Source organism: Miscanthus floridulus, chromosome 19 (genome assembly GCF_019320115.1).
Source record: "Miscanthus floridulus cultivar M001 chromosome 19, ASM1932011v1, whole genome shotgun sequence".
In the NCBI taxonomy this organism is placed as follows: Eukaryota; Viridiplantae; Streptophyta; class Magnoliopsida; order Poales; family Poaceae; genus Miscanthus; species Miscanthus floridulus.
Window position 1 is genome coordinate 71947662 of NC_089598.1, and position 72089 is coordinate 72019750.

The 72089-nt window shown below is 48.4% G+C and overlaps 2 protein-coding genes across 2 annotated transcripts; both read right to left on the reverse strand.

The window, feature by feature from the left end:
* Nucleotides 1-14659: 14659 nt before the first annotated feature.
* LOC136529294 (uncharacterized) lies at nucleotides 14660-40160 on the reverse strand. Its single transcript, XM_066522371.1, has 3 exons — nucleotides 39913-40160; nucleotides 15256-15458; nucleotides 14660-15147 (listed from the first exon to the last, which is right to left on the reverse strand). Exons 1-3 carry the CDS (start codon nucleotides 40015-40017, stop codon nucleotides 14883-14885), a joined length of 573 nt encoding a protein of 190 aa, XP_066378468.1. The 5' UTR covers nucleotides 40018-40160; the 3' UTR covers nucleotides 14660-14882.
* Nucleotides 40161-55724: 15564 nt separating this feature from the next.
* On the reverse strand, nucleotides 55725-59340 carry LOC136526961 (alpha-1,3-arabinosyltransferase XAT3-like). The gene is made up of 6 exons (XM_066519536.1): nucleotides 58819-59340; nucleotides 58578-58682; nucleotides 58448-58498; nucleotides 58199-58318; nucleotides 57847-57981; nucleotides 55725-57156 (listed from the first exon to the last, which is right to left on the reverse strand). Exons 1-6 carry the CDS (start codon nucleotides 58961-58963, stop codon nucleotides 55991-55993), a joined length of 1722 nt encoding a protein of 573 aa, XP_066375633.1. The 5' UTR covers nucleotides 58964-59340; the 3' UTR covers nucleotides 55725-55990.
* Nucleotides 59341-72089: the final 12749 nt, after the last annotated feature.

A 72089-nucleotide genomic window follows, 5' to 3' on the forward strand; every position in this document is an offset into this window, starting at 1 on the left:
AAAACCTCCCTGATGAATCCGGCTGCCAGGAGCTTGGTGATCTCTTCGCCTATGGCCATGTGCCTCTCGTTGTCGAAATGATGCAGGCGTTTGCTTGGTGGGCTTTGAGCCTGGGATAAGGTGTAGTGCATGCTCGGCGACCTCCCATGGTATCCCCGGTATGTCAGAAGGCTGCCATGCGAAGACATCATGATTGTTGCGTAGGAAGTCGATGAGCTCGCATTCCTATTTGGCTAGGAGCTAGGTCCTGATTTGCACCATTTTGGCTAGGTCGATGGGGTCGACACCCACCGCCTTGGTTTCCTTGAGCGGGTAGAAGGCCATCAAGGAGGTTAGTTTTTTGCAGTCTAGGACTCCTGGGGTTGACAACTCCTCGAGCTATAGGAGCTCAGATGAGTTGACGACCGTGGTGGCAAGCTTATAGTGCTCGCAGACGCACACAAAGGTGTGCGAGAAGGCGCTACTCACAGTGATGACATCATTTGGTCTCGGCATCTTCAGCTTGAGGTAGGTGTAGTTGGGGATTGCCATGAATCTTGCGTAGCATGGTTGCCCCAAGATGGCGTGGTAGGACCCTAGAAAGTCCACCACTTCAAAGGTGAGGACCTCCGAGCGGAAGTTGGCCCGACTGCCGAACATGACGGGTAGATCGATCTGTCTGAGCGGGTATGTCTGTGCTCCTAGGATTACCCCATGGAAGGGGGAGCCCACCAGGCGGAGCTCCGATCGGGGGATGCGCATGGCATTGAGGGTGTCGATGTATAGGATGTTGAGGCCGCTATCCCCGTCCATCAGCACCTTGGTGAGGCACTTCTTGCGGACGATGGGGTCGACAACGAGCGGGTAGCGTCCCGGTCTTGCGATGCAGGAGGGATGGTCCCTCTGATCAAAGGTGATTGGGGATTCCAACTAGCTGAGGAATGAGGGGACGGCCATCTCAGTGGTGCATGCCTCCCTATAGTGTATCTTATGCTAGCGTTTAGTCCAAATGGCGTCGGACCTATCGAAGATCATGATGCACTCCTCAGGTTCAGGGAAACCGTCTCCGTCCTCGCCTATCGCACCTCCCTTCTTGGCTGCCGGTTCCTTGCTGTCTCCCTCCTTTGACCCACTGGCCTATCAGAGGAAACGTTTGAGGAGCTCTCACTACTTGTAGAGGTGTTTGATGGGGTAAGCGTGGTTGGGGCATGGACCATCCATGAGTTTGTTGAAGTGGTCAGGTAGTCCCTGTTGGGGCTGCTTGGGCGTGCGATCAGCCGTGGTGACCAATGCAGTGTTGTCCAACCGGCACCGATTCTTCTTGTTCTTCTTGCCCCTCTAAGTGGAGGGGCCTTTGTGTGGATCCACATGCTTGGGCTTGCCTTTGTCCCGGCCTCCGCTGAAGATCGCTCCGACCGCCTCCTCGCCAAAGGCGTGGTTGGTGGCAACGTCGAGCAGATCACGGGTGGTACGGGGTTTTAGGTAGCCAAGCTTGTGGATCAGAGACTCATAGTTTGTCCCGGAGAGGAATGCGCTAATGACGTCTGCGTCGACGACATCAGGGAGTGAGTTGCATCGTTGAGAAAACCTACGGATGTAATCCCGTAGGGACTCATTGGGCTCCTACTGATAGCTCTTGAGGTCCCAGGAGTTTCCTGGGTAGACGTACATCCCCTAGAAATTCTCGATGAAGACCCTCTTGAGGTCCGCCTAGTCGTGGATGCTATCGTGTGGAAGGAATTCAAGCCATGTACGAACATGTTCCCCCATGCAAATGGGAAGATATTGGATGATGAAATAGTCATCATCCACTCCTCCGGCTCGACAGGCGAGCCAGAAGTCTTCGAGCCAAATGCCTGGGTTTGTCTCCCCAGTGTATTTGGTGATGTTGGAGGGAGGCCGGAAACACTGTGGGAATGGTGCTCTCTGGATACACCGGCTGAAGGCCCGTGGCCCCGAGCCCTCAAGGCTGGGGCTCCGGTCGTCCAACCAGCGACCGCACCTAGGGCGCGTTTCACCGCTTCCCTCGATGGATTGGCCGGGATCCATGTCGCCTGCTGCCGTACGGCGGACATCGTTATCGTGTCGAGCCCGATGCTGATCGCTGATGATGCTACAAGCATCCTAGTGTGGATCAGGCCACTCGCGTATCGGTAGTCGGTGTCGAGTAGGTGCCCAGTCAGACCATGGCACGGCTGCCACACCCCGAGCCGAGCCTGTCAGCTGCAGCGATGAGCGAACAGAGCGATCTGGCTGGCGCGTCCCTGTCCCCTCGGTGGGGAGAGAGGGCGCAGGTCAGAGTCGTGACGCGGAGCTTTCCGCCTGGTGGACGGTGGCGGCCTCTACTAGAACCTAGAGGTTTCGGTAGACTACCCGCTCCTGGGGTCGACAGGCTCGGGAACACCGCGCAGAAGCATTACTGCAGCAGCGATATTCTAGCCGGCCTGGGCGAATTGTGGGACATCGTTCCCCTCATTCATGATGTCGTGCTAGACCTGACGAGTGTGACCCTGAGCGCCACCCACCGGGCCATGCGCATGGGGTGCAACGTGTCGCACCGACCGTGTCGGTGCAGGCGGCGGCTAGTTCTGCCGCCGTTGTCATAATTCCTCGGTGTGCGCTTGCACAAACGCGAGGGCCTCTGCACATGGGTCCAGAGGAGTGTGAGTTTGCATAGACTCCACAACCACCGATGGCTATCCTGGACCATCCACCATAGCACTCCTAGGACGGACGGTGGCAGGGCACCACATCGCCGATGCTGGAACCGTCGCTCTCGCCCTCGTTATCCAGGAGTTTGTGGGAAACGACAGGAGCGAAGCCTGCCATTCCTACAAATTCAGACGTGAGTGGGGATGGTGCTAGTGCCCTTTGGAGCCCCTGAGTGTAAGCATCCATGGAGGACGTGAGGCCATAGGGGAACCGTCCATACGGTGTTTATGGGGTATGCGGTGCAGTCCCTCCGGGTGATCGGTGGGAGATAGTAAATAATGGGCGAATAAAAGTACGCGTATTACTTACAGTGGGGTTTGAGCAGAGAGTTTGCTTGGAATGAAGTGCAGATGCCGTGTCGTCGAAGTCACGTGTCCCGGAGTCGATGGAGGACATCTCTCCGATGGGTGCCGAGTCACGAGTCTCCTCACAGAGGTGGAGTACACCGAGCCGGTTGGCGATGAAGTCCAGGCTTCCGAAGAGGAAGGCCTGGGATGGCTCAAAAATGGGTGGAACCCGCATCGCGATGGGCGAGAGTGCGGGAAACTCCAACGAGCCAAAGCGAATTGTATCGCCCGAGCCCACCACGGTGGGGTGGCGAAAGAATGGGCCATCTGATGACCAAAAAAGTATTGAACGTGCAGCGTCTTCCCCACGGACGGCGCCAACTGTCAGTACAGACAGTGACCAACTAGTGAATATTTGTAGTTTTGCTGTACGTTGTGATCGGAGGTAGCCTAGCACTCAATGACACAGGATTTATACTGGTTCAAGCAACGTGCCCTATGTCCAGTTTGGGTCGGTCGATGACTTTATTCCTGAGCCCAGGTGCTCGAAGTTTGTTGTGGGGTTACAAACGAGAAGGAGAAAGATGGGGTGTACAAGAGGTCCGGTCGGCTCCGGTCGGAAGGGCCGAGAACGACGGGAACTCCGCTATGAGCTAAGTGTTCAAGCATGTGCTTGAGGTCTGAACCTGGCGGTTCTATGGTTGTGAGCTATTGGACTAATGAATCTAAAGGAACTGAGCTTGGATGAATCCCTCCTCCTATTGGAGGGAGTGCACCCCCTTTTATAGATGAAGGGGATGGCTTTTAAGCCTTGTTGCCCACGCCGATGAGGATTGGATAAAGGTAGGTGCCCACAACACTGTTGATGTCACTGTAGAATGTTAGGTGCACATGGGCGGTTGCATTGTCATCTTTAGGAAGGGATGACGTCAGTACCTACGAAATACTGCTGGATGCCTAGAGGCATATGAGGAGTCTCACCACGTTTACCGGGTATGGTGAATCTCGGCGCCTACAACACTATTGATGCCCAGAGGCATGTGAGGGGCTTTTTGCCGTACGGGAGTCCAACAGCGCCTACAATACTATAGGGATAAATATCATCGCCTACAATACTGTTTATGTCAGGGTGGTTGTGGAACACTGTTCCCATAGGTGTACAGGGTATGGTCCCTGTACCGTGGTTTGACTCGCATGTTGCTTTCTCCATTCGTCCCTGGTCCCTTTCGAGCAGGCGTCCCTGGTCGGATGGCCCTAGTCGGCTTTGGTTGCGCCGGTCAGAGAAGAACGGCGATCCTTACGTACCCTGGTCGGAGAGACATGGGGTCGGAGTCGAAAGTAGGGCTTGGGGTAGGCCTTCTGATCGGAGAGGCCGTTCGAAGGCGGCTGGAGCCCGAATCGAGCGCTCCGGTCGGATAGGTGGGTCGAAGTAGCTGACGAGCGGCGTTGCTTTTCTTGGGTCAGTCCTTCCGGCCGGTTGTTTTTAGACTCTTGGGCCGAGCCTTGGCGTAGAAGCCGGTCCCCAAGGGACCCCGGGTTTATGAACCCGACAGATAGACATCTAATTTTTTATGCGTGTTGACGGGACTGCTCGGCGCGGTGCGAAATCAATTTTTTGGGCGATCAGACCGCCCCGTCTGCTCAGCAGAGACCGGAATTTTGGGGGGCCTTAGTTGTTGCCTTTTTGTTTTTTTTCATAATATAAATAAACGTAAAACTAAAAGAGGATGATAATAAACAACTAAAAGATCCAGGAATTTGACACCTAAAATTAACCAAAAAAGAATAAAAGGGAGTGAACACCAAAAATATGTTCGATAGGTTATCCATCAAATAAATGTTCCAACTTCTTGTTGCTATCTCTCAAAAGTTTTGTTGCAGAGAAGAGACACGGGCTATGCAAAAGTTATTCATAAAAAAGAGAGAAAAGAAAAAAAGAAAAAGTTGAGAAAAAATGGACAAGTGTCCGAGATATCTAAAACAATAGATACTCAGATGCCCGTCTAAAAAAAAGAGAAGAGATGAATAAGATAGCCCATGTTCTCTTGCAAAGTATTTCTAAGTTTCAAAAGAGAGGTATATTTTCAAGGAGTATAGTAGAATTAGGTTAGTCACCATAAATATCCACCATCCATATATCCACACACATGCACATCTTGATTTGATTGTATGACTCAACTCTCTTTGGATCCGAGGTTTGACTTTATAATATATGTATTGCAAGTATACTCTTTCATGCTATTTCCACTCCTATGAGCTCCACATAAGCCTTAGTGTAGGAAGAGAAAGGCACAACATCATTATTGCCTTGGTGAGGATCCAAAAATACCACATATATTGAGAGACTTGAGAGTGTCATACAATGGAAGCTCTGAGTTTTATTTTGAAAACCTAAAAAAACTCCAGAATAATGGTTGAGCAAAGAACTTGAGACAGTGCTTGACTTGATCGTTCTATCTTTCAATTGCTCAAGACCCAAGTGAAGGCTAAGAAGCCCCAGGGTTGAAGGTAATATGGGTAAGTTTAAAAGTCAGAATAGTTTATTCTAATCCGGTGGAGAATTCTTGTTTGAACGCATGTGTACTTTTGAAGAGTGAAAACATCAAAGAAACTACTAATCCATCGTTGAGTTTAGCATTGCTTAGGGACGAGTGAAGGTTAAGCTTGGGAGGCGTTTGTTGATGGTAGTTAACAACTATTATAAACCATCAATATAACTTGAATAAGGGCATGAATATAATCACCAACATAGATTTAGGGGTTTAAACTAATAAATTCCACAAGTTTTGGTGAATCTATGTTTTCAGCAGGGTTTATTTAGAAAACCATCAAGGTGGACCCAATCGCGCTTATCCGCGACAAGAACAACTTCAGAATGTTCTAGAGGACACCAGAGGGTGAACCACCAAAGCAGAGAGGAGGTGACCACCAGGTGGAGACGGTTGGCCCCACCTACAAGCCAGTCGACCATGTGGGGTCCCCTATCAGCCTCTCGTTGCAACATTGGTTTTCCACTGCCTTAGGGTTTGCATCTATGCCATTCTTTCAAGTCAGTTTGATTCGAGGGCTCAAGATTGATGCTCTCCCCTATATATACCAGCCCCTATCACCCCCTAGGGCATCATTGATCATAATCCTCCATCATTCAAGAAGTCCAAAACCCTGATCATCCTCAGAGCTCCACAATATTCTAGGGCATAGCTAGCTAGGTTAGATCTAGAGGGAGGCAAGCTTCACTTGGATTCCTGATCTTGTCAAGAGCGTGGCTTGGTATAGCCCCTGTATCCTCTCTTGTATGTTTCATATTTCATGTGTTTGCTACAATTGATATGACATTATTCTTAATATTGTTCATCTTCCTAGTTATCATGTTCATCGTCTACTTTGATTATATGCTTAGTATAGCTAGATTATCATTATATTTAAGCATAAGTTTGTATAGTGCTCGCTCTAATATACACAGGGTGAGTGGTCGATATTGTGTAAGCGTGGTGCTTATACGTTGTTTACCTGCGGATGCACCCTATATTCCAGGCAATGTGGTAGATCACGGGTGTGACACTCATGTTGAGTCCTTTGTAGTCCACTCCCCGAATATAGGTCAAGTAGAATCTAGTTACGAAGGAAATCATGCTCTGTTCATGATCTTCCTTAGTAATATCCCTTATGTGTAGATATGGAGTTGATCTTAGCCATGATTATTAAGTGTAATTGCACTAATCATAGTATGCTTTGACTTGTAATTAAGAATGACTTAGGAATTATTTCTCTAATATCTACTTAGCCATGCTAATGCCATAGAAAGGAGTATTCTGAGTGATCAATGTTCAGTTATCATTTACCATTCATATGTATTTATCTCTTGACTGATGTGAGTAGAATATTGTTATGGTTTATCTCTCCATCATATGTATAAGTTATCAATATATTCCATCCACCAGTTCTTCCCTGTGGTAAAAATATAAATAATGATACCTAGAATACTCCCGGGTGAAATGCTACAATGGTAAATTATCTATGCGCTTGCAAATCCCTTCATATACATATTTGCATTCTTTCTAGTCACAATAAAATACTCAAGTACTTCTTAGTGTCATTCTAGAAGTGATGCTAGAAAGTACCAACAAGCATTTCTGGCATCATAGCTAGGGATGACAACTTAGCAAAAGTGATGTTAAGAAATGTCAACAAACATTAGGTGGTTATGCAAACAAGTGACATGTTAATAAATACCATCAACCACCGGTTATCGCTCCTATGAGTGGGGGTCAATGGCGGATGATGAGTCCGCTCCCCCCTCTGGGGCAACAGTCACACCAACTTCACCCACATTCGGGGCCTCCCTCTTGACCATGCCTGCTGTCGCTCTAGCATCGGAGCAGTCCTCAGCAGCGGCAGGCAAACACAAGGTCATGAGAGGAAGGCGCCGGGCTACGATCACCGTAGCCCTACTATAGCTTGATGAAAGACCCAGCCATATGGGTGGGTTCACGAAGCCTAATGGCTTCGCAATCGCAAACCCAGGAAGAGGCTCCCTACAACAAGAATCCCCAAAGATGAAGAAACCAAACAACCTGGGCATCACAGCTAAAGAAAGAGTTGGGGGCAATGTACCTGTTGGAGCGGCTTATAGAGGGAGGGATGATGAGTCTCATCACGCCTCTCCCTAGAAGCAGGACCACAATTGGGGTCGCCATGGCCGACATCGCTGGGCCAAAAACCAACAAGGCATTCTAGGCCGCCACGATGGCGTCAGCCTCCGCCACGCAGCGACCATCAACAGTGCCTAATCCCTTAGCCCCCGCTGGCTTCAAGCTAGGCCCATTGCCTACAAAGGACTCCTCATCTGCACCTTCCTCACAACCAAACACCACCGATCTGATCAAGGACTGGCCGGTTGAGATCGAGGATGAAAGGCCTTGACCACTGTCACTGGTGGCACAAGAACGCTTCAAACTCGGCCCCCACAATAGCAATGAAGCCGAACGCTTCCACACGGCCCCGTCCTCATCCGTGGCGTGTGGCACACAACCACCACTATTTGACTCCGCCCCGTCACTGGACCTCCAGGATTAATCAAGGGCACGTTTGAGGACCTCCAAGTCCTTGTCGTCATCCTTAGAGTCCCTGCTTTCATCAACATTGTCATCATCCAATGGCGAGGCTCGCCTTTGGCGCTCTGCCTTTTCAAGAGACCTCCTTAGCCGAAGGTGCTTTTGTTCATCGGCGGCCACCTTCTCCTGGGCGGTGCGCTCAACGCCCCCGGGATTAGGAATGTGGAAGCAAGAGCTAAACAATAGAACAGGCTGCCAGAACAAGCCATGTCAACACTCACATGACTGATGCCAACGTTGGATAGGAGGAAAGACACGGGAAGGGGCGACTCACTAGGTTGGGACGACAGCTCGCTGAGAACGCCACGACAGCATTCTCGGTCGCAACAATGATCCCTGCACCAACCAACCCATCCACCTGCTCTATGACCGCATCAGACTCGAGGTCCTCCTCAACCTTGTGGATTGGATCCTCAACTCTGGCATAATCACACAGCAGGAGAGCCCGCCGCTTTAGCGGTTGGACTCTTCGCTCAATCATGGTCCTAAGGACCATGACCCTATTCAGGCCGGCCGACACCCAGCCCTCGAGAACCTCCAAGATCTAAGCCACCCTTGCCGATCACTTTTTGTCGCATCCCCCACCCCAGGAAGATGACCTCACCAGGGGGGTAGAAAAAGGTAGGAAGGTGGCAGACGCGTCGTCGAGGATGTAAAACCAATTTCTGCACTAGCCGGAGTTTGAACTCCTCAATAACAGACATAGATAGAGGAGGGACACCCTAGGACGCATCGAGATGTTCATCCCACCCACGGGGGCAAGCACTCCGATGTTGGAACCCTACACCTGCCATCTCTTGATCTTAAAGAGCCGCCTGAAGAGGTCCTTATTGGGTTCGATCCTGAGGAAGGCCTCATAGACGACCACAAAGGCTGCCAGCTATAGTAGGCCATTAGGAGGGTTATGTTGTAGTTGGATGCCATGGTCCCGATCAAATCCCTGGAGAAAATCCGACGCTAGGACCCCAAACCCGCCCTCGTCGAAATCAGTGAAGGACACCGATTCCTCGGGTCATGGGTTGGGGAGCACCTCGCTGGCGGTGGCCCTCCTTCCGGCGACCCCCTTTGGCAGGAGAAGACCCTCATCGACGAGCTACAGCAACCTCACTTTCATCACCATCGAAGGTACCCTATTCACTCATCTTATGACACACGCGAGGCGCAAGCAAGGACGAGGGTAGAAGGAATGGCAGATGGCGGTGGCGCTGAACAACCACAAACAACAACACACCTCCCAGGTAAATCTCTCGAGTTTGATTCCCTTTCCTCCCTCTCTCAATTGCAGCATATAGCAATGAAAGGCGAGAACAAGGTAAGGGAACTTGAGATAAGAGGGTTGCTTATGTGGCAACATCTAGGGAAGCGAACCACGCCCATGTAGAGTCTGCTCTAAAATGGGCCCCATGTACCCTCAGCAGATGAGCCGTCGCACCGCAGCAACCACGCGGCGCGGCGCGTTACACATTCACATGTGGGCAGGCGCCATTAAGTCATGCCATGACCAACGAGGCAGCTAGCCCCTAAGTCCACGCGCAGAGCAGCCTGCCGTGTCAATGACCCCACGTCATACCTAGGAAACCTTCTCTTGTGCTGGCCCTTAGATGGGCTCGAGGCCACAAAGAGGTAGGGGTAGGATGAGATGGGCCCCAGCGGCTCTTATCGATGGTGCGGAGCCTCACGACCATCTCTTGCGATGTTCTAGTCATTCGCTTCGAAGTTGCCCCCCGGGTTGATGCCCACTCGGGGGTGGCATCTTGCCCTCTGGTCGCTATAGGAGGCAGTTGGGGACCAACAAGCATGATGGCCAATGATTTATGGGACGTCTCTCGACGAGGCATAGTCGAACTCCATGTCGATTGGAGAGGATATCGAGTCCCACTCGAATTACCCATTGACCTCGACGAGGTGCACCACTCCGACCATGTGGTTATGGTGGATGAGCCTCTCCCCGCGTGGGGCAAAACCAAATGTGCCAACAACTAGGCACCATGACCACTCGGGGTCAAAAAGGGCGTCAGGAAAGAAAGGAGTCGGGTCCATGCAACCCCGCCAAGGGTCAAGGCCAAGCCACGACCTGATCCTCCCCGTATCCTAGGTCACCGACCCATAGCCATCCCAGAATCTTGCGGACAAGTGGAGGCCAGCAACTCCGCTATGGGAGATTAGCTGGGCCAATGGCTAAAAAGCATGCAAAGACGCCCCTGCAAGGAAGGTGCTAAAACTCACGCGGATCACCCCCTGGTCATGCATGGCAAGGGATGCTTCAAGCCTAAGCGGCAATTCTCGGCTGACAAGGGCATCCCAGACCATGCTGCCACTAGGGAAAGCAGATGCGACCTAGCCACTATTGAGAAACCTCAAAACAAGCTAGAGGAATGGTCACAGGAAAGATGCTCAAGCAAGGGTTGACTTGCCCACAACGTGTAGAGAAGAGTTGGCAACTCGCTCTAGATTATAGCCCAGACCAGTGAGCCCAACCCTGACCGTAGAGCTCAGGGGCTCGTAACAACCTCAAAACAAATGGCATGGAAAAGAGGCTCCTCTTTTTCAATCTTAGAAACAAGTGCGGCCTAGCCGCATACAAAGAGTCAAATCTAGAACCACCACACCGGTGGCATCTCCAGTGAGCTCCGGGAGCCCATGCTGCTGGCGCGTAAGGACAAGGTGGAAAAGAACACCACACTAGCCTTCCCGTAGCAACGTGACTTCCAGGGCATAAGAGCACAGGGAGAGACATGGAGGTCGCACCAGCTAAAGGACGCCTCAACGGGCACCCGAGGGCTTTCACAAGCACCATCGGGGCATGGGTAGAGAGCTAAGGAGACAGGTGAAAATCATCTCGCCCAAGATGGGGTTACCTGATCTCCATAGTGCATGCGCACCACGAGCATGTCCTCCCCTACTCGCAAGTGTTCTTCTAGCACCAGCCATTGAAAGGAGCAACACCGGCCATCGGCCAACACGATCGACCCCAGCGGGCCGCATGCTTGAAGCTATCCATGGGAGAAACCTCTCTCATTTTTCCTCACTCTCTTAGAATTTGGCCTTTTAGGAAGGCTAAAGACAATTCGTAGCATGGTTGGAGGTGGTTCAAATGGTAGGAAGGCCCTTATTTATAGGCCCAAGGGCAGACTGAGCAGCTTGAGACCCCCGCGCCACGTGGCGAACCATGGGAGGTAATAGCTGAGGTCAGATGCCCACGTGAGGTCGGGAAAATCAAGATCTTCCCAAAGGCGGAGCCGATACAGCGTTGACAAGACCACTCAGCCCCGCCTGGATTACGTGCCCTGATACGCAGCAGACTGACATGGCTAGGCTCAGTAGTAGCGTACCGCAACATCAGGGCATCCTAGCAGGATGGGACGTAACAGCCACCTACCGCATTGAATGCACTAGCCCGCAAGGGGTCAGCACCGAAGCTTGGGACAGCCACGACTATGAACCCACACTCACGCAAATATTAGTGCTATCACGGTCACTTTGTGATCGCAAAAACGCTCAGGGGCTACTATCGGGATTATGATACCCCGGATATCTGAAGACACCAATTTGTTAGCCACTCGAGCGGGCCACAGTACACCAGCTAGTATAAGCCCAAACGATCGAGGCCCAGCTAAGCTTTGTGGACTTGGGCCAAGCACAAAGCCAGGGGGTGCCCATGACTCTTCCCTCTGCCTTCACCGCGTGCCGCGCAACTCCTCACGACCTCTCCTCTATCTTGACCTCTAGGAGGAACAGGGAGAGATCGAGCCCCACCGAGCACACCTGCTCTGACAAGAGCAGGCACGTTGCATTGACCCAGCAAAGACCGAGGGGACAACAGTCCCCTCAGCTTGGTCAGATGCCATCTCTGCGCCACGCAGCGTAGACAAGACAACACCGCCAAGCGGTGACGGGCAGTGTGGTGACCCACCGTCCAAATACGGCTCGACGAGACAAACGTACGACTCCACCCACTGCCACCAGCTCCACAAGCAGCAAGACGACCAATGACCTAGGGGCGGCTACCAACTCCTGTACGACGCCCCCGGGAGATCAAGAGGCGATGATGAAGGCCACGATGAGACCACATCACACAGGACGGCTGACGAACCACCACCATGCCCATAGTGCTACCACAACTGGCACAGTAGCACCATGCCACACCATGCCATGACGTGGGCACAAGACCATGACGACAACCACGCTCGGACGTGCACTACACCAAGACAAGATGGTGTTACTTGCAAGCCAAGTCAGGTAGGTTTCCTCCCTTAGGCTCACAACCCCTCAGTCGGGAGAACCTCCTTCTTTGTATGTGACCTAGCCCCAAACTCTATATAAGGGCAGCCAGGGCACCCTTCCATGGACATTGGACTCTCGAAGCTCTCATTCGGGCAGTCAGTCCTCTAGCTCTAGCTCCACTCTCCTACCTCTTCCACCAATCTTGCACCCCCCCCCCCATTGTAAGAACTTCAGAGCATTCAAGCGAGGAACACACACTCGATCATCTTTGAGACTGGACATAGGGCTCGGGCCTGAACCAGTATATATCCTCGTGTCTTTTGGATGCTACCATTGTCTTTCTTGAGCAGCGTGACATTCGTATAAATTCACTAGTTGGTCTACCAAACACCAACATTCCTCCTTATATAGTCAGCAGATCTGATCGCCTAACATATGTGTTTCCTAGTGTCAGAGATATATACCCAGGGTGTTATAAATAGACCTTGGTTGGCTTGAGGTCTGCTGTCTTGGCACTCCAACACATTATACACCCTTGTGAGATTGTGCAAACACCTCCCCACTCATCTCTTTGCCTATTGCTTGGTCTAAATTGAGATTTGGAGTGATTCTAGTGCATTTTCATTGAGTTATTGCATTTAGTGGCACTAGAGATTGAGTTGTGCTACGGGATTCTTGTTACTCTTGGTGGTTGCCGCCACCTAGATGGCTCAGAGGTAGTAGAGGATCGTTGAGCGGCTTTGGTGATTGTCTTTTTACGCTGATCTAAGATCATCCTTGAATCTAGCAGATTGAAGCAAAACATTGGTTTTTGAAGTTAGCTAGCCAAATTACAGGGGTAGGGTCTCTCCTCTAGAAAATCTTGTCGTTGCGAAGCTCCCAAGCTGCAATGAGAGCTGCTTCTATGAAGAATTCCATATTATGTACAGTGCTTGCCATGGCCAACCGCTCTGTCAATGGCAAACTGGTGTCCCAGGTGAAGTTAATGGAGCTCCAGCATTGCCCAGCAAACGGGCATTCAAAAAAATAGATGGTCAATGTCCTCTTCCAAGCCAGTGTTACAAAGAACACAAAGTGCATCATCCTCAACATTTAGAGCATGGTCTTAGTGTTTAATCGATCTACAAGTACCAGCCACGCGAAGAACTTGATCCTGGGTGTGACTCTGATCAAGTTTGTAAGGGGATCTTTTGCACATCCCATCGGGAGATCATGAAGAGCAACTCTAGTGAAATCATGGCTAGTTGGATTGTACCATTTGAGTGGTTCTTGTGACACCCTTGGTGGGTCTAGCTTGTCACGCCATTTAGCTCGTGAACCATCAAGTGGGGACTCGCCACAATGAGGACGTAGGTTGCCTGCAAGCAACCAAATCTCGAGGATCTATCTTGTGTCATCTCTTCGCCCATTGTGGTTTCCTCTCTATCACACTCTTGTTCTTACATTCTTACACTTGTTTGTGTGGTAGTTGATTGCCTAGCCTAGAGTAGAAGTAGTTGTAGTTGTAACTAGTTGTAGTTGCTTTCTTAGTAGCTCTAGCTATTTGTGGCACCCTTGTTTAGTTGGTAGCTTGTTTTTTTATGTGACTAGATCAAGCTACTAGTTTTGATTTGGAGGGGTTGCCTTGGTTGAATTAGAGCTAGTGCAAAGTAGAAGGACCTCATAGTGTACTAATCGCTTTGCTCTAGTGTTTGTGGCATTATAGAGAATTTTTTTTAGGCTATTCACCCCGTCTAGCCTGTAGATCTATCACTTGGCAATAAAAACAGGATATTTAACTTATTGCCATCCTTACGAATAGCACATCTCCATTTGACAGCTTTACACAGGCACCTACAAAATTGTCATTCAGAATAGTGAACCATCTATGTTTTTGCCACTTTTGCTGATGTGGCACGCTACATGGGCATTGCCAGCATGGCAGCTTCCCTGAGAGCCCTAACTTGGCACAAGAAAAGACCTTGCCCTCGCCCTCTTCTTCTGGCCCTAGCCGGTCCCTCCTGGTTAAACCCACTCCCGCACCTGTGCTCCTGGCTAGGCCAAAAGAAGGGTGCGAGGGCAAGGACTTTTCCCATGCCAAGTTAGGGCTCACAGAGGCACTGGCATATCCATGATGTGCCACATCAGCAAAAGTGGTAAAAACTTAAGTGAATCACTGTCCCGAATTGCCATTCTGTATGTGCCTGTATAGAACTAGCAAATGGAGAGGTATCATCAATAAGGATGACAGTAAGTTCAAAAAATAGAGAGGCTGACGCTGCTTGGGCATTTGTATATGATTCAACGGGCAGCGAACCATCTATACATTTATAGTTTATAACCAAGTGGATTTTTATTCGTTCTCTTCAAACATATAAGGACGCATTATAGAGGAGTAATTTGGTTTTGCAAGGAAAAAAGCAGTGAGCATATTACATATATAGTAAAAAAAACATTTGACTGAAACTAAGTCATGTCCCAAAATCACTCATTGCAGCGTTACAAAAAATGGCACAAAAATAGAAATAGTTGCAGAAAACGACACAAATAAGTTATTTTAAATTAGAAGGGAGTTCTATGAGGTTGCTCACGCATAGTCAGTCATGCCAACGCTGGGAGTTGTCTTACTGATCCTTTTGGCAGCTTGGCTAGTGGCCTTAGAATAGTACATGTAGAAGTAGACGTTCAAAATCATGGTGAACACCACGAAGACTGCTCCGGCAATAAACACTCCTTTGCGCAGAGATTGGCAAGTCCAGTTACCAGCATATACCATATCCCTATACTTGGTGTGGTATGCGTTCTTAGTTGCTCCAGCAATTAGGCAGGCCTCTGCAATTGCAAATGTGATCCTGCAAACATATGCCATGAATATATAAATAGTGGGGCTACAAAACGTCGAAAGTACTGAAGTTTTTTTTTTCTTGTCATGTGTGATAGAGCATAGAAATAGAAATAACCATGAAGATGCGAAGTATATGATGGACCAGGCTCTGCTTCCACCTGGTGCAAGTGGTGCACCGAAGCACATGCATCTCGTAACACCCATAAGAAGTGAATGGCCCGAGAGAAGAAACAGGAAAGCACCAACACCATATCCAGTAGCAATATCGGAGTCATAGACACAAAATGTGGTATTGGAGCTGTCTGTGACTATTGAACCCTGTTATAAAAATGTAAAAGGTAACAAAAATTCATTATCAGGAGAACATGCAGCTCTTATAAATATGTTCTAGCAAACTAATTTTCTTCTGTTTGAGAAAAAAAAAAACTGATTTACTTTTTTTTATTTGTCAAAACCAACAGCACATGCTGAATGGTTTCTGACACATGAACCTAATGATTATATTGTTTTATGTACTACATACATCAGTCATACTTGACATTCCAAAAAGAGCTCATAATCTTTGGTTTGTTGCTAACTAAAACTGTCAAAAGTAGCCTAACTAACTGTAATATAGCAACGATAAACTTAGACCAAGATGGGAGCTCATAAGTTGGTTTTTAGCTCATTAAAACTGTCAACAGTGAAACTAATTAACTGTAACATAGCAATGGTAAACTTAGACCAAGATGTGGGCCAAAACCTTGTTTGTGACCCTGTGCAACGATGATTGCTGAAACATGAAATCATGTGATGGAAATGAAATTTACTCCAAAAAACTAGTCGCAATTATTTGGGAATGAGATAGTCAATTCAATTTCATCAAAAATCAACATTGCAGGTGCATATTTAGAATATTGGAAGACAAACAATTAGATCATATTTATCAATGAGTTAATATACAATTATACATATATTAAACCATACTTATTTGACAATTTCACAATTAACCTGAATGTTAGGTGATCTGAATTGCTGTATGTAGCCTCTAGGTTCAATTCTACTAGTAACTAAGACCACAAAAGCTCGATCCTAAAATCATACAGCTCAATAGAAGAAATTAAATTGGATCCTGGTTGCTTCTGGTAGTCTGTAAGCTGAGGACGTGATCAAAAAATGATAACTGGAATGGTATTGAGGGGGCACAAATGTTCTAATTGTTTGAAAGCTAAAATACCAATAGCCAATTACAAATCTGTGTTTCCCAATTCAAGCCTAAATTCAATCTTTTACAACATCAACCTGCGAATTGGCCCCCATTTGGAGTCAGTTGTGGCAGCTGTAGCGTGAGCTAGATGGGTATGACGAACATTAGGCCAAGGAAGGCATTAGCTGAGATTATTAATTCGTTGCCAGTATGATATATATGTTATTGGGAAAATAATCCACATAACCCCTAACATATCGAGGGTTGACTACATAACCCCCTTAAATACAAAAACCCGTGTTGTAGGCCTGGGATGGTTTTGTAGGGCTATTTTGCCACCATACCCACCACACTAGCATGTTTCGTCACCCATGCTTATACGATGACCCATCTGTAGGTGGGTACATTCTTGTTTTCTTTTTATTTTACCCCTCATCCTCACAGCTCCCTTTGCCTCCTCTCCCATCTCTTTTCTGGAATGCTCGACACCTCCACCTACCGACGCTCATTGACAACATAGAGGTCATGTCTTGCTCCTGCACCCACGCCATCCCCTCCAACATCCTCCCTTCAACAAAACCATCCAGTGGTGATTTGAACATTATTAGATGCTTTAAGGGCTACAATACTAGGTTTATAGTTGAGGGGTTATGTACTCAACCCTTAATACGTTAGGGGGCTATCTATACTTTTCCTATTGCTTGCTGAGTCATAGCCATGTAAACATCTACATAATATGCCACATTAGCAAAACTACCACAAGGGGTTATTTGTACAGGGTATAATATCTAGTTTTCTAGGTGCGGGGGTGATTTAGATGAACATCAATTGTTAGTGGGGTTAAGTAGACTTTTCCTTTGTTATTGTAAGATTTAACATTTTGTTCTTCAACAATGTCGATAAGTGAGCATATATTACTTCATTAGTAACACTAAAAATAGGCCTTCACCATGTGATTAGCTTACTCCACTCTGTTTAAACATAGGAAAACTTTATGTACAAAATCTAATTTCTCAACATAGCACGAGCACAAGGTTTCAAAAAATCATTTTGACAAAGGATTCCAAACAATAATTCCAGTAAGACATGTCAATACACACAATAATAACCCAAGAATGATAGCACTATGGAGTACGAAAGAATCGCACATGCCACTTTTGTGTAAAAGTTACAGATAAATGAAAAATAATATTTTAGACACACTATAACATTAGGCATGCCACAGTTTACATTCTACCTAAATCATGAACAAAAACAAAGAAGTGATGGATACAAGACCCACTGACTTTAGACTTAGCAATTGTATTTGAGTGATTAGTCCAACTATTGCACTTGGATTTGCTGGGAATGTGCAGACTGCTCTTTTCACGTGATTATTCCATTATGTCATTATCATTCGTATTTCATAACCCAAAAATCATCATATGTGGCCTCTACTTTTATTCCAGTAAGTAAACCATAAGTACTCTGTCTGAAAATCATATAGCTCAACAAAAAAAGAAAATAAGAAATAATTTGGATCTTGGTGGGTTAGTTTGTAAGCTGCGAAGATTGTGTTTGATCAAAAAGATGCTAACTACTCCATCTGTTCCAAATTGTAAGTCGTTTTGGCTTTTCTAGATGCATAGCTTTTGTTATGCATCTAGATATACACTATGTCTATTTGTGAAGCTCACAAGGGCAGAGCTCGTCCTCTCCACCTCCGATGAGTTCTCTCCGCTGTTCCAGATCTGCTGGAGCGCCAGCAAGGCGGCCTCTCCATCCCTCTGGAGTCTGGAGCAGCAATGCTGCAGCCTCCTGGCCTCTACGGCAGAGAAGGAGAAGGGAGAATGCTGCCATACGGTTGCTGAGGCATCAGCTCCTCACTAGGCGCTGCCTCCGCTTCTCCGCCTCCTCTGCCGCGCCACCCATTCCCGCAGCAGGGTTTGCCTGGGCTGATGCCCACTGCGTCGCTGGAGACAGTGGGCGCGGCGACGAGTCCGACCTCACCGGTACTTCCGGAAGGTCAGGGCAGATCCGCCTGTTGCCTGCCCTGTGCCCCTTCCAGCCAGCCACAGAAGCCACAGGGCGCCAGCCCAGCATCACAGGAGAACGCCTGCGCCGCCGCCGCCGCGTACATCTCGTGCATCCAGCTCCAGCTGCCACCAGCCACGATGTGAGCTCCTAGGTTGGACGCTGCTCGCGGGCGCCGCTCGCCGGCCAGCCACGGGGAGGCTCCACACGTGGGGAAGCTCGCCGCCACAGGGTAAGTGGACCACAGGCGAGGAGCTCCTTCAAGAAGTCGTCCGCCTGCCTCGCCGCCGACAAGGCCCAAGCCTGGCAAGGCCACTGCTAAGCCGATGGCAGCCAAGGCCACCAAGCTCGTCGGCAAGCCCAAGAACGAAGGTGAAGATCTCGTTGCTCAAGCCTCCATCCCCGTCATGCCCGACCCACCGCCACTCCGGCCTCAAGCGTCATCACCGCCACCGGAAGCCTCCGCCTCCACATTCCGCTACAGATCAATGCCCCCTGTTGTGGATCCACCTTCACCCAACAACATGCACCACTTGGAGCTCGGTCCCGACCACCATTTAGTGCTCGATTCCGACGATGAGGATGTGCATGAGATCCTATTGGTGGACTCTCCACCACTGCTTCCACGTCCTGGTGGATCCCGGGCGCATCCATTGTCACCGCCTTTCTACGTGCCACTGCTGGAGCAGTTACCTCCCAGCTGCTACAACTCTGACCACCGGACCATGAGCAGAGTACACCCACGTGGAGAGAGGTGAATAAATAGAGCAGGATCATCAGCACTAGGTGAAAAACCAGCAGCTCGTATCACAGAAACAAATCTCTCAAACCAAGCACGAGGAGCCTGTTTGAGACCATATAAGGCACGACGAAGACGACAAACATATCCTGAGGGAACAGCAACACCTGGAGGTGGCTGCATGTAAACTTCTTCATTCAAGTCACCATGAAGAAAAGCATTCTTAACATCCAACTGAGAGATAGCCCAATTTGAAGTGGCAGCCACTACAATCAGAGTACGAACGATACTCATATGAGCAACAGGTGCAAATGTCTCATCATAACCACGTCCTTGAGCCTACTGAAAACCTCTAGCAACAAGTCTACTTAACAATTCACACTTGGGACCTAGGCCCAAGTCGGAGCACACCCCAAGGAGATGGAGAACACACCAAGAAAGCTCTTCGACATCCTCCTCCTTGGCCACCACCTTAGGAGGCCAGCAAGGGCATCCAAGCCAAGCCGGAGGCCCAGTCCAACTTGAGTTCGAGTCTGCCTCAGCCTTCAGGACCAGTCTGCAATAAAACGAACACCCAGGACGCATCCGGACTCTGTTTTCTATGACCCACGTATGGATGGAAAGCTAATTTCATAAGCTAACCAAAGGCTTTGGTTTTAGGTCCAAATTCCACCAGAGTCAACGGAAATCGTCGAAACAATTCAGCGTCCAGAATCTGCCAAGGTGTTACGTCACCATCTTTGGTCGGTTGGGCCGTGTATCGTCTTTGAGCCCGTTAGGGGGGGCGCGTCCAGGGGGTGTGACGACCCTAACACCTTATAATCAGTAGCCGCCCTCGTCAAGGTTTGGGTTTTGCTTTAGATCAATCTGTCTTTGAACAGTCGCCGTTATCGGTTTGTGAAACCCCAGATTCGAGAGCTTAAATCATACATCCGCAATTGTCACTTCACTTGAGTTGCATTCTATCTTGTTTTTGCTTGTGTTCTTCGATTCGCAGCAGGGATTAGCCTTCTCGGCGAGGTCAACTGGATTGTGACACGGTTGATAACCAGAGGAGACGTGGTGCTAAGGTTGCAGGGTTCGGGTCTTTGTGATCTGAAGCCGGATCGGTGTGTTGCTCTCCGACCAGATCGATAGTTTTCATGAACCTGACGGAAGATCGTGAACCCCGTCCCCATCAATTGGTATTCAGAGCTTCAGGTATACCTTAAGATTCGCATCTTACCCTTAGTTCGAGTGTTTTCGGCTTCGTCCCATAGCCTACCGCCATATTTCTTATATGTCTAGAACCATCCGTGCCATAGCCTTTGCATATTTCAGTTTCAGAGCCCGCGTGTTGAGTTTGTGTCCTAGGTCAAGGTCTTATTGCTGGTTTAGATCATGTTTGAGTCTAGTTTGTGTGATCCCCTGCTGTTTTCCATAAACCTAGCCACCACCATCCAAAAATCCACATCTTTTGTCCACAAAACCCTAATTCGAGCAGCTTCCTTAAAATAGTCATAACTTTTGCATCCGAACTCGAAACGGAGCAAATTTTATATCTACGGAGAATGCCAGAAAATTTTAGATCCCTTTCATCCCAGCTATGCTGGGTTCGCAAAATATTAGATTTGCGAAATTCGACCAGGAAAATCGAGTTTCCATGCCCATAAGTTTTGTTATGCTTTTTGGAGCACAGTCCTAATTTTTTATAGGCCACATCTTTTATCCAATTGAGCTTAAATTTTTTGTGATTTGTTCTTGTGTGCTCCTTGCGGAGAAAAAATTTCAAAAGACCAAAAGCAAAAAAAAGTTTGGACAAAAAAAGAAAATAAAAAAATAATAGTAAAAGAAAAGAGAATAGAATAGAAAAAGAGCACATAAGGAACACCCAAAAGCTCTATTGTTTGTGTTGCCTTTTTCCTTGTCCTTATTTCCATTGCTACCTTTCGAACTTGTTTCACCCCTTTGTTTGTCACAACTAATGCTAGCAACACGTATTGTCGGGGATCAATACTAGGGTACCCGAAAAGAAGGAGCTAATGGTCAACAACATTGATTTATCCGAGCAGTCAAGAGCGCGACTACAGCTCCAACCGACCCCCAGGTGCGTGGGCTCCGCCTCGCCCGACCTCTGGGGAGCGGGCTACGCCTCACCCGACCTCTGGGGAGCGGGCCCCGCCTCGTCCGACCCCTCAAGCGCGGCTCCTGACGGAAGCTCATACCGCCGCCAACCACTACGGACCAGAAAGTACAACCCAAGGTTAAAGTTCTAGCATCGTGCAGGGAGCTGGCACATCACAACATGGCCCGTGCCCGCGACATGTCACTCCAAGGAACTCACATCACCAACAGTGACGGACGCGTGGTCACTATGTTGCCTACTCCCTGTACGATCGCTGACCAGCACGCTGGTTCGCCGCGTCGCCCGCTGGGACGGAATGGGATGTCACGACCCGCTGACAACGCCGGGGCGTGGAATTAGCGGCGAACAGGCGCCCGGCGTGGAGCCGTCCCTGTCACCATCTGCAGTGTCGGCAGGACCCGCATAAAGAAAGAGAAAGGCCCAGCGGTCCTGGAAGCCTTCCTCTCCTTGCCTCTTCTCCCTCTTTCTCTCTGTGTAACCTGCTCTTCCCCTTCGTCTATAAAAGGGGATGCAGGACGTTCCAGGAGGGGGGCGGTTCACCGCTCTACACGGCTGTAGACATTAAAACACACGCCTTAGGAGCACACGCACATCAGATTTGGGACCAGTCCATCTCTCGCTCGTTTGTAACCCCTACTAAAAACCTTCAGTGCTAGTAACACGAGCAACGACGAACTGGACGTAGGGACTTTTTGCCCGAACCAATATAAATCTCATGTCCTCTAAGCACACCATCCGAGCCAGACGCGCAATACTATAAATTTACTAGTTGGTAACTCGAAACACCGACAATTGGCACGCCAGGTAGGGCCTTTTTGCATGTCTCGACGCCCACATCAGGCCTTGGATGGCTAGTCGCGGCGTCAGCTGGGTCCCGGGTGCGCACGTGCGCTTCGGAAACCTAGACTTCATCATCACGACGGAGGGAGAGTTGATGCAGGCTCCCGTCGCCGTCCAACCTCTCCACTCCGCCGGCCTCGACACGATCGCTGAGGCGCTCGAGGAGCTGTAGCTGCACGCACTGGAGGCCCGCGCTCCCGGGAGCGACCAGCTCCTCGGCGCCTTCCTGGGACCCCGACCGTCCCAGGAGGACCTGCGCCACCTCACCTTCTCGTTCGCCAATGTAATGACGCAGCTTACCGGAGGAGAGCCGCTCTCCCCGGAATACCTCATCCGGAGCGCCCCGACAGCGCTCCCGTCTGATCTCCGCAACACCGCAAAAACCATTGGCCACCTTGTGGCGCAACGCACGCCTCCATCCCCCGTGAACGACGAGTTCGTGGGGATGACCGAATATGTCGCGGAATCTTTCCACGACCTCCTTGCGGGAGAATCGGGGTCGCCCTCCGACTCTGACTCCAACAGGGAGAGCCATCACCCTTCTCGTGAATGTTTCATGGCAGGTACCCCCGAGGAATACATCGAAAGCATCCACGAGGAAGAGGCTACCCCAACGAACGACCTCGACGACGAGGTCAAGGGGGATGCAGGGGCCCCACCTCGCCTGCGAGTAGAGCAACTGAAGGCCCGACACCAAGAGATCGAGGAAGCACGGCTCCAGCTCGAGCAGGAACGCGCGGAGCTCGAACGAGATCGAGCGCCACGGAGACAGTGGGCATGCGCGCCCCGTGGCCTGCGACGTGAACAGGAGGATCATCGAGGACGACGAAGCCCTCCCATACTTTGTCTGGGCAAGCCAGAACATCGCTGCGGCGGCGGCCTTGCTCCGGGGACTTCCGGGGCCCGCGATGCCTGAGGATCATCGGGCCCATCGCGAGATTCGCACACTACTCAAGCGTGCGGCGGCACAGCAGGCCGAGAGCTCGCTGTCCCGACGACGCGAGCTCGACGCCAGCCGGCGCGCGCCCTCAGAGCGACCCGACAAGGACGTATCAGTCCACCAGACGCAGCAAGGCGGCAGCCCGCGCACCACGGTCCCGGTGCATGAGCGTCTCGGTCTCCACCGTGACGCGTGCGACACCTTCGACGCCCGCAAGCGTACCCGCGGCGATGCGAGGGAGGCTAGCTACGGCTATCACCCTCGTCGTGGCAGACGCTACGACAACGGCGAGGACCGATGCCCAAGCCCCGACCTGCCGGGACCTCAAGCCTTTGGCCGACACATCCTCAACGCCGTCTTCCCACCGCGGTACCGACCGCCGACCAACATCCCGAAATACTCTGGGGAAACGAACCCCGGACTGTGGCTCGAGGATTATCGGCTTGCTTGCCAAGCCGGTGGAGCGGATAATGACGATTTCATTATCCGCAACCTTCCATTTTTCCTGGCCGATTCGGCGCGAACGTGGTTGGAACACCTTCCGCCTAACCGAATCCAAAGTTGGGCGGACCTAAAAGAGATCGTGGAAAACTTTCAAGCCACATACGCGCGTCTTGGGAAACCATGGGATCTCAAAAACTGCCGACAGAAGTCCGAGGAAACTCTTCGTGGGTACATCCGGCGCTTCTCCCGGCAGTGCAACGAGCTGCCCAATGTCGCCGACGCCGACGTCATAGGAGCTTTCCTGTCTGGAACCACCAGCGAATCCCTGGTTCACAAGCTGGGACGTAAGGGCCCACAAACCACCAAGGAGCTCCTCGACATCGCCACCAGCCACGCCTCGGGCGAGGAGGCGGTCATGGCGATTTTCGACCGCCTCAAAGGCAAGGCTAAGCGGGACAAGAACGCCGGCGAAGGCGCCTCCAACCGTACCAGCAAGAAGAAGAACAAGCAGCGGCGCGAGAGCTCGCTCGTGGCCGCCGTCGACCGCAAGGGGGGTCGAAAGCCCACCGAGGGTACCCCAGACCACTTCGAGAAGCTGCTCGAAGGGCCATGCCCGAACCATGCCTTCCCCGTCAAGCACCTATACAAGGACTGCGTCCTCATGAAACGGTTCTTTTCCGGAAGCTCCAACAAGGAGGAGCATAGGAAGTAGCCCAAGCCGACCGCGGACGACGCCGAGGGGAAGGACGGCGACCTACAACTCCAAGCGCCGCCAGAAGCTTGCGCGCCACGAGGTCTATACGACCGAGCCGGCCGCGCCTACTTTCCTCCGATGGTCGGAGTCCGCCATAACCTTTGATCGGACCGATCACCCGGAAAGCGTCCAACAGCCGGGAAGATATCCGCTCGTGGTCGACTCGATCATCGGCACGAAGTGGCTCACCAAGGTGCTGATGGATGGAGGCAGCGGCCTCAACATCATTTACACCGAAGCGCTCGACGCCATGGGCATCGACCGATCGCGCATCTGACCGACCGGGGCGCCTTTCCACGGCATCGTGCCTGGGAAGCAGGCCGTGCCACTTGGGCAGATCGATCTGCCCGTCACCTTCAGGTTCATCAAGGAAGTATACCACCCCGAGTGGTTAGCCAATCCCGTTCTTGTACGAAAAAAGAGTGAAAAATGGAGAATGTGTGTTGACTACACGGGTCTCAACAAAGCGTGTCAAAAGAATCCGTTTCCTTTGCCACGCAGAGACCAAGTAGTCGACTCGACCTCAGGGTGTGAAATCATTTGCTTCCTTGATGCGTACTCCGGGTACCATCAAATCAGGAGAGCCATCACCCTTCTCGTGAATGTTTCATGGCAGGTACCCCCGAGGAATACATCGAAAGCATCCACGAGGAAGAGGCTACCCCAACGAACGACCTCGACGACGAGGTCAAGGGGGATGCAGGGGCCCCACCTCGCCTGCGAGTAGAGCAACTGAAGGCCCGACACCAAGAGATCGAGGAAGCACGGCTCCAGCTCGAGCAGGAACGCGCGGAGCTCGAACGAGATCGAGCGCCACGGAGACAGTGGGCATGCGCGCCCCGTGGCCTGCGACGTGAACAGGAGGATCATCGAGGACGACGAAGCCCTCCCATACTTTGTCTGGGCAAGCCAGAACATCGCTGCGGCGGCGGCCTTGCTCCGGGGACTTCCGGGGCCCGCGATGCCTGAGGATCATCGGGCCCATCGCGAGATTCGCACACTACTCAAGCGTGCGGCGGCACAGCAGGCCGAGAGCTCGCTGTCCCGACGACGCGAGCTCGACGCCAGCCGGCGCGCGCCCTCAGAGCGACCCGACAAGGACGTATCAGTCCACCAGACGCAGCAAGGCGGCAGCCCGCGCACCACGGTCCCGGTGCATGAGCGTCTCGGTCTCCACCGTGACGCGTGCGACACCTTCGACGCCCGCAAGCGTACCCGCGGCGATGTGAGGGAGGCTAGCTACGGCTATCACCCTCGTCGTGGCAGACGCTACGACAACGGCGAGGACCGATGCCCAAGCCCCGACCTGCCGGGACCTCAAGCCTTTGGCCGACACATCCTCAACGCCGTCTTCCCACCGCGGTACCGACCGCCGACCAACATCCCGAAATACTCTGGGGAAACGAACCCCGGACTGTGGCTCGAGGATTATCGGCTTGCTTGCCAAGCCGGTGGAGCGGATAATGACGATTTCATTATCCGCAACCTTCCATTTTTCCTGGCCGATTCGGCGCGAACGTGGTTGGAACACCTTCCGCCTAACCGAATCCAAAGTTGGGCGGACCTAAAAGAGATCGTGGAAAACTTTCAAGCCACATACGCGCGTCTTGGGAAACCATGGGATCTCAAAAACTGCCGACAGAAGTCCGAGGAAACTCTTCGTGGGTACATCCGGCGCTTCTCCCGGCAGTGCAACGAGCTGCCCAATGTCGCCGACGCCGACGTCATAGGAGCTTTCCTGTCTGGAACCACCAGCGAATCCCTGGTTCACAAGCTGGGACGTAAGGGCCCACAAACCACCAAGGAGCTCCTCGACATCGCCACCAGCCACGCCTCGGGCGAGGAGGCGGTCATGGCGATTTTCGACCGCCTCAAAGGCAAGGCTAAGCGGGACAAGAACGCCGGCGAAGGCGCCTCCAACCGTACCAGCAAGAAGAAGAACAAGCAGCGGCGCGAGAGCTCGCTCGTGGCCGCCGTCGACCGCAAGGGGGGTCGAAAGCCCACCGAGGGTACCCCAGACCACTTCGAGAAGCTGCTCGAAGGGCCATGCCCGAACCATGCCTTCCCCGTCAAGCACCTATACAAGGACTGCGTCCTCATGAAACGGTTCTTTTCCGGAAGCTCCAACAAGGAGGAGCATAGGAAGTAGCCCAAGCCGACCGCGGACGACGCCGAGGGGAAGGACGGCGACCTACAACTCCAAGCGCCGCCAGAAGCTTGCGCGCCGCGAGGTCTATACGACCGAGCCGGCCGCGCCTACTTTCCTCCGATGGTCGGAGTCCGCCATAACCTTTGATCGGACCGATCACCCGGAAAGCGTCCAACAGCCGGGAAGATATCCGCTCGTGGTCGACTCGATCATCGGCACGAAGTGGCTCACCAAGGTGCTGATGGATGGAGGCAGCGGCCTCAACATCATTTACACCGAAGCGCTCGACGCCATGGGCATCGACCGATCGCGCATCTGACCGACCGGGGCGCCTTTCCACGGCATCGTGCCTGGGAAGCAGGCCGTGCCACTTGGGCAGATCGATCTGCCCGTCACCTTCAGGTTCATCAAGGAAGTATACCACCCCGAGTGGTTAGCCAATCCCGTTCTTGTACGAAAAAAGAGTGAAAAATGGAGAATGTGTGTTGACTACACGGGTCTCAACAAAGCGTGTCAAAAGAATCCGTTTCCTTTGCCACGCAGAGACCAAGTAGTCGACTCGACCTCAGGGTGTGAAATCATTTGCTTCCTTGATGCGTACTCCGGGTACCATCAAATCAAGATGAAAGAATCCGACCAGCTCGCGACGTTTTTCATCACCCCGTTCGGATCATTCTGCTACGTCACAATGCCGTTCGGTCTGAAAAACGCGGGGGCTACGTACCAACGCTGCATGCTCAAGTGTTTCGGGGATCTCATCGGGCGGACCGTTGAGGCCTATGTGGATGACATTGTGGTCAAATCCAAACGGGCTGACCAGGTCATAGCCGACATAGAGCAGACCTTCGCGAAACTCTGAGCAAACGGCCACAAGCTCAACCCCGAGAAGTGCGTTTTTTTGGTCCTTTATCGTCTCCAAGCGTGGCATCGAAGCCAACCCGGAGAAGATCTCGGCCATCACGAGGATGAGCCCGATTCAGAACATAAAGAGGGTACAGCGAGTTACGGGGTGCCTCGCCGCACTCAGCCGTTTTATCTCGCGCCTTAGTGAACGAGGTCTCCCCCTCTATCGGCTTTTGAAGAAGGCCGACCGTTTCGAATGGACGCCCGAGGCCCAGGAGGCGCTTGACAAGGTCAAGCAGCTCCTGACAAAGGCTCCGATCCTTGTCCCCCCGACCGACGGGGAACCGCTTCTACTCTACATTACGGCCACCACGCAAGTGGTCAGCGCCGCCCTGGTGGTAGAGCGAGAAGAAGAGGGACAAGCCCTAAAAGTGCAGCGTCCCGTGTACTTCATTAGCGAGGTCTTGTCCGATTTCAAGACCCGCTACCCCAAAATCCAGAAGCTCTTGTACGCCGTCCTCATCGTCAAGAGGAAGCTGCGTCACTACTTCGAGTCGCATCCAGTGACGGTCGTGACGTCCTTCCCTCTCGACGAGTGCACACGAATGCCACGGGAAGAATCGCCAAGTGCACACTCGAGCTAATGGGTCAAAGCATTTCAAATGCCCCCCGGACGACCATCAAGTCCCAAGTGCTGGCTGATTTCGTTGCAGAATGGACCGAGATCCAAATGCCGCCAGCAGACGTCGACCAACAGTACTGGACGATATACTTCGACGGATCGCTGATGAAGAAAGGCGTCGGCGCGTGGCTGGTCTTCGTTTCGCCCCTCGGGGTACGCATGAGGTACATGGTTCGCATCCTTTTCCCCTCCTCCAATAATATGGCCGAATATGAGGCACTCATCAACGGCTTACGCATCGCCATCGAGTTGGGTATCCGACGGCTTGACGTCCGGGGCGACTCCTAGCTGGTTATCGACCAAGTCATGAAGGAATCAAGCTACCACAACGCCAACATGGCCGCGTATTGCCGAGAAGTCCACCAGCTGGAGGACAAGTTCGACGGTCTCGAGCTCAATCACATCCCGAGGCGTCTCAACGAGGCGGCCGACGCGCTGGCAAAAACGGCATCCGGCCGAAAGCCGGTGCCGACGGGCGTCTTCGCCAGCGATCAGTACGAGCTCTCGGCCAGCTACGAGGAGCCGGAACAGACCGGTAATGCGCCGCCTGCCCTGGGCTCAGGGGCTAACAAGCCGACGGCTCCATCCGACCCCGAGGTCATGGAGCTTGACGAGGATCCAGCGATACAGCCCGACCCTCTGGCCGACTAGAGGACGTCCTACCTCGACTACCACCTCCGTGAGGCGCTGCCGACGGACAAAACGAAGACTCGGCGGTTCACGCGTCGCGCCAAGTCCTTTGTCCTTATTGAGGGCGAGCTCTACAGGCGAAGCCACACCGGGATCCTGCAGCGTTGCATCCCCATCGAATAAGGGAAGCAGTTGCTGAGTGATATCCACGATGGAGTCTGCGGGCATCATGCCGCGCCTAGGACCCTGGTCGGAAACGCGTTCCGACAAGGCTTCTACTGGCCGACCGCAGTAGCCGACGCTGAACAGATTGTGCACACCTGTGAAGGGTGTCAATACTACGCTCGACAGACCCACCTGCCGGCCCAAGCGCTCCAAACGATCCCCATCACGTGGCCATTCGCGATCTGGGAGCTCGATCTAGTCGGACCTCTCAAGAGGGTGCCTGGGGGCTATACGCACTTGCTAGTCGCCGTAGACAAGTTTACAAAGTGGATAGAGGCTCGACCGATCTCCGCGATCAAGTCCGAGCAAGCCGTGCTGTTCTTCCTTGACATCATCCATCGCTTTGTGGTCGCAAACTCCATCATCACGGACAACGGCACGCAGTTCACCGGAAAGAAGTTCCTCCGATTCTGCGTATACCACATCCGCGTCGATTGGGCCGCCGTGGCGCACCCCTGCACGAACGGGCAGGTCGAGCGCGCAAACGGCATGGGTCCTACAAGGCCTCAAGCATAGGATCTTCAACCGGTTGAACAAGTTTGGCGGACGATGGGTCGCGGAGCTTCCCGCGGTGCTCTAGAGCCTGAGGACGACCCCCAGCGGGGCCACCAACTATACACCATTCTTCATGGTCTACGGTTCTGAGGCTATCCTCCCGACCGGCCTCGATTATGGAGCGCCGAGGGTCAGGGCGTACGACGAACAGGGAGCCGAGGCGTCCCTCGAGGATGCCATGGACCAGCTAGATGAAGCGCGCGGCGTCGCCCTCCTCCGCTCGGCCAAGTACCAACAAGCGTTGCGCCAGTACCACAGCCGTCGAGTACGGGGTCGGGCCTTCAACGTCAGGGACCTGGTGCTCCGCCTCGTCCAGAGCAACAAGAACCGACACAAGCTCTCTCCGCCGTGGGAGGGACCGTACGTCGTCCCGGAGGTGCTCCTACCAGGCACCTACAAGCTCAAGACCATCGACGGCGAAGTCTTCGTTAACGCCTGGAACATCGAACAGCTATGTCGCTTTTACCCTTAATTTACGCACATTGTCTTATTAGTTTTGCTATCAACTCCTCGATCTTTAGTGACACCCGACCCCAGCAACGGCAGGGGGTCGGGCCTCACTCAGGGGCCGATAAGAGCATATCTATCCGGTAAATATTCTCTACGCCCGACTCTTTGTCACGTTAAGACTCAGAAGCGAGGGTCGCGAAAACAAACGCTGAGTAAAACTGGTCGAACTGCAAGAAACATACGCCCCAGCGGCTACGGCGTTTTTACTCACCAGCGTGATCAGAGTTTTTTCCGCGCCACGAGCTTTTTAGCCTTAGCTACGAAAAGAGTCGATAGGCGTTTAAGAGTATATCCACCTAATAAACATTCTATGTACCCAACCCTCTCTCACGTTGACACCTAAAAGCAAACGCTGAATAAAACTGGTCGGACTGCAAAAACCCTACGCCCCAGCGGCTACGGCGTTTTTGCTCACCAGTGTGATCAAAGTTTGTTCACCCGCACCCCGAGCTTTACAGCCTTAACAACGAAAAGGGTCGGAACGCATTAACCTTTTTATACAAAAAGGGGAGAAGGCTAAAAATCTGTTTGACCATAACAAAATTTAAGAGCTTGTCTATTTATTACAAGTTCGCCGCCTAGCTTATCTGCCTAACTAATTTCTTGGACGGGATGATCTCGTCCTCTATCTCCACAGGTAAGTCCTGTGCCAGCGGGTCACCCAAGTCGATCAGACGGCTCAGCCCGCAGCTGAGAGATGGGTAAGGAGCGGTAGGATACCCCATGCGGCTTATGCCGACTCCGTCACAAATGACGGACCCAGATTCCACTCGGACATATCCGGTAAGAGTTCCCCGAACCCGTCACTCGAGCCATCGAGGTAAGTCCTGTGACAGCGGGTCACCCAAGTCGATCGGACGGCTCAAGCCGCTGCCGAGAGACGGGTAAGGAGCAGTAGGATGCCCCATGTGAGTTATACCGACTCCGTCACGAACGACGGACCCGGATTCCACTCGAACATATCCGGTAAGAGCTCCCCAAATCCGTCACTCGAGCCATCAAGGTAAGTCATGTGCCAGCGGGTCACCCAAGTCGATTCGGACGGCTCGGGCCGCGGCCGAGAGACAGGTCACCCTTAATTTACGCACGTTTTCTATTATTAGTTTCGCTATCGACTCCACGATCTTTAAGTGACGCCCGACCCCAGCAACAACAAGGGGTCAGGCCTCACTCGGGGGCCGGTAAGAGTATGTCTATTCGGTAGACATTCTCTATGCCCGACGCTTTATCACATTAAAAAACGTAAAGGCAAGGTTTGCGAAAACAAACGCTGAGTAAAACTGGTCGGACCACAAGAAACCTACGCCCCAGCGGCTACGGCGTTTTTCCTCACTAGCATGATCAGAGTTTTTTTGCCCGCACCCCGAGCTTTAGACTCCGCCTTCCCAGGAAGGGTTTGGAGGGGCCCACCGGCGGAATCTCCATCAAGGAGACGCCAACGGGTCACCCAAGTCGATCGGACGGCTTGGGACGCTGTCCGAGAGACGGGTAAGGAGCAGTAGAATGCCCCATGAGGGTTATGCTGACTCCAGTCACGAACGACGGACCCGGATTCCACTCGGACATAGCCGGTAAGAGCTCCCCGAACTTTACCAACCCCCACTTTACTTTTCCAGTGCATGAGTATTCATTCATCCATTCTCATACATCCAAGCATCGCATATGCAATTATTGCATCACGACACTTCGCATAGCGACACGAAGCGACAGTCGTCTCATTCAACATGAGCGACAACCGACCGGGGTTCGAAGACCGGCCCGCGAAGGGCTCGAGACCGCCTCACGTCAACATGAGTGACAACCGACCGGGGTTCGAAGACCAGCCCACGAAGGGCTCGAGGCCGCCTCGCGTCAAACAGAGCCAGGGGATAAAACGCAGATGAGTGCCAAGCGGCCTTCGCCCGACCCGCTCAGAAGCGAACAGGGCCGTCTCGACCTTCTCGTTCGATACTAACCTTCGAACCATGCCTATAGAATCTCCATCGAGGAGAGACCAGCGGGCCACCTGAATCGGTCTCTGGAATGACTCGGGCATCTGCCGGGTGGCGGGTTAAGGAGCAGTGGAATGCCACATGAGGGCTATGCCGACCCCGTTACGAACGACGGACCCAGATTCCACTCGAACATGTCCCGTTAGCGAGCTCACCGAGCGCGACACTCGAGCCATCGAGACAAGTGACGTTAGCTCAACCTCTCCAGTTGCGGAAACCACGGACAGGGTGACGATCACAAAGACGAGCCGACCCTCGACCGGACCCCCGCTATGCGCGGGGGCTCGAGGAAAGTTGGACTCGCAAGGAGACCGAACGCGCGGTCACAGAAGGACAGACCCTCGTAGGGGTCGAAATCAGGAAAGACCTTTTCCGACCCACCAGATCTCACGGTTATACCCCTGAGGGGTCCGATCACGATGAAAGGGAATCGCCGTCCCCAGGACACGCCGTGGGCGACAAAATAAGGCCAATGCCCTCAGAGTCCTCCCGTTCGGAAAAGCCTCCGAAGGAGTATCCTACTCCTCCGCAGGCTCAGGGGCTACTGTCAGGAACCAATACTAGGGTACTCAAAGAGGAGCTAATGGTCATCAACATTGTTTCATCCGATCAGTCAGGAGCGCGACTACAGCTCCAACCGACCCCCAGGTGCGTGGGCTCCGCCTTGCCCGACTCTGGGAAGCGGGCTCCGCCTTGCCCGACCTCTAGGTCGAGGGCCCCGTCTCGCCCGACCCCTGGGTCGGGGACGCCGCCTCGCTCAACCTCTGGGGCGGGGGCTCCGCCTCGCCCGACCTCTAGGGGCGGGCTCCACCTCGCCCGGCCTCTGGGTCAGGGGCTCCGTCTCGCCCGACCCCTCAGGGCGGCTCCTGACGGAAGCCCATACCGCCGCCAACCACTACGGGCCAGAAAGTACAACCCAAGGTCAAACTTCTGGCATCGTGTAGAGAGCTAGCACATCTCAACATGACCCGTGCCCGCGACATGTCACTCCAGGGAACTCACATCACCAACAGTGACTGACGCGTGGTCACTATATTGCCTACTCCCTGTACGGACGCTGACCAGCACGCTAGTTCACCGCGTCACCCGCCAGGACGAAATGGGACGTCACAACCCGCTGACAACGCCGGGGCGTGGCATCAGCGGCGAACAGGCGCTCGGCATGGAGCCATCCCTGTCACCATCTGCAGTGTCGGTGGAGACCCGCATAAAGAAAGAGAAAGGCCCGACGGTCCTAGAAGCCTTGCTCTCCTTGCCTCTTCTCCCTCTCTCTGTGTAACCTGCTCTTCCCCTTTGTCTATAAAAGGGGAAGCAGGACGTCACAGGAGGGGGGCGGTTCACCGCTCTACACGGCTGTAGCATTAAAACACATGCCCTAAAACGCCTTAGGAGCACACGCACATCAGAGACTTGGGACATGTCCCTCTTTCGCTCGTTTGTAACCCGTACTACAAACCTTCAGTGCTTGTAACACGAGCAGCAGCAACGAACAGGACGTAGGGACTTTCTGCCCGAACCAGTATAAACCTCATGTCCTCTAAGCACACCATCCGAGCCAGACGCGTAATACTAGAAATTTACTAGTTGATAACTCGAAATACCGACACGTATAGGCCAGCAACTAGGACAAGTGCTCTGGACATTTATTCAATATTGTTATCTGTTACTGACTTGTGTGCCACATATAAAATATTTCTCTTTATGTGTCTTCCGAGCTCCACATATACTTCAGATCAGTACCGAAAAAGACCCTTTCAATCTTGGTGTCACGCCCTCACAGGTATCACGAACCAACCACCGGTTATACCGTCCATTGCTTTGTGTTAGTAAGAACCTTATAAGAACTTCGTAAGACGTGTAAGAGTGTGATTCCACTAACCCATAAATAGTTGATAGGGCATTTATTTTGATTGCTAACAATGCCAAACAACGAATTTCTTTTTAAGAGTGAATTGCTAGGAAATCATGGACCACTTGTCTACAAGGATGGATGAAATAATTGCTAAAGTGGGCACTGCAGCGTGCACACGACCGTCCTCCGTTGCTACAACGACATCGTCACTGCCACCTCCCGCATGTACTACTGAGTTTGCACAGCGAGTGCTCAGTTCTCAAATGGAGAAGGTGGAGCAAAACCAGTTCAACAACTTGTTCCAAACATATTTTGTTGTAGAGGAACGACGTTGCTAGTGTTATGATTGATGGCGAGACTTGCAACAACCTTGCAAGCTTAGAGATTGTTGAGAAGCTTGGTCTAACCACAGCCACATCCACATCCATATTACATTTAATGGGTAAATTTTTAGGATAAGATAAACGCAACTGAAATTGTAGGCATTGAGTTTTCCCTTGGTCCTTACAAGGATAGCGCTACATTTGATATAGTACCTATGCAATCATATCATTTGTTATTTGGTAAACCATATATATCTGAAAATAATGTCGTGCACAATACAATTACTAATAAATATTTGTTCAAATATAATGGTACGAAAATTACACATACTTATGACTAGTGCTCAAATTTTAAGGGAAGATCTCCTAAGGGACGAGAGGAGAAAGAATGAGCCTTTTATAAAAGAATACGGTTATTTCAAATGTTACAATACCTTCATCTAAATCTGAATTTTTACAAAATGAAGATATTACTTTGCATCTTGTTGGAACTAATATTTTGCAGCATGTATCAAAAAAGAGCACAAGGTGACTATCAAGGCAAGAGCTCTCTTGATGTGCTAAATTTTTCCACCAATGATGCTAATAATTCTATACTAAAACCTTATATTGATTTCCTTTTGTAACATGATGAATTTTCTACCGATCTTTGTAATAAAGAAGAGTTGTGTGATAGTGGTATGATTATTCATGTGCCACAACCAGTGAATGAGAATGATTCTTTTGTTTTGCAACAAAATACTTGTGCTGAAAATAAGAAATTGCTTCCCATTAATGCTGAAAAAGATGAGCTAACATTATTGTTTTCTCTAAATACTTTGGGTTATATTGAGTTTGATACTCCGTGTGCTCTTAGTAGTTTGGAAAGAGAAACTTAAATAGTGTTGAATTGCCATGGTTATCTACTTGTACATATCATTTTATTGGAAAATATAATTGTAAAGGAGAGTATATGTTGCATCGTGTTTATAATTGTTCAAATCTGAAATGTCCTTTTGTTGCGCAACAATACTGATCAATTAGAGGGCTGCAATAGATATAATCATGTCATGTCGAGATCCCCAAGTTTTGTTATAAAGAAACAGGTTAAATTTCAAGAAGGGGAGCAATGTTGGCTACTACCTACAACCTGTCCTCCAACTAAGCTCAACCCGAGGAATGGTTTGCTGTCAAGAAGGGGAGGATGATGAGGACATGACACCTATGGATACGCCCATGAAAGCTAAAGGCAAGGTGAGCTCGTTCTTATGTTTGTATAATGATAAAATTAAGAATTTGTTACTCCCTAATATCGGTATTTCAAATGTGCTTAGGAACGATAGTGATGATGAGAGTATGGATATGCCATGAACAAGACCGATCTTCAAGTGTAAGCTCATCAAAGTCTAACATTCGGTTCGTCGACTAGCCTAACAGTGCTTCATTGTGAAGACCATAACTCAACCATCCGAAGTACGATTGAGGTCAATGAGGACTTAATGGAAAGCTGATAAGCTTTCAAATAGATCTGGTCCCACCTCAATATCACATCTGCAAGGTTTTCAAATCATCTAGACATATTGTTGTTGTTTCTATCAGGGTGCTACGACATGGTCGCAGGCTTGTTATTCACATTTGGGACCCAGGCCCAAGTCGGAGCACGCCCTCAAGAAGACTGGAGAACACACCAAGAAAGCTCTTCGACGTCCTACTCCTTGGCCACCACCTTAGGAGGCCAGCAAGGGCATCCAAGCCAAGCTAGAGGCCCTGGTCCAACTTGAGTTCGAGTCTGCCTCAGCCTTCAGGACCAGTTTGCACTAAAACAGACGACCAGGACACATCCAGATTCCGTTTTCGATGACCGACATATGGATAGAAAGCTAATTTCATAAGCTAACCAAAGGATTCGGTTTGAGGTCCAAATTCCACCGGAGTCAACGGGAATCGTCGAAATAATTCAGTGTCCAGAATCTGCCAGGGTGTTGTGTCACCGTCTTTGGTCCGTTGGGCCGTGTATCGTCTTTGAGCCCGTTAGGGGGGGGCGCATCCATGGGGTGTGACGGCCCTAACACCATATAATCAGTAGTCTTCGCCCTCGTTAGGGTTTGGGTTTTGCTTTAGATCAATCTGTCTTTGAACAGTCGCCGTTATCGGTTTGTGAAACCCCAGATTCGAGAGCTTAAATCATACATCCACAATTGTCACTTCACTTGAGTTGCATTTTATCTTGTTCTTGGTTGTGTTCTTCAATTCGCAGTAGAGAATTAGCCTTCTCGGCGAGGTCAACCGGATTGTGACACGGTTGATAACCAGAGGAGATGTGGTGCTAAGGTTGTAGGGTTCGGGTCTTTTTGATCTAAAGTCGGATCGGTGTGTTGCTCTCCGACCAAATCGATAGTTATCTTGAACCTGACGAAAGATCGGGAACCCCGTCCCCATCAGCGGCCTCCACCTGCAGCGGTACGGGGTGCCGCTCGGGGGCTTCCTCTTCTCCTGCCTCTGCCAGCACCGTAGCACCTTAGGGAGGCTGGCTACTCCTAGCCGCAATCTAATGGTCGTCGCAATCAACGGCGCTCCGGCAGCGGCGGTAATCGCCAAAACGGCCAGCCACGCAATCAGCAGCAGCCCAACGCTGCATGTCCTCCTCAGGCCGGTTTTCCATCTGCTGGCCCATGGTTCTGCTTCAAGCCCTTGGGCTGGCCCAGTCCGCATGGAGTGGTATAGCACCTAGTGGCTTGCTTGGGCCTTACCCACAGGCTCACACAGCCATCACAGGTCCCTCCTTTTCCCCGGCAGCACCTAGGCCGTCCACTCCTTCCTGGGATCCAACGGGTCCTGATCTCGGCTTTCAACTCAGTTGCAGCTTCCAGGCGCTGGTCCATGGGTCCTCGACAGCGGCACCTCCTCACACATGTCGTTTTCTGATGGTATGCTCCTCACTCGCCTTCCTATCCCTCCTTCCTCCTTCATCACCGTAGGTAATGGTCAAACTTTGCCTATTTTTGGTTGTAGCACCCTCTATTCTCCCTCTTGCAGGAACTAGCTTCGTTTTGAACAATATTCTTGTTGGGCCTAACCTTGTTCGCAACTTACTTTCTGTTCGCCAATTCACGCGTGACAATAATTGTTCTATCAAATTTGATGCCTTTGGTTTCTCTTTTAAGGATCTGCAGACCACTCGCGTGATTCTTCATTGCAATAGTGACGGGGATCTCTACACCCTTCCTGTGCCAGCTTCGCCATCCACCTCCACCGCCTGCAACCTCGTCGTTTCATCATCCCAGTCCTGCAGCTGTCTCCACTCTTCATGAATGGTCGGCAATAAATTGTAATAAAGCACCGCATAGCTTGTGCCATGCCTGTCAACTTGGCAAACACACGTGTCTGCCTTTTGCTAGTTCCACTTCCAGTACTTCTGCTCCTTTTGAGCTTCTTCATTGCGATGTATGGACGTCTCCTCTGTTGAGCACTTTTGGCTTTAAATATTATTTGGTCATCGTGGATGATTACAGTCACTTTGTTTGGACTTTCCATTGCGCCATAAATCTGATGTTCATTCTCATATTGTTGATTTCCTCGCTTACACCCAGACCCAGTTCAGCTCCCTGCCCAAGTGCTTCCAGGCTGATAACGGCACCGAATTCGTCAACATTGCCACCAGTTCCTTCCTCTCCAGCAAAGGTATCTTGTTGCGAATGTCGTGCCCCTATACTTCCCCTGCAAAACGGCAAAGTAGAACGGATGCTTCATACCCTCAACAATATAGTGCGCACCATGCTTATTCATGCCTCTATGCCCCTCGCTTACTGGGCGGAGGCTCTAGCTACTGCCACCTATGTGCTCCACCATCACCCCTTCTCCATAGGAAATTCCATTCCTTTCAGGTCCTTCATAAGAAGGTTCCTGTTTGTTCTCATCTCCGGGTTGTTGGGTGTTTGTGCTACCCAAACGTTAGTGCCACAACCTCCCATAAACTTTCACCACGCTCTGCTGCTTGTGTTTGGGCGTCACACAAGAAGAAGGCGAAACTCTAGAGATGACCTTGCTGCGCTACGTCAACCTCTTCAAAGGTCCGCTGTCCGACCTTGTCATCAAGGCGCTGGTGGCACTCAGTGGCCTCGACAGACCAGCCATGTCGGGGCAGATCGTGACGTAATGCTTCCTTGCACCGTCTGCACTGCTCAAGGACTTGTTCAGGCCATGCCAAGCCAAGTTGTTATAGAGGGGACTTAATGACAAAGTGAGGCGAGACTCGGGACATGATCTTGTCGGAGATACCGGAAGCACCATTGTCTGCTTGCAGGAAACCAAGACTTGATGGGAGGATGTTAGGGCCTTTGGTTGTTGTTCACCGTGGGAAGCCGGAGCTGATCTTTGTTGCTTGTGATTAGCTCGGCAATAAGGACATGCTGTAGGCGCCGTTGGTTTGTAATGTTACCTCTATGTGTAAGTGGGTTGCCGTGGGTTAGTCATCAGGGCTACTATGTTCTGGTTTTGTGGGGTTTTTCCTGTGTTTTCATATGTGCCTCTGTAAGGTTTCCAGGCCTGGTTTCCCTTATAAACTAGGCCAATTCTATTATCCTTAATTGAAAGGCATAGCTTCTGCCATTACGTTCAAAAAAAATATAAACTAAGTCTAGATACATAGTAAAACTTATGAATCTAGAAAAGTCAAACGATTTAAAATTTGGAATGGAGTAGCATACTATTTAAGGGGCATAAGGTTCCAAGCTTGTTTTTCAGAGCTCAAATACCCTAGTCAATCTGTGCTTCCCTGTTCAAAATTAAGTTCAGCCTTTCCGAACATCAGTTTGCAAATCGGCCCTTGTTTGGCACAAACAAATCTCAGTGACAGGAACCAGAGAGGCATGCCAAATTTTAATACATGCAAACCATTTGTTGTGCTTATTAATTTGTTGGCAGCAAGATAAAAAAATGTTATTTGTAAGATCTAATATTTGGTTGGCTCAAGATTGTGAGTAGCTTGATATATATTGCTTCATCAAGAATCAATAAACAATAAGCCTTTTCGCAGGGAGATTGACTGCCCACTATGTTTCAACATTTAAGAATTTATGCTGACAGACTATTTTCAGCAATAGAACTTCAGCACAAAGCACTGGATGCGCTTCATTGAGGCCAAAAGGGCGATGGCCCTCCCTAATTTTCCATATTGCTTTCAAGATTTATACTTAATCATGCTTAAACATTGCTAATGTTGCTATTTTAGCACTGGTGGCCCCCTCTAAAATTTATGTGAAGCTTCACCACTGGCGCAAGGATATGAGGTATCAAAAATCATCTGGAGAGAAGGATTGCAAGCGCAAGATCAAGTAAGACATATCAGCACATGATAATTGATAACACATAGATGATAGCATAGCCGACTATGAACGGGCATGGACTGCAGAGTGACCTTTAAAAAAAAAACATTACAGGTTAACTAAAACTAACGAGCTGTTTGGGTGTGGCAATGGAAACGCAAACGCAAACGTAAATGAAATTGACCTGCGAACGTTACCGGCGGGAATGAATTTGAACTAGCTGGCGAATGAAATTGTTTACGTTTGCGTTACTATACGAGGAACCAAACAGCTCGTAATATCTTAAGGCATCGTATACCATCAGTAATCCCGCAGTCTATGTCCTTCCTATATCGTGGAGAAGAACAAACAAATGGTGCAGAAAATCTACAGGAAACGAAGCAAGGCTGCAAGGGTAGTTGAGTGATTAGTCCTACCGTTGCGATTGAATGTATTGGGACTGAAGTGGGATATCAGGATAGGCGCTTGCAGAGTGCTCTTTTATACAATTTGTTTATTTCAACATTAAAAAATATTAAAACCAAATAGCAGGAATTCCTTTACAAACATTAAAATTCAACAACAGATCTCTACGCGTCTTCAGGATGCAGGGTGTGTGTTGTGGGGGAATGCTTGTTTATGGATGCGGTAGGCAAAGAGAAAAAGGCAACTTGCGGAAATCTTAGTACCGTGCTGCGGCGGCGCTCGGCGGCGATGGCGAAGCCAAAGGCGGTCAGGCAGAAGGCGATCACCAGAATGTGCACCAGAATGGAGCTGCTCCCCGTATATCCCATAGCCGACGCTCTCCTTCGGTTCCCTCTCCTCCTCAGGGCAAAAGGATAGTGGCAACTCGCTCAGTCGTTCTCCTTCCGATTTGCTCTGGTCGCTGCTGCTCGGGAAGGGGAAGGGGAAGAGGAAAGGGAAAGTTATGCGAGCAGTAGGCCAACGCCGGCCTTTGTTTTTATTTATTTCCTTTTTAATATGGAAGAACTTAAGGGCATCAGCAATGTTTGCTTACCGTCGTTCTCAAAATAAACTCACGTGTCGTTTCCCGAAGAGTCAAACCTTCTAAATTTTTACTAACATGGAAGAACTTAAAGGCAACAGCAATATTTGCTTACCAGAGTACTCTGTCTTTCTCAAAATAAACTCACATCTCGCTTTCTGAAGAATCAAACCTTTTAAGTTTTTACCAAATATATAAAACTATACTGGCATTTATTATGTATAATAAGTACCATTAGATTAAGGATAGAATATATTTTTATAATAAATTTATTTAGATATATAAATGGTAATATGTCTATATGTTTAGTTAAATTTCAAAATTTAACTCCTCGAGAAATGAGTTGTGCATTTATTTTAAAATAGAGAGGGTAGAAAATAAGTGTGGGACCCAACATGATAGTAGATACTTGCATAAAATGTCATGATGGTCATAAATATTGTGGAAAGTAAGGTGGAGTCGGCTTAATTTTGTTTAAAAAACTCCTTTTTCGAACCTCCTTATGAGTGTGGTAGGAAGTCCGAGAAATTATATTCTACTCTCTCCATCCCACAAACAATGTTATTCACTTCAAAAGAAATCAAATACTTTTAATTTTGATCAATTATATATAAAAAATATTAACATTCATAATGCATAATTAGTATAATTAGATAAATCATGAAATATATTTTTATAAGAAAGTTATTTTAGTGATACAAATGTTGCTAGTATTTTCTACAAAGCTTGTCAAACTTGAGAAAGTTTGACCAAGCTTTGACACACACCACTCCAAGTCTGCTGGCCCCGGTGATAGTGTCATGAACGGGGGTGGGAACACCAGCGGCAGGAAGCCGCCACTCCTTAGGAGGGAACGGCCCTCCCCCTGCCCCCATGACTCTGGCGCAAACCCTAGCAGGTCAGGCATGAGCCTCGACGGATACGACACGTAGATCGGCAATCTCGGGACGAACCTAGCTGGGTGGTTCGGGCGTATACTCCGGCAAATGTTGATACCAAAGGTGGCACACAGAGTAAATCGCAAGCGCATGGCTGTCAAGGTAGCTTTCACTCGAGAGTATTCCAGGGTATCGATTTCCATGTGGAACATGAAGTGATCTTAACAAAGAACTAAGTTCATCCTATGACACAAGGGTAAATGATAGATTGGATAGAGAGGTTTTTCTATGGTATTGAAACTAGATTGTTAAGGTAGATACAAAAGTTGTTCACTTCGGGTCTAAGCCGTTTAGCAACAGAAAGGGATGAGAAGGGTGCTAAACCGCCTAACATAAGAAGACCTACGTTTTAAGAACTTCCCGAACGTGGGGAATCAAAGGCTAGATATGGTTGTCACCACCTATTAGCTACCACAAACAAACTATGGAGCAAGCTAGGACACATGTAAGCATATTGTCTAGACACCACGTCTACACTATATCTTACTACTCTAATCAGAATTCTAGTGAGCTTGATTAGAGTACTGGGTTAAGGGCGGTGAGCCAATGAACAACTAAAGTAAATGTTTTACGGGAACTAAGGATCAAATACCATAAAAGAATCTCAGATGCTTACAATGAAGGTCGCATCCGCCAAGGCACAGCTTGGAGGAGATTCCCGACAGGCCAGGACTTCCTCCACACTCTTCTCACTTTCTCCCTATTTTCTAAGCTACTAGTAGAGTAGGGCTTCGCCTAAGTATAGAATGAGTAGGTGAAAGCCCTAGTTTGGTTTTGGATAATTGATGAAACCAATTAGACTAATCCTTGTATTTAAGTGTATGACTAGATAGGATGGTCCAAGGCCAAGTGATGGAGCAAGATGAAGTCCATGGTGATGTTGGTGGACATGTGATGATGGTGATCAAGCTTCAAACTTGGAAAAAAAAGAAAGAGAAAAACAAAATGAGCTCAAGGCAAAGGTATATTTGATAGGGTCATTTTGTTTTGCCCTCAAGACACCAAGTGGGTGTGAGTGGGTTTAGGATAGATAGCCATACTATGAAAAGGGGAGAAATTCATTTATGAAATGCGGCTATTAAAGTGCCACTAAATGTACTAACTCATTGCATATGCATTTAGATTCTAGTGAGTGCTAACACCATTGAAAATGCTTTGAGAAAATGCTAACACACATGCACAATGGCGATACACTTGGTGGTTGGCACTTGGGAGCAAGGGTGAAGAAGTTAGAGATGAAAAGAAGTTTTTGAGTGAACAGACCTGGTGGTGGCGAGTCTGGTCACCCAGGCAGAGAAGGCATGGCTCTGGTCCTTGACCGGACCCTAGCGAAGGAGCACGACCGGATGCGTCGAGAACACTGTTCCCACATTTGGTCTCTGTGATGTGGCGACGCATGGCTTGGGCGCATGGTTGTGAGTGAGGATCGGACTCTGGCCGAGTCCGGTCACCCTCGAGCGGACATGTCCAGTCAGGAAAAGGGTCTCTGGACCCTCTCTATTTTGCATCGAACTCCAAGTGGGCACGAGTTTAGTCCTCTTGCGTCGCGTTGGATCGGGGCTGGCTTAGTGCGCGGGCGTGCGTGATTGGAACAGGGCTGGCGTGTCTAGTCAGCCTCGGGCGCATCTGGTCATCACTTAACTATGCATAGGGAGGCTCTTGATCATTGGGATCGTGCGTCGAGGTTGAACATGAAGGACACGTGGCGTCCATCCAGCGACCGGACATTGGTTCCAGCTGGTTCGATCATTGCATAGGCGCCTCCGGTCGACGCACATATAGCCTAGTGAATGGGCATAACGGTTGTATTTGTTTGAGGGCTCTATAAATAGAGCTTGGGCTTGCTCTCTTCATCATTTCTATTAAGAATACAACCTTGTGTGCCTAGCCATTCCTCTCTCACTCATCTTGCTTGATTGCTTCATCATTTGGTGAGATTGGAGAGCATCCAAGTGCACTGCTTGAGTGATTGTATCTAGAGGCACTTGGTGATTGTGTTTTGCTACGGACTTCTCTTGTTACTCTTGGTGTTTGCCGACACCTAGATGGCTTGGAGCAGTGAGGATCGTTGAGCGGAGGGTGGTGTTTGTCTCCAGCTCCGATCGATGGATTGTGAGGGGTTCTTGCACCTATTCCCCATGGGAGATCGCGAAAGGTGACTTTAGTGTATTGCTCGTAGCTTGTGAATCCTCATCTTGTTTTGGTTGTGCGGCACCCGATTGCGGGTTAGGTGTGTGATGCCTATTAGCACGTGAACCTCTAAGTGGGTGAATAGCTACAATGGGGACTAGCTTGTCGGCAAGCAAGTGAATCTCAAAAGAAAAATCATCGTGCCATATGATCTTCCTTAGGATTCTTTGATATTCATTGGTTGATCATTTACCATGGTGGTATATCTCCTCTACCACTCTCTTGCATTACTTTACATATTTACCTTTTGTGTAGTGCTTGTGGTAGCCTAGCTAACTTGTTTAGGTTCACTAGTTGTAAAGTAGTGACATAGCATTTGGTTGATACATAGAGATCATAGCTAACTAGACTTGTGGATAGGTGGCTTGCAAATCTAATAATGCTAGCGCAAAACTCGCATTACACCATTTAGTTGTCTACCCATTTGTTCTAGTGTTGTTGTAGAATTTTTTAAAGGCTATTCACCCCTCTCTATCCATTGAGGACCTTTTAGTAGGTTCTCCTTGGTGTCTTGAATGTGAGGGAGTGAGGGGGTATTTATAGTTGAGAGATAGAGTAGGGGCTACTCCAATGTCACCTCATCAATTCGTGTGACACCCCTCCTTGGCATTGGATCAAACCGACCTTTAAACCACCTTTAATCAAGGGCTATGATCTTCCTCCATGCATGCTTCCATGCACCAAGGTTGGTGGGTGAATTCCATAGGTCGATCGACCCATAAGGGGGTCGGCCAACCCCCCTACGATAGATGGGGCCACCCCCTCATGTGGAACCTCTTCTTGCATGTGTAGGAGTGGAATGGTGGAAAACTGAGGGTCGATCGACCACAAGGGGGCTTGGGTGTCCCTGTATGATGGGTGGGTCCATCCTCCTTACTTGTGGGACCTCTCCACCTCTTCTACTGTGGGGTATGAAGTGGTGGGACCACTTCATCATGTCGGTGCTTCTCTTCATGGGCCATTTAATCTATGTGCCTTAATTCTGAGCCATCTAGAGAAAATACACTCTTGATCCAATGGTTGATGTTGCTTGGGAGTGTGTTGGGAGGATCAGGGAGGCTTGTCACCAAGATTGAAGGCCAAGTGGGGCCAAAGGGGGTCGGGCGACCCACGTAGGGTCGATTGACCCTAGGGTTTGCCCCCCTTGGTTTCACTTTCTCCTTTCTTTCACCTGCATGCTTTAGAAGCCTATGTACATGTGGAACCAAGTTATTTGTATAAAATAAGGTCATGTTATGCTCATTTCCTTCCAAGGGTGACACTTTGTTGACGGTTTTGACCATGCAAAATTATGATGAAATTACCGTCAACAGCGAACTCAATGCAGAGGAGATATTGGTGCTCCTATTCGATTACGGGAGTAAAACATCAAGGCGAGAATGTAAGAGGACAAGCAAGGAGGTACGCGTGACCAAAAAAGCCTACCCACTCAAGAGAGTTGATTCGGCTCATCTGGGTGGGCAAGGTTATTCTTGCTCAGGCAGGCTAGGTTACAGGGTAAAGCTGTCTCTTCCTGTTTTACCAAACATGTAACCTTGACTGGCAAGGTAAGGCAAAGTCTTGCCTAAGAACCAAGCAGCTACTACATTAACTTGCTCCGCTCGACTCACCTAGTAAGGAGAAGCGAAGCTAGAAATGTCCATATATTTGGTTACCTTGCTAGGCTAGTTCCCTTGTCTCCTTCCAATAGAGTATAGTATGTCGACCATGCCAAGTCATCAAGCTGATGCTAGATGTCGGTGTTTTGTCACCCGACGAGTGAATTTATATGTATGTCGCGTTGCTCTATGAAGACGATGGTAGCATCTAAAGACACGAGGAATTATACTGGTTCAAGCTAGAGCCCTACGTCCAGTCTCAGAGAAAGTTCGAGTGCGTGTTCCTCGGTTGAATGCTCTAAAGTTCTTACAATGGGGTATGTAAGAAGAGTAAAAGAGGTAGGAGTGTGGTGAGGGACTGCCCGAATGGAACCTCAAGAGTCTGTCCCCTTGGAAGGGAGGCCTGGCCGCCCTTATATAGAGTCTAGGGGCCAGGTTAATATAGAGAGATAGGTTCTCCCGACCGAGTGGTCATGAGCCTAAGGGAGGGGAAACTAGTAAACTTGGCTTGTAAGGAAGGTCACCTTGTCTTGGCATCAGTGCATGTCCAGGCATCGTTGTTGTCATGGTCTTGTTCCCACGTCATAGCATGGTGTGGCGTGATGCTACAGTGTTGGTCGTGTGTAAGGTCGAGATGGTGCACTAGAGGGGGGTGAATAGTCCTTTCTAAAAATTAATCGCGTCGGCTAACCAAAACAAGTGCGGAATTAAAACTATCTGTCTAGCCAAGACTACACCCCTCTATTTATGTTCTCTAGCACCTTCCAAAGATACTAATTAAGCAACAAAGGTGTCGGGCTAGCTAGAGCTCGCCTAACCAATTCTAGAAGCAAGGTCACATAAACCTATGCCACTAGTACTTTAAGCAACAAGGGAGCTCCTACACATGCTAGTAAGCAAAAGCACAAAGCCACCTAAGCTCACTAGCAATGGTCAATAACAAGGCAACTAATGCTAAATTAGAGAGTGCAAATACTTAGCTACACAAACTAAGCAATATGACTAACAAGGTTACACAAACCAAATTAGCCGCACAAGGGAGCTACTTCTATGCTACACAAGCAAGAAGGTAACTAGTGAGCTACACAAGCTTAACTAAATACAAGAGCAACTACATAAGCACAATGTATATGAAAGTAATTACAAGCTTGTGTAACGAGGATGCAAACTAATGGGATGAACAAGGTTGACACAGTGATTTTTCTCTTGAGGTTCACGTGCTTGTCAACACACTAGTCCCCGTTGTATCGACCGCTCACTTGGTGGTTCGGCGGCTAATTGGTATCACCCGCAAGCCCGCACGTCGGGCACCATAAGAACCTACCCCAAAAGTGAGGGTAGCTCAATGACATACTTTACTAGAGTTGCTCTTCGTGGCTCCTGCAGAGTGAGCACAATATCCCTCACAAAGCTCTTCTCCAGAGTACTGCACAAGCTTCTCGCGGGCTTCGACAGAGACCACCACCAAGCCATCTAGGAGGTGGCAACCTCCAAGAGTAACAAGCACCACCAGCTTGCAACTCGATCACCTAGTACCACTCGATGCAACCTCACGATGCAATCGCACTAGAATTGCTCTCTCACACAATCGGATGATCACTATCAAGCTTATGAGAGATGGAGGGCTCCCAAGCACTCTCAAGCATGGACACAAAGTCCCCCGAGGTGCTCTTCTCAAGCCATGGCTGAGACCCTCTTCTATTTATAGCTCCACAGGCTAAACTAGCCGTTACCCCTTCATTGGGCAAAACTCAGGACAACCGGACGCTCCGGTCATATCGATCGGACGCAGGACCTCAGTATCTGGTCAACGGATGGCTGCCACATCATCCCTGGCTTCAAATACTGAGCACCTAATCTCAATGGTTAAGTTGTGACCGGACGCAGCACAGTGTATGACCGGACAGAGGACCCCAGCGTCCGGTCACTTCTAGTAAGGTTCCACTCATGACCGGACGCGTCTAGTCGGTCACGATTAGACGCAACATCAGCGTCTGGTCCTTCTCCAACTTCACTATGTCGCCTACGTTACCGTACGTCAGCCTGACCAGACGCACCCTACCAGCGTCCGGTCGAAGACCGATGCCTGCGTGCTCTCTGCTGCCACTGACCGAACGCAGGACCCTAGCGTTCGATCTACTCTGTGAGACCCTATCTTTTCTGTATAGGGCGCTGGTGGCACCATCGGACTGTCCACACTCTACGAGCAGACACTCCACCGGTGGAGTTTCGAACCCTTGCCTCCGTTCCTTCACCGAGTTGATCCACATTAACTCCAACTTCATCTCCTTTGTAAATATGCCAACACCACTAAGTGTACACCACCATGTGTATGTGTGTTAGCATTTTCACAAACATTTCCTAAAGGATTAGCCACTCAACTTGCCACACCACTCAATCCTAGCGACGATACAAAGTTAGATCACTCGAATAGCACTAGATGACCGATATGTAAACAAGTTTGCTCCTCTTGATAGTATGGCCATCTATCCTAAATCAGATCATCAACTTCTCTACACACCTATGACCGATGAAATGAAATGCCCTAGATTATACCTTTGCCTTGCGCATTACATTCCATCTCCTCCAATGTTGATGCAACATATGCACCAACATGATCAACAATGATATGATCCACTACATATCATCATGTGATCATATTGGTTTATCAATCTTGACTTCACTTGCTTTTCATCGTTGCCTTCATCCATCAACGCCAAGTCTTGCTTAAGCTTCACCGCCACGCGTCCCATTGCTCCAAAGCCTCATGTGCAATGACCTCCTTCATCATCACATATGTGAGCTTTGCAACATCTCCAAGCCATTTTCACATTCATGACATATGTTGCTCACACACATATACCTGTGGACTAATCACATATGTATCTCACATAAACACAATTAGTCCACCTAGGTTGTCACTCAATTACCAAAACCACACAAGGACCTTTCATCGTGACGACACTATTAGCACGGTGGTGGTTCACTAGCTGTCCTACACAACGTGAGCTTGTCGTGGCCTTCGTCATCATCTTCGTCCTTCTGGTGGTGTCAGTTCGAGAGTAGGTGGCTGCTTCCAGGTTATCGGTTGCTTTGCTGGTCGTGGAGCCTGTGGCTTCTATCCCGTGTTGTGAAGTCAAGGCCCTTATTGGCTCGGTTGGCCTTGAAAGTCAAGGTTGCGGTCGTGTGCCCCATCCTATAGTGGGTGGGGCCTTATGACCATCTCATTGGGTCATATCTGGATGGTGGGTTGTCATACCTATCGTCATCACCTGGCGGTGCTGTCTTGTCTATGTGGTGTGGCGCAAGGATGGCACCTACCCTGTGACGATTATCTCCTCAGTCCTGGCAGAGTGAGTGGGGCGTGCCTATCCTTATCAGAGCCGATGTACTTGACAGAGCTCGACCCCTCCCTATTCCTTCCCTAGGGTTGGGACGGAGGAGAGGTCGTGCGGTGCTGCATCGCATGCAGCAGGAGAGAGAGAGGTCATGGTTGATCACTCGCCTTAGTACATGGCCTAGGTCCACATGGTTTAGACGGGCCACAGTTGTTGGGCTTATGTTGACTAGGCCATCGTGGGCCGCCTGTGCAGCTAACTAATCAGTGACTTGAGATACCCAGGGTATCATAACCTCGACACTAGAGTATCTTGCCATGGCCAACCTAGGGGCTTAGGGAAAGTGATATGTATGGTGATGCATGCTCTGTATGGCGAACCTATGTGTAACGAGTAGGCTATTGGAAAGGGCTAGGGTTAGCCCCATCAATTTGTTTTGATGGTTACCCCCTATGAACCATCAGAGTATATGGTAGCACTATTCACCAGACGGGGCCATCGGACAGTCGCGTGGGAGTTTTAAATGGGTCATCGGATTGTACCAATGGGTGGTTGTCGGCACAATCTGATGCAAGAAAACTGACTGATGGGATCTAGATTGCTTGACGGGGTGAATATCCTATAAAAAATTTCTACAAATTCACAATTACAAGTGCAAAGTGATTAGTATAACAAATGGTTCTAACTAGCTTCTACTTTGCACTAGCTCTATTTCACGCAAAGCAAGCCCCTAAAACCTCTCAAAAAAACAAAGCAAGCCCCTAAAGAAAATTAGTAGCTTTTCTTGAGTATATGTCACACAATCACACAAGCTACCAATTAATAAAACTAGCAAAGCAGGCAAGAGCTACTAATATGAGCAACTACAACAAGCTACAACTATCACTATGCTAATCAAGCTTGTCAAGCATACAACAACTACTCACAATATCAAGTATGAAAGTAATGAACAAGTGAATGGAGAACAAACCAAATGGGGCAAGTGAACACAAGATATATCCCCGAGGTTCTGTTGCTTGCCAGTAACCTACATCCCTGTTGTGGCGAGTCCCCACTTGATGGTTCACGTGCTAATTGGCCTCACACGCCAAACACACAACTTGGGTGCGCAAGAACCACTCAAGAGGTGCACTCCAACTAGCCACGGTTCCACTAGAGTTGCTCTTCATGATCTCCTACGGAGATGAGCATAAGAGCCCATTACAATGGCTTCGATCGAAGCCGACAACAATCACCAAAGTCGCTCAATGATCCCTCCAAACACTAGGCCGGCTAGGTGATGACAATCACCAAGAGTAACAAGAGATCCACCAGCCCAACTCGCCCAACTAGTGCCACAAGATGCAAGAACGATGATGCAATGCACTAGAGGCTTTCTAATCTCACCCAAATGAAGAATCAAAGGATGCAAGTGAATGGACTATATTTCTTAGGACTCAAGAGGTGTGTACAAGTGTATGGGGTGCCAAGGAAGTGGCCAAGACCGGACACAAGTTCTATTTATAGCCCCACATGAGAATCCAGTCGTTACCCTCTTGAGACAGCCGCCACAGGTGCACCAGACATCAGACCGGATACCCCAACAGCTTCGAAACTAGCCGTTACTGGTTGTCAGACGTCCGGTGCTGTGTCTGGTGCGTGTAGAGCTTGAAATGCGCGATTTACAACCTCTGCAAGCCCTGTCTGGTTTGGCGTCCAAGGCCACACCGGACACACCGATGAGTAGAACCAGCCGATGAGCCAGTTTGCAAGCTCTCAGCGTGCCCTGTTCAGTGCCACCCATTCTAAATCCGATCATGCACTCTATTGCGTCGATCGGTCTTATTCATGGCATACCCGTACTATATCATCATCACTGTTGTTCCTAAGCACATTTAAAATGTCGATACTACTTGGTAGTAACAAATTCTCAGTTTTATCATTATGCGAACATAGGAATGAGCTCATCACCTTACAATCAATGGTCGTATCAGAAGATGTCATGTCCTTATCACACACCTACTTGCTGCCACGGTGTCACACACGAACTCTGAGTTCGCTGCCCCGCACGCCTTGGCCCTAGGGCGGGGCAAGCGGGGCGGCCGCTCCAGGCCCTCCACGACAAAGGGCTCCACCATGTATGTATTATATTCTGTAGGCCGGCTTTTGGTTCAAGTTTTTCCTAGAAGTAGATGGGTAGCACATAGCACGTGCTGTTTGGCTTGTACTCCCTCTGTCTTCAAAGAATATAATCCTGTGGTTCAAATCTTTTCAAAAAATGTAATCATGAATTTGAGATCAGCTTTTCTAGTGGGAACCACCTATTAAAAAAACCACTACGTGCCTAAAACACTACTATACCATATACATCTATGCAAGAAATAGTTTAAACTTCCGAAGAACATCCTAGAACACCCAATAGAGAAAAGGACAAATATGTAATTTTACATCTACACTAACCTAACCTCGAAAAATGAGATTCACGTTCTTTTTTGGACAGAGGAAGTAGAATTGTAACGCAAATAGAAATGAAATCAGTTATCAGTTCACATTATATATGTTGCCGTCACGTGGAAAGTTGTGATTCCTTTGCGTTTGCGTTACCAAAACCTACCACGAAACAGCACGGCAGTTGTAGAATGCCCGTCCACTAGTGTCGGGCGCCGTGATCATCTGCTGGCGTTGAGGCTGAGGCACTGCATGCCACGACCAGTCGAGATGCCACGACGGACGACACCTCTGACGAACCTTGGCAGACCTTGATTCCAGTACGTGCAAACGGAAACCATCGTGGGAAGGGGGCGGCTCCTAAATTTTAGTCGTTGTCTCATCGAATGTTTGATATATGTATGAAGTATTAAATATAGACTAATTACAAAACTAATTGTATAGTTTATGACTAATTTACGAGATGAATCTTTTAAGCCTAATTAGTCCATGATTGGACAATGTTTTGCTACAGTAAATATGTGTTAATGACGGATTAATTAGGCTTAAAAAATTTGTCTCGTGGAGTATTGACGGATTATGTAATTTGTTTTTTTATTAGTATCCGAATACCACATGCAACCTCCTTTCGACATACCTCCTAAATTTTAGTCACCGGATCCAAACACCCCCTAAATGCGTAAAGTTGTTTTTGTGATTGCCCGATCGGTGCAGCCAAGACCCAAGGCTAGCTTGTAAATACGTGAGGTTGTTTAAGTGATTCATGTTCCTTCATGATTCATGCTATTGGTGTGAATATTTCGGTTACAAATTAATGCATCGAGGAGCAACTATATTCAATCTAATATGCATAATTTAGTTTACAAAAATGCTTTGGTATAATTTCATTTATTTATGGTAACATTAATATATAAATATAAGTATTACTGATATGATATTTATTTATAAGAAGGGGCCTCGACTCTAGAGTGCCGCTCTAGGTCCTAGAAAATTCAAGACCGGCACTGCTGGCACGAGCACGAGGTTCGCCCCGCACCAATGACTCACATGAGGTTTGCACACGCTGAGATCTGCACACGCCGCCATGGCCTTGTTGAGGTCTGCAGGCGCGGGCGTGGCCTTGCTATGAGCTGTTTGCGTCGCTCGACAGCCGCTGTTGGCCCTATCCATAGCCAGTGTGCCGCTCGTTGCCATCCCTGCGTGCGACCTCCTAGCTCACTTTGTCACAGCCTCGATGCTACCCCACGCATGGCTTAGGTTAGTCCCAGTGGAGTGTTTTATGACATTATTTCCAAAACTGTCATGTCATATGAAATGAAATGAAACAAGATGAAATACCCATTCTCAATGGAGAGTTTCAATATATGGTTTATAGACATTTAATTTCATGATTCATATAGAGTTAGTAATCGTGCCAAAAGATCTTTATTCTCGTGAAACTCATTTCTTCTCTTTCTTCTTAAAAATGTTGCCACATCATCAAAAGCGCTTATGCGGCAACTTATTAAATACAGAAAAAAACAAAAACGAAACTCCGACTTAGACTGCCCTTACTGTAGCTCGCACCTACTCCCTCCGTCCCATTGAGTTTGTCGCTCGGAAACCGGGATTGTGAGGGGGGCACGGTTTTCAAACGACAAACTCAATGGGACAGAGGGAGTAGGATACACCGTGGTTCCCGCCGCCAGGGCCACTAATTAGCGAACGATCACCCAATTCAAAAGCAACGAACAATTTTCAGACATGCAATAGTTTCTTTTTTTGGAAAAAAATCCACCTCTTATTCTTTTAGGAAGCACCCATCCCGTGCACCCCTCACCCCTCTCCCGCTCCTGTGCCCTTTCTCTGTGTACGACGTCAGCGTTGACACAACCTAGAAAAAGCAAAATATTTACTTTTAAAATGCTATAACTTTTAAATGGTGTATCATTTTTAATTCCGTTTGCACCGGTGTGTTTTACATGATGAGGCAAACAAAACTAAACCCCACTTACATATATTTTGAAAGAAATTTTTTTAACAATAATTTATACGTATTAACTTAAAACATATAATTTATAACGTATAACTTGTAATGTATAACTTATAACATATGACTTATACGAAAGCATGAAAACACAAGAGTTATGAAACACAATTCATTTACAAAAAGATATTAACGGAAAGAAATGAACTAACTTATAACTTATGACAAAACTTGCAAACACAAAAAAGAGAGAATGAATTAACTTATAACTTGTACCAAAACTTAGAAACACAAAATGTGAAACACAACTTATATACAAAAGTTATGAAACACAACTTGTTTACATAAGTTATTCCATATAACTTGTGTACATAAAGTAATCAATACAACTTTTGTGCATAATTTGTAAGTTATAAATTATATGTTATAATTTAATACACATAAATTACTACTAGAAAAAACAAATCTTTGAAACATATGCATGTTGAGTCTAGTTTTGTTTACCTCATCGTGTAGAACACACCGGTGCAGACGGGATTAAAAATGGATACAACGTTCTGAAGTTATAGCATTTTGAAATAAATGTTTTTTTAACCCACGTCGGTGCTGACATTAGTGCGCTGGGAGGGGAGCTACAGTTGATCGTCCGCTGTGTTGGAATCCGGTGAACGCCCGTGGAATTGGACCCAGCCACTGCCCACGCGACGTCCGCTTGCACCACTGCGGCCGCGCTGTGCGCCGGCTCCTCGCCGCACTGCTGGTGGCCCACGAGTGGCCCTCGCCGTAGTCCCGCTGGCGTTTCGTAGCTGCCCATGGCCACGCGGCGACCTCCGCCTGCTTCGCTGCGACCATGCTCTCACCCGCTGCTGCTCTGATGAACAACCTTGAGGTTTGCCTGTGGAGCACGCCATCGTCGACATGCTCAATGACACCTCAGCTTGTGTCGCCCTGACGTTCTAGCCGTTGCCACTGTGCCTCACCCACCCACGAGGGGTCGCCTAAGGACTGCTCAGTATCGTTGCATGGGTCGCTATGACTTTTTTTCATGACCGGGTCTTTTACCCGTTTTTCATTAAGAGGAAAGGCCAAAAGAAAGGTCGAAACACGGATACAAAGGATTCACAAGTAATCCTAGGATTACCGGTGGAATCCCAAAGACACAAACGAACAACAAGAATACACGAGGGGGCGAACCTCCAAAGCGACCAGGTAGCCGCTGCGAAGAAGCAGCCGACAGTGTCCGCCAGCGACCAGGTAGCCGCTGTGAAGAAGAAGGCGACCTTATCCGCCAACGACCAGGTAGCCGCTGCGAAGAAGAAGATGAGAGTTCAACAGCGAGAAAGCAGTGAGAGTTCAACAGTTGCGCGGTGAGATCTGGCTAACCTAGACTTGGGCCTCCCCTCCCCCCAAGCGCTCTCAGCGGGTGACTCGGGGGGGGGGGGCGACCTCCTCTCTGGCGCCGGTAGCCCCTCCTCCCTGCCTCCCCTTCGGCCGCCGTCGTCGCCCTCCTACGTGCGGTGGCGGCAGCCCGCGCCGGGCCCAAAAAACAGCTACCCGCGCGTAGCCCTGCCCCCCCACCCGCTCTTTCTACCACGCCCCCTCCTCTTCCCCTCCAACTCCGGCCAGATCCAGGCGTTTGGGAGGCTAGACACACAGATCCGGGTCCCATATGGCCGGATCTGGCGCCTGTGACCCATTGCCTAGCGGTGGGGTGACCGGTGGGCGACGGTCGTGGTTGGCTCTGCGCGGCCGACGGCTGTCTATGGCCGTGCAATGGCCAGATCTAGCCAGATTAGGGCCCCCTGTGATCCGATGGGTCCTGCCAGCTAGGGACGTCGGCGGCGGGCAAGGGCTCGGCTCGGCTTGGACAGACCGGCTAGGGCGGCGGCTTGCGGCGCCTACTTGCGTGGCTGGCGGCCCTCCTTCGACAACGTCCCGCCGGTGGCCTGCGCTATCGATGGTGGCAGCGGCGGTCAGCATGGGCTGCCGGATCTGTCTGGGTCAGGACGGCCCGTGGCTGGATCTAGTCGGTCGGGACTGCCTGCGGCTGGCTAACCTGTGGATATGGCCGGGCAGGGGCGGCGCAGCCCGTGCCTCCCGGGGTCGGTGGCCGGGGCTAAGGGACACCCCCAACGACTGTCGGCGAACAAGCTCCTGGGTGAAAACTCTGCCTAGCTTCTCGCTTCGGGCCGGCGACTGTGGTGCAGCATGCATCATTCACCTTCCTGAAGGCGTCATCGAAGGATTAGTTCATCGCGCAGGTCATTGGGTCCGGTTCTGGGGTGAAAGTCCTTTTGCCCTCTTCAACATTGCTGGTGTCTGTGGACATCATGCCCTCCTTAGAGGCTTCGTTGTTGGCCACCATCCGTCGAAGCCGCTCCCTGCTAGTGCTGTGTCTGCCTGTGCTTCAGCTTCCTCCTCGCTTTGGTCTGTCCACCTCGGGTGTTGGTGTCGCCGTAGTCTTCTTCTTCGCAGCGGCTACTTGGTCGCTGGCGGATACGTCTTCGGGTCGCTACGACTGCCGGTCGCCATGGGTCTACTCTTTTTTTTTTCAGAAAAGCGAACTATGGAGGAGCAGTTGTGGCAAAAGTGGCAAAAAACAGTGTTCCTTGTAGCGTGAATAGAAGTGAATGGAACAAAAGAAAATATAATTAGATGGCAACGAGGGGAAATTGGCAGAGATGGCAGTGTGGGAATTAAAAATTAGAAATAAATGGCAGTGAAGAGAACTCATAATTTTTAATGGCAATGAAGGGATAAGTATGACTTTGGATGGCAAATAGAAAATTCTCTTCACATGCCTAAGGCATAATCACATGTTTCCCAATAATCTTATTGTTATCCTAGGACTAGTGTACTAGCATGCTGACCATATGAGAGCCAGGGTAGTTAACCAATCAACATTATTCATGAGACACCTCAGCACATCGCTTTGTAACAACTGTAGCGATTATGTTTGTACAAATATGTAAACCAACATGCGAGTCAACTGGTACTCCGACCCAAAATACTGCAGTGTTGCAGGATGAAAGAAGACATATCGCACATGTTCTCTAAAAAAGACAAATCGCACATGGCACTATATATGATTAGGATGAATTTGTTCCACTTTTGCACCGGCAGCAATTTATACAGTGTACACACAGCTTATAAGCCATTTTCTCCTAAAATTTCCACAATGCGGACCTTCTCAGGCAGGGACAGAACGAACAAGAGATTTACTAAAAGGAACGAATGGTAAAGAAAAAAAAATGGACAGTATTCAGTAATCTCTATTGCTATGCCCAACAACCAATTGATCCAGTTATGGGTTGAGGTTATCCAGTGCCTCCAATAGAATAGGCCTGAACCTCTTGCAATCCAGCTTCACGTTTTGCTTGTCCATGAAGGTCTGCCTGATGAAGTCAAACCCGTTTTTATGGAAAGCAATAGGGTTCTTGAAGATCTCATGGTCCCTCGGATATTGCTCCGTGAGGCTGCTCTCGTCCACGCCGATGCTGTATTGCTTGTAGTGAAGCCCCATCAGCTCCGCCGGGTTGCCGAAATCAGCGCGGGATACCCATTCCAACCCTCCCCACGGCACAATCTGAATCAGTGTGGCATTCTGTGGCAAGAACACGCAGTTTGTCAGCCCAGCTCCATGGACACCCATCATAACGTCCACCGTGTTAACCAGCCTGGCGAACTTGGAGATATCAGAGCTCACATTGGCCTCATCGATAACCACCTCAAAGCCGAGCTCCTCAGCCATTGCAATGATCTCATCGAGGTTAAGGAACATCCTTGTACGGTGCCTCTTGATTATGAGCAATCTTGGCTTGACCTTAGGGTACTCTCCAAGCACGGTAACAGTGTCCCTGCCCAGTGAGTAAGCTCTGCGCATGAATCTGTTAAAATCAACCATTGAATAGTTGTGTGGAGCCTTCGACGAGTCTATTGTGAATTCCATGTAAGCATGCAGGCCGACAATGACATGCTTGAAGCAATGCACCTGGTCATCCTTGCTGAAATCAATCACAGGGTACTTGGACAGCTTCTGAAGCACAGTGTGGTACTTGATTGTCCACCAAAGTGCCATGTCTGTTATAAGGAACTGAACTTCTCCATTAAACTCGCTTGCTGTCGTGAAAAGAGGGACCATCACGTCAGTGAAGTCATGGAACAGATTTCCAGTGTAGCCTGTCAGGGAAAAGATCACAGCAGGCATGTCATGGTACTTGGTGCACTCTGGGGCCACTTTGCTTGATTTCACTGTCAGCTCAGTGATATGACTAAGGCAGAACTCGTCCCCTTTCCGAGGGTATGGCTTAATTTTCCACAGCTCATCTCTCTGCGAATGGCCACGCTCCATGAACATGATTGATGTAGCATTTGGGTGAACTCTAACATCACCACGCATCTCGCACACGTTTGCTCTAAAATTTGAGAAATCACACAGGGGCTTGCTCCCCTGCTGATCATAACTTGTATCTGCAAAGTGAAAGGTACTGTGTCAACAACACGCTATGTTTAATCAAAGTAGTAGGCAGAAAAGGCTGGACCGTCCCAAGGGAGACAGAAACGGTTTTGGTAGATTCCAAGGGGGGAAAAAAAGACAGACAGCCTAAACAAAACTAGTAACAGTTAGGCATCAAGAATATGAGCTTGAACAGTTAACTGAAAGGGAAAAAAAAGGGAAGCAGCCCAATATGCAACCTAAATCTTCCTAAAACAGGCATATTGGAAATCTACTCCCCGCATTCAATAATTTCTCTTGAGAGGCACCCTTTGTAGCTTGGTCGAGATTATAATAAAAGTTTGACTTAGGATGAAACTAAATCGATCTAAATTTTGGAACTGAGGGAGGATTTTTTTGTATATGTAACATTTCTACACTAATTTTGTTTCATGGTATGAAAGAGGTTTAAATGATCGAACCAGATTGTTTAAGACAAGGGTATGTGTGACATTTTGCATCAGCTTTTTCTAGACAGTGCCCAGTTGGTTACTAGTCCAAATTAGAAATGTCTGTGAAGCTCAGAGCAAGACATTCTAAGCTAGTTGCTGTGAAGCTCAGAGCAAGACATTCTAAGCTAGTTGTTGTGTTTTGGCAAATCGAGCTCTTTCATGGAGCAGAAACAATACGCGAAGCATAAATAAAGATAGGAATGGGGTACACACCGTCTCGCTTGGCATTTTCCGTGTCCTCGGTGTCATGAATAGTGTAATTGGAAACGGTTGGGAGCGTGACTTTATGCTTGTCCGTCGCGTGCCCACGCTCCTCCATCCTTTTCCCCTCGCCGTCACCTCCGCCGCCTGGAAGAACAATCCAAGGCAAAATTGAATGAGAAAAGCGAACAGGGTGGAGGATTTCAATTTACCCGTCTGAGGTCCGAGTGTCAAATCATGGATCTGCGACTGCGAACACCCACCGGCTGTAACGAAACGAAAACGAAAACGAGCACGAAGAATTTGGAATCGTGTGTCCGGTCCGGACAAGGAAATCATGTGCCGCTCAACTGCGACGCCTTACCTAACTTCTCCCCGTCGGATTTACGGCCGCTGCCGTCCTTGTTGGGGGTCAGCTCCGTCATCCCGCTGGTCGGGTCCGGCTCGCTCAGTACCCGGCTCTCTTCCTCCTCGCCTTTGAACCCTGCAGCCAGAGGGGATTGAAGGCAGAAGCAATACCACACGTCAATCGAACAACAGCGTAAATAAGCAAAATTGAGCAAGAAAGAATACTTTTCAGATAGAACTAATCAATAAATAAAAAGAAATTAACCTTGTGGTTTTGGATCAGCTTCGTCATCGACCACTCTAGGGTCTCCACCTGCTGCACGAAGAAACGCCCAAAGTTCAGTAATTTTCAAAGATAAAACGAAGTCTCGAGAATTCGACGGAGGATTGCTCACGGAGTGCGTCGGTGGAGGTCCTAAGGGTGGTGGCGGGAGGCGAGTTAACCTTCTGCTGGATCAGGATGGACGTCGGCGCCTGGTCCACCGGCAGCTTGCCGTTCACTGCTCAAGAGAAGCGAACGCGACAGTTCAAGTTCAGTTAGTTAATAACGAAATTGAAGGTAGACAGTCGCGCTCGAAAGGGAAGGCAAGGTGAGGTGAAACAATCGAATTCCGAGTCTCTGAATTCTTCACTTACGGCTGAAGAGGATGGCGTCGGGCTTGGAGATGACGACGAAGGTCACAGAGACGAGAAAGAATCCGACGACGATGACTAGAAGCCGGAACCGCCGAGACTCCTGCCGGAGGCCCCGCACCAGCTTCGGCCGCTCGCCGGACTTCATCCTGCCCTTTTCCGCTTCTTCGCCCCACCCAACCCGAGAATAGGAATAGAGGCGTGCAGCAACCCAAGAAGAGAGCGAACGACGATAGGAGGCGGCCCGGCCGCCGGTGTGTCAAAGAAACGAAGCACGGGAGGAAGCAAGACGACGCAGTCAGGCTACCTGGCTTTCTGCGTGTGCCGGTTCCCCTCTATCTATGCGCGCCTCTGACCAGAGGGCCGCAGCGGAGGCGACTGGGAGACTGGGAGGTGGGGTGGGTGGCGGCAGACTGATCCAGCGGAGAATTGGGCGTGGTCGTATGGAGGTTGTAGGCGGCCCTGGCCGACACCGGGAGATGCGGTCGCTGCTAGGCTGGCGAGTGACTGCTTGCCTCTGCTTTCGAAGCTGTCCTCCGACCCTCTCCTTTGCCTCTCAGGGTGTCTGATTTGGATTCGGTGACTAAAGTTTATAAGATATCATAAGAGCATGTCGCATGGATTGTTTAGATATTAATAAAAAATAAATTATATAATCCGTCAGTAATCTACGAGATAAATTTATTAAGTCTAATTAATTTATTATTAGCATATGTTTAAATTATAGACTAATTAGATTTAAAAAAATCGTCTCATAAAATAGTCTTAATCTATACATTTAGTTTTGTAAATAGTCAATCATCTTAGAACCAAACACCCCCTTCTCTCTAGCATCGTTGGAACAAGTCGGCACGGCGCCGCGACACGCTGTTCCGTATTTTAAGATCCATCCCACCGGCTTAACGGGGCGCCAGTGCGACAAACAAGAATAGCACATGAAAAAGTGACGCAACAGAGGATAGCAGCTGATGTCAGCTAGTCTAGACAGCTATGGAATGAAAAGTACAACAATAAATATTAGTCGATGTAAACATGATTAACAATATATTTTAGCTAGTATTATATACACATAGGCCCGTTCGACTTACCCACAAACCGACTTATTCGGCTTGTTTTTTCAGCCGAAACAATGTTTTTCTCTCACAATAATTCAACCAGAACAATATTTTTCAGCCAGTTTCAGTCAAATTTTAGCAAGCCTAACAGGGCCACTTGATACAATTAATATGAGATGCAACAGCCATCCCTTTCCTTCAAAGTATTCTTACTGTTTTTATAATAAATAAAGCGTATATGAATCTAGAAAAATTATTAAACTGGACTTTGCACCTAGTATCCTAAAAAAATATACCATTGATACTGTTCGTTTCAGTGAAATTTGGCTTAGCTAATTTTTATACTGATTTATTGTGAGAGTAAAACATTGTTCTTTTGCTAAAAAGTATTGTTGCAGAACAAGTCAATCATATCAAGAAATCTAAGAAGTAAGAATCTATTATATAATTTTTATACACTATAAATATGTAGATAAACTTTCCTCAATACTCTTTTCGTTCCAAATTGTAAGTCATTCTTGTTTTTTTGGTACACAACTTTTGTTATGTATCTAGTGATCTAGATATATGATATGTCAAGATTTATAGCTTTTACTATGTATCTTGAAAAGCCGGAATAACTTACAGTTTGAAATAGAGGGATTAGAAGTGATAATTTTTTAAGTTGACTTCTTAAATCCTAGAACCATCTCCATGAAACACTCTAGATTTTACCCTCTACTTCATTCATCTCAAAATAAATAACTTTCTAATAAGGTTTAAATTTTACTAAAACAATTAACATTCTATATATATAAAAACATGGGGCATTATCTCCTAATGTGGCAACTAACCACATGTGTATGCAGACAATAACTTCTTCCAAATCTAGGAGATATCCTCATGAAAAGGAAAGGATATGAGGGTACATGTGCTTTTACCAATCTCTTTAGCCTATCATCTATTTTTTTAGAAAATCATTTATTTTGGGGCAGATGGAGTATATCTAAGTTTGACTATCCACTCCAAAAGATTCCCTATTCCCCTTGGGCACCGTTTGTGGTCATTGTGCGGGCCTTTTGGGCCGGCCTAGGAAAGAGGGGAAGCATGCATTGATGTCATGTCGCTTCATCGACTCTTCTTTGATTGCTCCTCGTTTGCATTCGTGATGTAGCATAACAGTTTGGTCTCACACACCTAAAACTTTGTGCCCCTAGAGTGTCACGGCCATTCATCCTCATTGATGTCAGGAAACTAAAGCGGCGCTCACAATTCTATAGAAATAGGAGCAATCTACCATCTAAAAACCTACACTCTTCTTTCTCTGCTCCAAGAACATATACACCGAGCCAAAATTGCACGCGCACCATGATTGGCTTCAAGCTACCTGACAACGACTCCTCAAGCAATGAAGGATCAGAAGTATGGGAAAGCAGCAACGAGATAGGATGAAGTGAAGACATTTCGCCTAGTTTTCCCTGGACGACAGAAGACGAGAGGTTCTATGGTGAGGCGACGGGCAACAAGGAGAATGAGGACAAGGACGAGGATGAGTACGAGAAAAAGGATGAGGCGAACGGTCAGGAGGAGGATGACAATGGCGTGCCTCTGGCAAAGAGGCACAAGGGATCCTCCATGTCACTCATATCACTAGAGGACAAGGTCTCAAATTAGCCAACCTCTCTTCCCTAATTCCCCAACTCCCCTCAGCACCTCCCGGTGGCGGTTCCAACAGGAAAACCCATGAAAACTCACTCCATGCGCCCACCCGATGTCTTCCCTTCATTCTCTTCCAGCAAGTGCTTCTTGCTTTGTGTTTACACCGTTCCCCAGCCTTAGCCATACATGGTCGTCCATGGCAAGTACCGACGAGCTGCAAGAAAACCATGCTAGCGTTGGCGTCATCCAACGAAGGTTACGTCAGCATCCCAACACAATCTATGTCATCCAGTGAAGTTTAGATCCACAAAGTGTGCAAGAACACGACGACCAAGCAATATGGCTATGGCGACTCACCATAATTATCGGTGAGAGTTTGCTGGATAATCGTAAAATCATCACTTCAAAACCTTAAACATAATGCATATTGAGACGAGATGGAGTGGACATTACCACAAACTCTATGAAGCCAATCTTGCTGATGAGAAATTCACCGGTAGAGGCAGACTAGAGAGAGAAAATGATGTCCAATGAACTCAAACTCGCACGGATCATGATGAAAGGAAGAAAGGAGGCCACCTTTGATAGCGGTGTTACCATGCGAAGCCTAAAGGAGGTGTTGATGACGGTGGACACCAGAACAAATAGATTGAGGTGGTGATTGGTGAACTAGAGTTGAGAGCAAAAGGGAAGAAAGGAGGGGCTTGGCTAGCGCTTTATAGAGCAGAGATGGGTGGTAGAAGCGGGGATAGGAATGGTGGTTATTGCTAGGGTGTCACTACTGGCCTTAAGGCCTCCTTGAAGACCTCCATTACTTGGTTGAGTGAAGAGGCCGGCGTTAAAGCGAGACCAAGATTCCAAGCGCGAAGAAGATGAGAGTGAAGAATCTGACAAGTGGGGGCCACTAGTTAGCGGGAGAAAGGAGAGAGTAGGCATCAGCTTGAGCAATTGTCCACTTAGGTTGTTGAGCAGGCCACGAGCTAGGCTGTCTTCCAGATCCGGAAATAGGATGACACGTGCATAGAGAAAAGAATAGGCACCGAGCTAGGCTTCGTGGAAGAGAAAAGAGGGAGAGGCCGAACTAGGCTATAGATCAGCCCAAGGCTGAATTTCACATGTGGAAAACGAAGAAATGAACGAAGGTTGCTTCTAGTGTTGGTCTGAAAGGAATAAAAAGAGAAAATATTTAAAAGGAAAGCTATTTTATTTTTTCTAGAGTTTAAACCTTGACCAAATTCAAACCAACTCCTCTCCGCTTAGGCTAGGCTTGTTACGCCATATGCTGAGTCAACCCCAGGCACCCAGGTGGAAGGCAAAGATGTTTTGGATAGTCTTTGCCGTCACAATTTAGTTGCTCGGTACGATGGTCTGGCTTTCGCCAATCCTAATAGCTCCACTAAGGCCTAGGGAAAACATGACATCATCACCATGGATGGAACGAAGGTCTTTTGTCTTGGTGCCTCCTCCACTGGAGCACTCCGACCCGATGAAAGGCAACCACGATTAGTTGCAATACAGAAGGGAGGAAAAGAAAAAGTTTAATGAAATTGTGCCATCTGAATTTGATTCTCCTTGTAGTTGTAGACTTTTAGTGACACCATTCTTTAAATTGGTAATCATAGGCTTAAAAAATATTTTAGCACGGTTTAGGGTCCAAGTACTAGGACGGATGAAACCATACATACATAAGAAGAAACAATTGATGCGACCACTATATAATATTATCTCTTATTTTCTATATGATCACTCTTATCATAGAAATTAATACTATATAGTTCATCCTTGGATTTTTATCCTAGATCTGCCACTATGGAGGAGACACCAGGAGGCACCGCCCAGTGCCAACCCTTGATGAACCACACCACGAAGGGGGGATGAGTAGGGTAGGGTGGAGGCAGCTCTAGATGATGCTTCTTGAGATGAGAGGTGTAATATGGTGATATGGTTTGAATGTTCACACGATAATGCTGATGGGAGAGGGTGGTGCCAGATGTTTACTATTTGTCCATCTCTATAAAAAAGAATACAATTCTAGATTAGGTTAAAGTCAAAGTATTTTAAATTTAATTAAATTTATAGAAAAAATTGTGTTAACAATTATGATTTCAAATATATTTCATGATTAATCTAAATCCTACTTGTTTGATATATCATAAACATTAGTGTTTTTAGTAAAAATTTGAACAAAATCAAGATTGATTGACAAAGCACTGTACCTAGAATTATACTTATTAGGACGGAGGAAGTAATATTTGATAAATGTGTACCAAAGCAGAATGCTAATCCCATCTATCGGTGCCAATTTTTTGGGTAGTCATATTTTTTTTGTTGGACAACATTACAGTATGTGTCGTTTATCCAATAAATATTACCTTGAGTAATTATATTTTATTGGGTAAAATAATGCTTTTGTTTAGTTTATTACAGAATTAGCAGATATCGTACTTTGAGAAAACGATATTGCAAGATTTCACACTTCGGACAAAGAAGATCAAACATAGGGATATAGTCGTCTGTCAAAAGAGAACTTGTCACTCGCTAATTAATTAGTTTGATTGTTAACTAGCTTAATTTCTTAGTAAAGTACTAATTAATTCCGTACACTAATTATATGAGTCATTTTAGGCAAGTTGGTGTTTAAATGCATTCATAGGTATGTGCATGCATAGGGTTTAAAAGATAGACAAACATGGACGGTATTGACCAATACAAAATATTTTACAATTTTGGACAAATTTTGAATCTCTAATACCTTGTATTCCGGAATGAGGGAGTATTATTTCTGTAATTTCTTGATTTTAGGATCTATTTTTTGTTGTCATAAAAATATTAAAATTAAAGTTTCAGAGATATCGATAGTATCGAATTGAGCATGTCTTGATTGCTATGAAATTTGCTCACCCGGATTCATGTCCTAAGGCTAACACGGCTGCTAACACCAACCCCCTCCCCACATATTTTAAATTTGCTATAAAGATGGTACATGCACCCTGAGTAGGCTGTGTGGTGTGTACTACAATCTGTCAGGACTTAGGAGTATGCATGAGTGCATCTTTAGCTTCTATATATATTACATGTGTTAAAAATGATCACCCAAGAAACAAGTTTTGCAAAGTTTGATCAATAATTAGTCAAATTATATGCATATTTAAGACTTTAAAGTTGCATCATAGTGCCTTTAGGATCATACTGATTTTTCAGCAACTCACAAAACATATTATTAGATAAATTAAGGGTCAAATCCATTATTTCACAGTTTCTGCAATTGATTTTCTTTTTTCGAGACCGTGTCTCTGCGGCACATATTTCATTAGTTTAAGTTACAGAAAAACTTGGTAAATCGTAGGTTACCAGCAATGCCTCAGCGAGGCAACCAAACACACACAGAAGAGCTAAGGAGCGATTATACGACCAGGAACGATAAAAGTGACCAAAGTTGGTGAAAATCCGCACGATCCCAAAGCTTGGCATCCTCCCTAACCGCAAGAAAAACCTCCTGTCCCAAGCTCGATGTTGCATCAAAGGTTCTACTATTGTGCTCTAGCCACAGCCTCCAACCCACTAGCAACACGACTGTGTCAAAGCCACGTCTAGCCACCTTTGGTACTTGCTTCCTGGCTCGCGTCCACCAAGACCAAAAACACAGCGCATTGTCTTGACTCAGCCATTGTAGACCAACAATACCAAGTACCCTTCACCAAACCACTCTAGAGCTCATCGCTCGCCCAACACCATCGAAGAGTTTTAGGGACACCCTCAATCAACACAGTCCCTTCGGCCACCTCCCAAACGTGAATGTATCTCTTATTATCAAACCGGGGGACTTTGGCCGCCAACTAGGGTGGCCACGTCGCCCGAAATTCCACTGGCCGTCTGATTCGCGATCAACGCTCAGAAATGACTCCGCCGAACGTTGCAGTAGATCCCCCTGCTGCTTCCCGACTCTTCGTCTCGCCCCCTCCTCTCTCTCTTTCTTCGCTCCCTCTCACTCTTCCTCCCGACGCGGACAGCGGCGACGGCGCCAGGCGCGTGCGGGCCGCGGCAGCCACGCTCGACCTCGCCACACCGGTGGCCATCCCCGGCCACGGACCGGCACGGATAGGCCCCCCTGGTGGCCGTCGTCACAGCTTCCCTTGCGCCGCATCCTCCTGGTGACCCGCAGGCGCTCGACGGAACCCTAGCTGCCTCTTCCTCGCCGGCGGCAGCGCCAGCCCTCAGCACCCTCCTCCTCCTCCTCCACGGCCCTCCACACCCCCACCGCGCCGCAGGGGTGGAGCGACAGCGCCTCCCGCCGAGTGCTGAGCCGGTGGCGCGGGTGGCCGTCCCCCGCCGTCCCCGGGCACGACGCGACCGAGCAAGCCCTCCCGGTGGTTGACGGCGTGGCTGCCCCCTTCCGTAAGTATGTATGACATTGTGATTTGTTGTTCGCACATCTTCAGCACACATCGGTGGCCGTCCCCGCACACGGAGTGGCGCGACTAGCCCCCCCCCCTCCGGTGGCCGCCGTCACGGCTTCCCCTGCGCTGCGTCCTCCCGGCGACCCGTGAGCGCTCGACGGAACCCTAGCTGCCTCGTCCTCGCTGGCGGCAGCGCCAGCCCTCAGCACCCTCCTCCTCCTTCTCCTCCACGCACCTCCTCCACCCACACCCCCCGCCGAGTGCTGCGCGGGTGGCCGCCCCCCGCCGAAGGGGGCCCCGACGGCCGCCGTACCCGGCCACGACGTGACCGAGTGAGCCCTCCTGGTGGTTGACGGCGCGGCTGCCCCCTTCCATAGGTATGTATGACATTGTGATTTGTTGTTCGCACATCTTCTTCCTGGTTAAAAAAAACTAACCAAAACCGTTGTTTCAGTTTTAGCTATGAAGAGAACCATTGCATCATTTGAGTGCTTTGTAACCACAGCAGGTTCGTTAACATGTTTTGGTTGGCCTTGTGTACCAGTTCCAGGTTCTCATCTATTTGGATTTTGTAGTTATGAGTTTGTCGATGCGTATGTCATTTCCACTTAAATGAAATAGCATGAAATGATTGTGCAAATTTCAAACATAAATTCTAATTTACATCCTGCACAAACTTTTGTCAGCTCGGTGTTAGAAACTATCATGTGTAAAAAAAATGTTTGAACCATTATGGTAGCTTAGTGACAGATGGATAGCTGGACCATCAAGGTCCAGTTCGAGATTACCCTTTTCTATAAAAAAATATTTTCTAGTTTAGTGTATTCAGATTGAATCTGTGCTTCTGCTAAATTGCGCCTCCAACAGGTTCCATTTGTTTCGCTAATTCTCTTGGAATTCCCAATAATGCTCACCTCCATCCTTGCATTTTGTGACTATTTTTTTCTTAAACAAATCTCTTATGGTTGCTATCCAATTGGTGCTTTCTTTTCTATTCTTTTGAGTTTGGCGACAGTTTCAGCAAATTAATCCTCTATTTTCTAGGCCATACCATATGATACTAATGCTTACAAAACAAATAATGATTGTCAGCAAGCTTCTTCAGGATCAGTTGGGGATTATGAAAAAGTAGTTTTTTCAGGTATCGCTTCTATGTCTCTTCCTATTGCCTCTACTTCCATTCTATGTATGGCCTTTTTCCCAATCTTGTTACGTGGGTTTGCTCATCATGGATACACAAGAGGAACATGTGACCAGTAAATTCCATTTCTGTTCGACTGCGAATTATTAGAGTAATGCACAACACCCCTTTAACTGTTGGCCAGATGGCATCAGGTGCAATTTGCTGACAACCCATGAGTCATTTTAAACCTATTAATAGTAGTGAAAATGCAGTATGCGATTGTTCAATGAATAAAAATTTGGTAGGCGGTCTCTGTCATCAAATTAGCTGGTTTGTGTACTTCACCGTTAAAATTTTACATTATCTTTTGTAGTGCTATACTAAATCAAATTATCAGCGGAGGTAACAACATGAAACAATACATGATATTTTTACTTCTCACTCATGTGCTTGGGAGAGATGGCTACTCAGGATGATGAAAACTATGTGCGGATTCAATCCCATTGGGAATTGTGGACAAATGGACAGAAATATTTTCATCCTATAACTGGCCTGATGTATGTACTTGAGTATGTATGTAACCTAAAAAATAGGGTGTCAGTGTTTGAGAGCGTGATTTTTTTTATAACATTACAGTCTGATGAGTTCTGTTGGCTTCACAGACTCCTTAGGTTTAGATTGATGATTCCATGTATGAATGCCTTTTAGGTATGTTGTCCGATTCGGCCTTTGTATTGCATAACTTGATTTTGGCTGTAGGTGTAGATGGTTTTTGTTGCAGTTGTGATAAAAGGAGCCTCTGTGCCACTAATTTATGGTTCCCAGATCTCTTCCATGCCGCCAAAGTATAGGAGAATAATGTTGACATAATTCACGGTGACTGCATCCTCATGTCTCCAATCCTAGCCCCAAATCTAGAAATTATTGCAATTGGATTTTACTTACTATTTCTATGTTTGGTTCTTGGTATTTTTTGAAATAATTTATAATTTGAAGACTAGACCTACATTTAAATTGCTCTGTGCTTTGGCATCTAGTGGTGCAAAAAAAGGTCTAATGGCATCTAGGGTCAACCCGCAGCTTCCAATTAAAATTAATATAGTTGGATATGATCACCATTCGCCTGCACTCCCACTTAAAATGTCCAACTGATTAAAGAATATACTCACATGTCTGGCTCTAAATTACATTAAAGAAATGTTAATAACGAAGCTAGAAAGAAGGAACCTTGTCTATATCAAAGTAACATTGAGTTTTTAGTAGTGTGGAAGTTCTTAATCACCAGTGTTACCTAACAGTGCTTTGTGTGGCCTTGCTATTTTAAGACATTGTTCTAAAATTTGCGTTGTAAATTCGTGATTACCACGCATAAAAAATACCATGATTTCAAAAGTATGCATAGTAGATGTGTCCTGCACCATATAAAAAAGGCTCCAATCTTTTAGCTTTTGTGCATGACATATCTATATTTAGCTCCTAATATTATTTCCATCCAGAGATTAAACATGTTTTTTACCTGCGTCTTAACCAGGTGATTTGCCGGCGCGTGCGATGACACGCGTAATGGACTAGTTCAATCAACACTTAGAACCGCTAGAGGCCCCCTGATGTCGTGAACCCACACATTGGCGGCGAACGCTTCAACGACCATACACCTGTTTTCGAGTGGGCACCGCACCAAACAGTGCCGGACTACCATCGCAATTCACCTGATACTTCTACCGTCGATCTAACAATCACACCATAATAAGGTAGACGTGCCGTCTCCCAAGACGGATTTATGGTGCGTTTGGTCGGAGAGAGAGGTAGAATAAAATAGTTCCATTCGCGGTTTAGAGGTGGGATGGTTCTATTCTTGTATTCGTTTGGAAGGATGAGACAATTCTATTCTTATGTTTGGTTGGAGGGACGAGATGAACGGGATAATAGATCCGTTAAGTCAACTTAGATGTGGGTCCCATATGTCATTGAAATTTCCTATCCATCTCTATGACAACGAACTGCCGCCTGCGCGGATACCTGTCTCCATGAGGACCACAACTCCGTCCACGCCATCGCTCGCCCATGGCCACCTCTACCTCCGACCATGCCGCTCTGGCCATATATCTCCGCTCGCCGACTGTTTTTGGCCACCCCAAGCTTGCCCAGATCCAATCAAAGCGTACTGCTTCGGCCATCTCCGCTTGCCGGCCGTCTCTGCTCGCCCAAATCTTGCTGTGGCGCATGTGGCTACGCTTGCCCCGGCCTCGGGTCTGGTGACCCTCCGCCCACCCATGGCTGCGGCTCCACCCGCCAGCTCATCCGGTGCCTCTCCTCCTCCTCAGGCACGCACAAGAGGGAGACGGCGTGAGCGCCGTCTGAGTGGAGCGAGTTTGTTTGGCCAATTTTTTGGGACGGGCTTGTTAGATTTCTTAGGACTCAATCGAGTCAAGTTCACCAGAGTGGGTATATAGAATAGGAATACATGTTCAAGATTTACAGAGAGGCAGAGAGAAGGGGAGTGAGAGGTAGCAGACCATCGAAGGCCGTAGTGGTCGAAGCACCGGCCGGGATCTCGTTGGCGGACGCCATCTGCGCGCCGGCAGCGATGTTCGGTGGAGAGAGAGGAGTTGGTGCAGTGGCGTCCTTGGCGGCGGCGTGTGCGTCGGGGTGGCGTTGTCGACATCGGTGGTGCTTCCCGTCGCTAGCAGCGCCCCTTCTCAAAATCGGGTTAGGGTTGGGATGTCGGTGGGGTGACTGGCGGCGCGGTGAACCTCGTACTGCGAGCCCCAGCCCCCACCTTTCCTTTATAGCACTGTGTGATGGGGGCCCACCAACCATGTAGGGTTAGGCGCCCCCGATCAGGGCGTGAGAACAAGGCCCAAAAGACCGTTGGGCCTAACTGGTGGGAGATCAAACCTAACATTCTCCCCCTTGATCTCTCATCTATTCTTCGTTCTTTAATTTCATACTCATAACTTTCAATTCATACTTTTCTTGCTTCTATCCTATTTCATAATAGATTAGTGCATAGAATTGTCCCATCGTCATAGCAATTAGTGCCGTTAGACTAACAGCCACAATACACTTCTCCGTTTTGAAATGTAAACTTTCTTTGGGCCCTTTGTATGTTCGGGAATCATAGGCTTTCCCTTAAACCCATGCCGGCTACGTGTTCTCTGAACACGTTGGGTGGTAAGCCCTTTATGAGCGGATCCATGAGCATTTTCTCTATACTTATATGCTCAAGATTTATTATATGATCCTGAACTTTATCTTTCACAACATAGTACTTTATGTCAATGTGTTTGGCAGCACCACTTGACCTATTGTTGTGAGCGTACTGTACCATTGGATTGTTATCACAATACAATCTCAGTGGTTCATTTATATCATCAATCACTTTCAATCCGGGTATGAATTTCTTCAGCCAATTCACCTGCCCCGTTGCCTCATAGCATGCTACAAACTCGGCATACATTGTCGAGGATGTAGTTACGGTTTGTTTGGAGCTTTTCCACGATATAGCCCCTCCTGCGAGAGTAAATACATATCCTGACGTGGATTTTCTTTCATCTCCCGCATAGTCAGAATCTGAATACCCCTCTATCTGCAGGGAATCAGATCTTCTATACGTAAGCATGAGGCCTTTCGTACCCTGCAAATAACGCAGGACTTTCTTCACTAATTTCCAATGTTCAATTCCTGGATTCTTTTGATATCTACCAAGTAACCCGGTAACAAAAGCTAAGTCAGGGCGTGTACACACTTGAGCATATTGTAAACTTCCAACAGCTGAAGCATATGGTACCGCTTTCATTCGGTCAATTTCATATTGGTTCTTAGGACACTGATGTTCCCCAAACCTATCGCCCTTGACTATAGGAGCAGGTGAAGGACTGCACGCATGCATACTAAATTTCTTCAGGACCTTTTCTATGTATGCCTTTTACGATAATCCTAGAGCCCCTTTTCTCCTGTCTCGGTGAATCTCTATTCCCAAAATGAACGAGGCCTCACCGAGATCTTTCATATCAAAGTTTGAGGACAATAATTTCTTTGTTTCCATTAGTAGATTGATATCACTACTAGCAAGCAAGATATCATCCACATACAAAATTAGGAATATGTACTTTCCATTCTTGAACTTTGCATAAACGCAATTGTCCTCAACATTTTCTTCAAACCCAAAATCTTTTATCGTTCTATCAAACTTCAAATACCACTGTCTTGAAGCTTGCTTCAATCCGTAGATTGATTTCTTCAGGCAGCATCCCATATTTTCCTTTCCTTTTACGACAAAACCTTTCAGTTGTGCCATATAAACATTTTCTTCCAAATCCCCGTTTAGGAAAGCCGTCTTTACATCCATTTGATGTAACTCCAAATCATAATGGGCTACAAGTGCCATTATAATTCTGAAGGAATCTTTACATGAGACTAGAGAAAACGTCTCATTGTAATCAATCCCTTCTCTTTGCGTGAAAAATTTTGCCATAAGTCACGCTTTAAATCTTTCTATATTCCCTTGGGTGTCATATTTCGTTTTGTAGACCCATTTACAGCCTACTGTTTTGGCTCCTTTAGGAATATTTTCTAAGTCCTAAACTTTATCGGTACTCATTGATTTCAATTTATTTTCCATGGCCTTAAGCCACTTTGATGAATGGTCGCTTCTCATGGCTTCTTCAAATGAGGTGGGATCATCCCCCATCTGACATTCTTCTGTTTCATAAACTTGATAGTCATCAGTAATAGCTGACCTTCTTATTCTTTGAGACCTTCTAGGTGCTCCGACACTTGTTCCACATTGGGCTGTTGTTGTTCTTCCTCATGTGCAACATTTGGTTCTATAGGTTCCTCAAGGACAGGTTCCTTATGTTCATTCATTGTCGCCACGGGAGAACTTGCAACAGGTGTTGGCACTACAGTGTCCTGCACTGTCGGTGCAACAGCGGCAGGTAGCGTGAAGAATGGTTCTTCAACCATCGGAGTGGGTACATGTACCCGCTTCTCCTGTAGGCTGATTTCTCGTGCTACCATGCTCCCCCTGATCATGTTATCCTCCAAGAACACAACGTG

Excerpts from the sequence above, each read along its gene's own strand:
- LOC136526961 (XM_066519536.1), bottom strand. The coding sequence starts at position 58,963 with ATGAAGTCCGGCGAGCGGCCGAAGCTGGTGCGGGGCCTCCGGCAGGAG. Across the intron at positions 58,683-58,818 it reads CGACGCCATCCTCTTCAGCC|TGAACGGCAAGCTGCCGGTG; the intron begins GTAAGTGAAGAA and ends TCTCTTGAGCAG. Across the intron at positions 57,157-57,846 it reads GGAAAATGCCAAGCGAGACG|ATACAAGTTATGATCAGCAG; the intron begins GTGTGTACCCCA and ends TTCACTTTGCAG.
- LOC136529294 (XM_066522371.1), bottom strand. The coding sequence starts at position 40,017 with ATGGGATATACGGGGAGCAGCTCCATTCTGGTGCACATTCTGGTGATC. Across the intron at positions 15,459-39,912 it reads CCGAGCGCCGCCGCAGCACG|GGTTCAATAGTCACAGACAG; the intron begins GTACTAAGATTT and ends TTTTTATAACAG. Across the intron at positions 15,148-15,255 it reads ATATACTTCGCATCTTCATG|GATCACATTTGCAATTGCAG; the intron begins GTTATTTCTATT and ends ATATGTTTGCAG.